Genomic DNA, 72,089 nt, shown 5'->3' on the forward strand with positions numbered 1-72,089 from the left:
GTCAGTGCGCAATTTTCTTTTAAAAATCTCAAATCAACTAGGAATTGTCCGCTTATGGATCAGCCTCATATCCTGCCATCGACACACAAACGTGATGGTGAGACAGCGCTGATGAAATACTGAGCGGAATTTGATTTGAGATTTGAGTTGTCTTATATCTTTTACATTTGAATGGTGCTTAAGGAATAGTTCCGGCTCATTAGCACAAATGACACTGCTGGTTTGAATGTTCATGATAAAGTGGATCTATGAGTAAGTAATGAGTAATATGATGTGAAATTAAATGCGTGAAAGGCATAATTACACATTTAATTATTCCACTCATATTTAATTTCTACAATCTGGCTTCAGTTCACCACTTCACCATCTGCGTCACCAGTCCCTCGTCTCCATAATGTGTGTACGCATGGGTCAGAGTTTCCGTACAGCTGCACACATTCTCCCATCAAGTCTATTTTTGTAGATCCCAACTTTTGCGTGCGTTGGAAGGGGCGTACGCACATTTCAAGGCCCCGTTTTGTGCGTACGCAATGGTTATAAATGAGACCTCAGGTCCTGTGTTTATCAAGTGTCTCAGAGTAGGAAATCAGTCCTAACTGACTCCAAATCTGAATTTCGCTTAGGGCACCAAAAGGGCTAGAGCCGGCCCTGAGTCTCACTCTCAACTAGGAGTGTTTATAGTCACAGGTTAACTTGCAGCTTGATTGCTAGGAGTGATTCTGAGACGCTTGATAAATACAGGCCCATATGTTTCCTTTAAGAGTTTAGTAGTACATCCTACTTGTTCACATTTTTTCCTCCTTTCATCAATCTTTGTTGTGTGTCTCTCATTTTTTTGTAGCTTAGTTATGTTGCTCTTTCTCAGATTAGTAAATTAAACCCTGTGACATGACCTTTTGAGCATACTGTGTGTGCTCTGTGTGTGTGCAGAATATTTTTTTCTAAACTTAAACTTTCTGAACACAGCGTCCTCCAACTGAACCAGCTGTTTTAAAAACCCAACACAGTACCGCTTTCTAATTATGGGCTTATTCTAAAGGGTTTTTGAGTTGTAGCCAATTGCTTGATTAATGGTTAACACATCTTTTACCAACGCTTTGTAGATAACCATTTATAAGAACAAACATTGGGTTGCCAGGTTGTGAAAAATCTCTCTGACTGGTGTTTATCCCCATCCAGCAGGACACTTCACAACCATAAAAAAGTCATTAAAAAGTCATAGTAAAGTATGTCATTAAAAAGTCATTGCATAGTATGCCATAAAAAGTCATTAAAAAGTCGTAGTATAGTATGTCATAAAAAAGTGATAGTATAGTATGTGATAAAAAAAATTCATAGAATAGTATTTCATGGAAAAGGCATAGTATAGTATGCCATAATAAAAACATTGTATAGTATGCCTAAAAAAAGTCATAGCATGTCATAAAACAACCATCATAAAATTGCTTATAAAAAGGTCATAGTATAGCATTTCATAAAAAAGTCAGGGTATAGTATGTCATGAAAAAGTCATAGTGTAGTTGTCATGAAAAAGTCATAAAAAGTCATAGTATAGTTTGTCATAAAAACTCATGGTATAGTTTGTTATAAAAAGTCATAAAAAGTGATAGTATAGTATGTCATAAAAAAAGTGATAGTATAGTTTGTCATTAAAAAGTGATAGTATAGTATGTTGTAAAAAAGTGATAGTATAGTTGTGTCATTAAAAAGTCATAAAAAAGTCATAGTATAGTATGTCATAAAAAAAGTTTAGTCATAGCATCGTGTCATAGTATACTATAGTATACACGACCAAATACATAACCTCCTGGCAGAGGTAATAATTACAGATAACTTACTATGTTTTGCTGTGGGCTGTATAGAAAGTGAAGAACCTGTGACCCTTTCTTATTAATATTGATATCTGCAGATTACGTGGTTTGTTAGAAAGTGAGAAACATACCATTTATTAATAACTTTATTAATGGATTTACTATTAATGACTCAACAGTCAGATAGATGTTTCACAACCTGGCAACCAAATTCCAATTAAAGCATGAATAATTTATTTTTTTAACATTAAGAAAACAATAATTTACATGCTAGAAGCCCTCTTTAAAATGCGCCATGTTAGAAAGTGGTACCCTCTACTCTTACTCAGCTTTCTCTTTCTTCTTCCTCTCTGTTGCTGTCATGGATGTATCCGCATTTTACCTCAATTTGTTTCTGTACTTTTTCATTTAGCTCAAATGATCCTTATGGAGGAGCTGTGGTATTGTTGAATAAAGTAGATGCAGTCAGCCACCTCCTGAAGTGAAAAGCTTCAACCTGGACAGTTTATTGAGGATATTAATATGTTTTCTCCTACAGCTTCTGGACCTCTGTGACCCGTTTACTGGACACAGGATGTAGCATAAGAGCGTGTTATTGAGGTTTCGTTGTCTATAGGGACTGGTGATGACCCTTTTTCCACATCCATTAAGCCTCAGACTAAATGTTTTCACTTTGAAATGCAAATGCTGCAATAATGTTGTTTACGGAATGTATGTTTCATACCTAGTGTACACAATGTTGTTGCACATTGATTTAATTCTGTGGTCCAGTTTTACACAGTCACTACTTTAATAATATGGAGAGCCTACTTGGCATTGATGTTGGCTGGTGATCTGAAGAATCACCATCAAAGTATAGGTCAATAATACTTTATTGCCAAAAATCCACTTAAACTAGTTGTGTGTGATTTTAAAGTTTTTTAATCTCTCGATATTGCAAGCCATATATTTCTGTGTAGGATCACAGATGGATAAATGCCCTCCTAAACTGAAGCCAAGACGGACGGTTCAATCTGTAGCTGTGGTGTCCTCCTCTCTCTCGTCTCTTTTCCTCAGATTCAACCCGTTGAAGGCGTTGCAGCCCAAACGCCGTTTGCAGCAAATACTGGCGTCCACGCCCGTCCCGGTGCCCAAGCCGGCGTCAGGGACGGCGGTGCCAGCAGCCAGTGCGCCGGTGGCCATTCCTGTGCCCGCGCCCCCTGCGTGAGACACACTTCAGTTACAGTCTCAGAGAGCATGCTGTAGCTGTAGCTGTAGCTCTGGCATGTATTGTAGCCACTAAAACAAGAACCAAGTACACAGGCAATATTTATGCTACCTGTCTACTACTATACATGGTTGTCATGAACATGAAAACAACACTGAGATCCCAACTGGAGCTCTCAGTGTTCATATTCAGCTTAGAAGATGGCATCAACAACAGCAAAGAACACAGACTTGTGTGTGCGTTGTTGTGTCACATCACCTCCGAGTCTATTGAGGGAAACCCTGATGTACAGGTGTGCACTTGAACGCACCACTGACGTGTACATTAGTAGAGTCACAAGGTAAATTACTACTCTAGAATTGGAGAATTTGTAACACCATTTGGATCCATGTTATTTTTTCGTAGCATGAAGTTGTGTTAGAGGCTACATGTACAGTAGAAATAGCGCTATCATACTGTGATCACAAGTGATCACTGGTTCACCACAGCCGCTCAATCAACAGCACCGTGTTTGTTACGATCACTGTCACCATTTCAACAGCAGAGAGCTGGTGAGACACCGACGTTGCCTGAAAATGAGGATGTGCTTTTTGGTCCATTTCAAAATGAAAATTCAGCTTCTTGAGCAAAGTCTCTGTCTCCACCAGGAACAAACCACAAGTGTGAAGGAATATTTCTGCGCTCCACCCACTCACGCTAACCAACACCTGACTCCTACAGCCTGTCACCCAGCACCCACAGTCCAGACACAGGTTCCATCCCAGCAGATGGACCAGATAGACTGTCACACCTGAAACACTGTTGTACTGTTGTGTTCCGCCGGCCTCCAGGCTCACTGCTTCAGCTGATCCCCTCTGCCTGTATCTGTTTTGTCTTGGCTTTTGTCATATATTGATCTTCAAAGAACTGCAGAGTCGTCAATATCTGGCTTCACCCTTATTATTATATCACACAGGACACGATAACTCAGCACAACGCCGGCTCAAAACTTGAGGACGTTGGTGTAGCCCCCAAAACCAGTGAAATATTAAGAATGCCTGGTTTGCCCTTTTGATTGGAATTATACTTCCAGGAGGTTGTTGTTGCTCTAACATCCATATACATGCAACCTCAGACATGAGAGTGAACTCCATGTAACTTTTGCCGAACAGCGGTTAAATCCGAAGACAAACACACTGAGTTGGGTGCAACACCGTGTCCATGTTTTGGGTTTTCAGTGCGGTGGCGTGGAGTTATTGGGTCCTGTGTGAAAATCCCTCATGGCTGCTCCGATTTGTCCTGCTTGTCCCCTCCTCCCTCTGTGGAGAGGCCAGTGATTGGGCAACAGTCATGTTCTTTAAAGTAACAGGTCTTTACAACATTCGTTATGTGTCATACAATATCTGATCATAAAACATTTACAGTATTTATTATCAGCGAGGAATGCTTTGACAGAAGTTGCCTATCACAGATCACCCTTCCTCCTCCTGGCTACCACTGATATAACTATACTTTGAAACTTTGAAACAACTTTATATCTTCTTTAGCAGGATGGTAGCTATGGTTAAAGGTGAAAATACGGGTTTATTTTTTTTTTTTTCAACATTATTATTTAGATGATATATGTGGTTGTATATGGTCTCTATGGTGATTCAGTCAGCGGGCTGCTTAGCTTAGCATAAAGACAGGAAGCAGCTCACTCACCTCTAAAGCTCTAAAGTGACTGAGGCTAGCTGTTTCCCCCTGCTTCCAGTCTTTATGCTAAGCTAAGCTAATCACCTCCTGGCTCTAGCTCTACATTTAACGGACAGACATGAGAGATGTATACATCTTCTAATCTCACTCTTGGCACAAAAAGCGAATAAGTGTATTTCCCAATTTTTTGTTTTAAATTATAATCTGACGTTGTAGTCCAGGATCAGGTTGTCTCTATTATGGGCTGAGGAGAGAGCAGCTTCATCATAGGTTGGCTATTATCAGCAGTGGTTACTTTACAGAAGAAGAAGAATAATAAGAAGAAGAGCATCCTCCCTGGTGGTGTGGGGAGAAAGCAGGGATGTTGGATAGGTCTTTATCATTTCACATCTGGTTAAATCTGACACCATTCTGACAGTTGAATGGACCCGTGTGTCCATTAATAGTCAAACCAGATATTAGCAAACTTGTCCTTTCGTGTTCTGATAACCTTTTTGTGTTGTATCAGACGTGTCGAAGATTGAATTTATGTTTGATTCTGTCTTCGATGTCTATCTGTATTCAAAGCAGATCTGTGTTGTTGTTTGGAGTGAGATGCTCTGGATGATGATCAATCGTTAGAGTCTCAGAATATTTTTCTCTTTCGTTTCAGGATGCAGAGCGTTAGCTTGTGTTCTGTGCCAGTAAAGGCCTCGTAGCTTTTAGAGAGTCACCTCTCTTGGGCCCCATCAGTGTTTGAGTGCTTGTTGCTATTTAGCATCCGCCTGCATCTCAGGCTCTGAATCAATCAGGTGACTCCTAAGACATGCCGGACAGCTTCGTCTCACCTCAGTTGCGTGCACACATTTGTAGCATGCACATTGTATCAGTCTGGTATGTCCTCTGCTGTCTGTCCTCTGTGATTTAACACCCTTGTTGTCTCTGCCTGGTTAGGTTTGACTACTGCAGGTTCATAGAGCTAGACTACGTCCCTATGGAGACAGGCTATATGGTCTCAATGCGCCCAACTAAAGGCTACGCGTCGACCAAGTCGCCGACTAAAGGATATGCTTCCACCAAGTCTCCAGATCGCCACAGCCGCTCAACAAACTCCCCCTCGACCCCTCGTTCTCGGTCTGTCCTGAGTCCCTCTTCTTTCCTAATGATCAGTGTTGACTTTCTGAAGCATGGGAATGATGAGAGCCTTTGCACTGCTGTGAACGTTTCATGATGTTTTAATGTGGAAAACATGACAGGATTCATGTCTCGTCTGACCTGTTACTCCCTTCTTCTTTTCCTCTTTGTGTGTTTTCATACCCTTTAGTGAAAGCTAAATCCTCTCTTTATTTTTTTTTGAGGAATGCTTCTTGCAGTTATATCATTGAGTTTCGTATTTCTTTAGTTTGGTTTTCATCTTTGCGGAGCACATTCCCTTCTTTAAAAAAATGCCACATCACTGTCAGTGCCCAAATGAGTGCGTGTCCTTGTTTCTAAGGCAGAACTGTTATCTGTTAGCAGTAACTTTGGCCTCTGTATTTGTAAAGTGTCTGTGTATATTTGTGCATTTCGGTGTTGTATTGGCATGTTAGTGGACCTGGATTGATGTTTACTTCATTCATGTCTTTTTTTGATTTGTGGTTTTGAACGATGTCGTGATGGTTTCACTCAACAGCTCTCAGAATTCACTGTCACTTTGTTGTTTAGAGTCAAAATTCAACATGTCTCCTTTTAATTTGGACCAGGCGGACACCGGCCGCACCCAGTAATAGAGATCCCCATGGCAACACCTCCCTCAGCAGCAGCAGCAACTCGGGCTCTTGTAAAGGCAGCGACTGCAGCCCCACCAAAGGGTAAGACACCAGAAACTGCATGGCCGGTTCACTAATGGAAATCAAAAGTGTCTCTAAGTGCTCTTGTCTAATACTTCCTATAGAATGAGTGATTGCACGCATTTGAAACCAAACTTACAAATAGAAACTGAAACCTTGCACGACTTCCTCACCTTAGTGAAAATCAGAACATGATAATCAACGTGTGTTTCTATTCTTCAGCTGTTTCATTAGCCTGATAACAGTAACAATAACAATGCAATGCTCATGGGGAATCTCTTGTTGGGTCTCTAAACTATAGAGTACGGTCTAGACCTGCTGTTTATAAAAAGCGTCTCGAGATAACTTCTGTTATGATTTGACGCTATATAAAAATAAATTGAATTGAATTGAATTGAATTGAATTGAATTCTCCCGTGTGAAGTCGAAGTAACCAGTAGGCTACTTGCCAATCAAAGCACAGTAGAGCGAAACACTCTTGGGAAAGAAATAACGCTGGTTCAATACACAGCCCTACATACAAGACATATTAAATAAAACATGTCACTGAAGTGAAATCAGTTCTAAAGAACTTGAGAAACATCGTTCACATGTTTGTGTCCTAGACGTCTTCAGAAGTACTCATGTACGGACAACCATGGTATCCGGCCCCCTCCACCAGAGCAGTACCTCACACCCCTGCAGCAGAAAGAGGTGTGCATTCGACACCTGCGGGCCAGGCTAAAGGAAACCATCAATACTCTACAAGACAGGTGAGATCATGAGATAGAAATACAGATTTTCATTGTTGGCCAGAAAGTCAGTTCTTATATTGTCTGACTTGTTCTTACCAGGTTTTAACCCTAAGCCTAAGTCTTTATCATTAATTCTCTTGTTCTTCTTTTCTCCTCTCCATTTGCATCCTCTTAGGGACACAGAGATAGATGATCTGAGAGGCCAGCTTTACAGGATGCAGGAAGACTGGGTTGAGGAGGAATGTCACCGTGTGGAGGCTCAGCTGGCCCTGCAGGAGGCGCGTCAGGAGATCCAGCAGCTCAAAGAGGCTGTGGACACTGTTCGCGCCAGGCTCAGTGATGCTGGGGGGCTCAGTGGGGACATAGGGGTCCAAAAGTACTTTCAGGACATCAACACTCAAAACCACAAGCTTGAGAATCTTTTGCTCAGCATGGAGCTAGCCCAGGCTGGATTAGCCAAGGAGGGGGAAGCCATACCAGGCTGTCGGATCCGCGTTGGAGGTTCGGCACCAGCGTCGGTATCAGGGGAAAGTCCAGGGGGACTACCCAAACCGGCAGTAGGAGGGAGGGGGTCCTGCTCCTGCGACGGTTCCCCAGCCCGTTCTCTGACCCGGAGCTCCACCTACACTAAGCTGAGCGATCAGGCGCTTGCGGACCAGAACGGCAATGGCTCGGACTTTCCTTGTCTGTCAGGCGACGGCACCCAGGACAGCGGCTTCGTGTGCTGTGGGGGGAGTAGTGTACAGAGCCGGGCCGACCTGCTGCTGGAGGCCGCCTTACTCTCTGAGGAAACGGCATCTTTACTCAACTCCTACGCAAAGACCTTTTCCCAATCTCTTCCCCACTGTCTGCCGCACTCTCTGCCCCATTCTCTGCCCAACTCTCTGCCCAACTCTCTGCCCAACTCTCTGCCCAACTCTCTGCCCCATTCTCTACCCAACTCCCTGCCGCACTCTCTTCCGCACACTTTCTCCCATACCTTACCTCATTCTTTCCCTCACAATTTGTCCCACTCTGTGTCCCACACTATGCCACACTCCTCCACCTATGAGAAGCTGTGCACGGGTGAGCGGTTGGCGCCCATTCGTTGTGGCATGGGTGGAGTGGGCTGTATGAGCCACCCTTGCCTGTCCCACCACCTCTACCTGCACCCCCTGCGGGAGACAGGCATTCAGACCGAAAGCTGCCCCATCGCCGCAACAGCAGGTTACCCCTCTGACCTGGATACCATTGCGGAGCAACGAACTTTCCGCTCCCAGGCCTGCAGCCCCACCTCAACCTGGATGTCTGATGAGGAGGAGCTGGACTCAATCACCACCACAAATTCAGTAACCACAGCGACGATCATGAGTACGGCCACAGAGCCGATCCCGGCCTCCAGAACGCCGCCGGTCCCTCCCTTACCACGGTCTGCTACTGTGGCGTGGTCCATGGAAAGTCCTTTGCATGGGGGGAAAGAGGGAGTGGAGGAAGAGGAAATGCAGGAGAAAGAGAAGAGAGAGACGGAAGCTGTGGCAACGGGGCAGCAGGTGGAAACAACAGTGATCAGACTGGCAGAAGAAGGGCAGCAGCTGCAAATGGGCTCAGCGGGAGGTAATGAGGTGGAAGTTCAGGGTGCGGTGGAGGAGGCAGCACCAGGAAAACTGTACGATTTAGCGGACACATCAGCAGGGATGCAGGTTGAGCTTAAGTTGGGAGGATGCTGTGGAGAAGGCAGACAGGGTGGGACAACACTGGAAAACCTCAGCATGGAAGAAGATTGTCTATCAGAAGGATCAACCCTACCTGGAGAGACAGCAGAGCTCAGTCCAAGCTGTCCAGGAATATCACCAGATGTAGAACAGCCTCACACCTCCCAGCCGAGGAGATCTACTTCCCATGAGGAGATAGCTGGCGTCACTGTAGTGGAGTTGCATGATGAGGATGATGATGAAGATGAAACTGAAGAACAAGGCGCCACAGGGGGCGCCACAGGACAGCAGGGAGAATCACCGGGCTCTGGGACAATTGAGAAAAGCTACTGGAGTCGTCACTTCCTGGTCGATCTGCTGGCAGTGGCCATTCCCGTGGTGCCAACAGTGGCATGGCTCTGCCGCGGTCCGGCGCGTGGCGGACAGCCCATGTATCATATAGGGTCACTGCTGCGAGGCTGTTGCACTGTGGCGCTGCACTCGCTGCGCAGGGGAGGTGGGTTGAGGCATTACCCCGCAGGCGGGGGAGACATGGGCGGATCCCAGATATGAGGACAATCTGTTCAGCACCTCTGTGGTCCTTAACTGCGACCTCTCCTGTATGGGTCTGGGTCCTTAGCTCGTTGGAAGATACCTGAAATATGAGGAGAGGAAGAGAAAAAAAAACTTCCTGTCCTGGTTTCCTCATCAAGGTTAATACCTGAGCGGAGCATCAGGAACAGGAAATGTGCATTTATGACTAAGCTCTCTGACTGGTAAAGTCAGTTCTGTTTGGTCCTGCTCTTTATTGTCTCTCACCCTCTGGTCCTTGCTGTTGTTACCAACATGTCTGCTAACACTACTGACTTGTGCAAAATTGAATGAGCTGATTGAAATGAATGATCTATGCTTGGATGTTTAATGCTGATTGTTTTCTTTTTAAAATGCAGGGAAATGTTAAAGGTTCATTGATCTGTCAACCTACCAGGCTGTCTCAGTTCTGACATGTTCTAATGATGTTGGTGAGTGTGTACATGAAAATATGTATAAGAGTCTGTCTATGTATAACCAAATGGTCTAGTTGTCTGCGGTGATGAGCTACGCTCTGTGACTAAGGGACAATCCACCCTAATTCAGACTTCACACGTGTCCTATGATTGCAGACAGTTTTCCTTGAGTCGTTGACGTCTTCAAGACTGAAAACATGGAGTTTATTTACTGTGAAGAAACAACAATGTAGAGACAGAACTCAGGTTGATTCTAAGGGTAGAACACACCGAAACGCACCAAGAACCGTAGACACTTCTCACGCTCAGCCATCGGAGGGCAGATCAGTCGAGCTGTCAAACCGACCAGTTTACTGTCGCTTTCGCTGTTGTCTTGTGGTTTCAGCCATTGCACAATTTACTGCATGGCTACTGTCAAAAGAGCTGTTATGAACTGTAGCTCGTATGAAGCCGGAGCCGGCAGGCGATTAGCTTAACTTAGCATGAAGACTGGAAGCAGGTGGACGCAGCTTACACACAGCTTATACCACCAGTGTATACCAGCACCTGTACATTTGACAAATGAACATGTTATATCTCGCCTGTTTAATCTGTACACAAACAGAATATAAAAACAAGTCAGGTGCTGGAACTATTTTTCGTTCGTAAACATTTAGATGCTAGAAATGCAACTGAACTTTGCTGCAGATCAGACAGGATAAAAAGTGAATTACTTCAATCACAGTCGATAGTCTGCTCTTGGATATGAATGGTAAATGGACTTGCATTTATACAGCGCTTTTCTAGTCTTCCGACCACTCAAAGCGCTTTACACTACATGTCAGCATTCACACACACATTCATACACTGATGCCTGAGGCTGCCATGCAAGGTGCCAACTTTGCCCATCAGGATCTGATCTAAATACTCATTCACACAACGATGGCTCAGCCGACATGTGGACTGGAGGAGCCGGGGATGGAACCTATGACCTTCCGATTTGTGAACGACCCGCTCTACCTCTGTGATATAGACCTGTACTGTGCAGGAAATCAATAACTGATAGAAAAACAAAAAAACTCGGCTTGATTTTGCCTCTAAATTCCACTCTCCCAGGTGATACGTTAACATCTATTTCATCTTTCTTTAGAGTTGACTTTGCAATAGACGCTGCTCTTTTATTTCCCTCAACCCCAGCATGCCCAGGAACCCAGGATAGCCTCAAAATCTCATGAATAAGGTCAGGTCTTTAGGAGGGATTTGTCACCCTTCATAGAAAAAGAATGGGAGGTGGTGGAACTACCCAGCTCACTGTGTTCGGTGTGTTTCTACCCTGAGAGTGTACCATTACATCTCCAGAAATCAATGAAAGCTGATTCATGATGCAAAAGCTCAAACTCAAGTTCAATGAATCCACAAACTTGGTCCCCAGTTAGTCCTGCAAATCTACAGATTTATTCAACTGAGCAAAAAAAATGGCTTCACATAACACGATGAATCAAATCTAATAGGAAAGTCATCTAATGATCAAGACACTTGTTTGTAGATACTCACTGGCTCAGTTTGACACTTTGATGTAGATCTGGATGAAGTGAGTTGTGCTCAGTCTGTGCTCTGTGCTGTATATTTCTGCTAACTTAATGCTCATGTGGTGTAGCGTAACTGTCACTCTGGTAGTGTGTATTTCAAGTCCGCTGTACAAGAGTTTAGTCAGTCACTGCGAATAAATCAACTTTATTTGTTTAATAGATCATTCTGCAAAGCATTTCTAGACATGAAGTAGTACATGTTAGTCAACACTCAAAATGTAAATGGATAGGATATCTGGGTTGTGATGGCATTTAGGATCAGGGTGTTTACTTTGTGTGAATGTGTGTTTTTCGAGAGGACTTTGACGAAAGTGGCACCTGATGGCAAGTACCTCTGTTTGCTGATCTTGTGCAGATGTTTAACTTCATGTGTTGTAAGGGCAAATAAGCAGCCTGCAACTGTAAAAATCAAAATGTGTCTGATTGTCAAGATACTCGTGAGATCACAGATGGAGAAACACCCTGACACAACCAGCAAAAACAGTCTGACTCCAACTGACTTGTTTAGTTCTTCAGTGAAGAAAATGAGCAGCATGATTCTTTTTTTTTTTATTTAATTTTTTTCTATTTGGTTGACATATTTTGCACTATTGTTCACTTTATGAATTTTAAGCAATTACTTGAAGTCGGGATTGTATCCAAAGTGTCGTATCTCCTCTGAGTTCTAACTGATTGTTCTGTTGGTCTGCAGCGTCAATTCAGTTTGACATCGTGCTGATAATGTTTAAGGCAAAGATGGAAGTGTAACTAAGATAATGCAGACATTTCAGGTAGATCCTTAAAAATACTACTACATTACATGTCATTATTTCTGTTAAAGCAGTTGTCTTTCATCCATGATAAGAGCTATTGATCTCAGCTCTTTACATTTGACCACAATATGTATCTACAGGCCATACAGAATAATGGACATTTAATTTAAGTTTAAATGCTGTCGTAAAAAAACACACTGATAGAGAATGAACCGTGTTTATGCTGTGTGTAATTGTCAGACGTCAGTGACAATCATTACAATCCCTGTCTGTGTTTAGTTTCCACTTCATCCATCTAAAGGTTCCATTATCAATGTATTAAGATCCATGAAAAGATTGAAGGAATGCCTTAGAGACTCTGAGGACTGCCTCTTCTCCACTTGGCCACATAAACTCATCTTCCATAACCTCAGCATCACTCTCATCATCACGAGTTGTGCACTAATTGTGTTCCCGTCTCCTGACTAAAGTGGATTAGGAAGCCAAAACTATTTTTTATGTTTTACTAAAAGCCATATAATCCTGTGAGGGAACAGGTGTGAGAATGTGGGAGGCGGCCTCCCTTCTCCTCTCCCAGTTGATGATGAAAGTCATGTGAATGATAACTACTGTATATCAGCATTGTACTTTGATTTCAGTCAGTCCAATTCTGCTGCTGTCTGTTGTAACAAACGCGGGGGTGGTGTAGGAAAGGAAAGGGTCCATTTAGTGACGTGCATTCTGCGTTAAGAGGTTCAGGTTTAGGATTTCAGGCTTGTTGTGGGTAGCAGCAATCATCTCAACCCTCTTAATTTACCTCTATGCACAACAGTCTACACTTCAGCTGCTTATGTGGTCATGTATGTGAGTGTCTGGTGAGTTTATTACTAAACCGTAGTACATTGTTATTATTATTGTATTATTTTTATCTTGTTTGCTTTGGATCGTGTGCACACAAGTTATTATCTTGTGCATACAAAAACATATACCTGAGGGGTGTACTACTACCTTAAGGCGCAGAAAATCAAGCTGATATGTTAAGGGGTTGATTTTTATTGCATTAAAGCTGCAGTGGAGCAGAAATGGAGCAAATGAGATTAAAAAAAGTTATTTTTATAAAACGATCACTATATCCTGAGTGCATGAGATGAGGTAATCTGAAAGAAAATCTTGTGCCTCTGTGTCCTCTGGTGTCCTCCACCAAACGGTCAAACCAGGCAACGCTGATCAAATATGAAGGAATATTATTTTTTAAAGCCTGAAAACAGGGCCATGAGGAGGTGTAGAAATCTAGTTTTCTCTGAGAACACTTGAATTACAATATGCTGAAAGGTTATTGTGGAATTTTTGTCCAATGATGCCAAAAAATTGTTGCCTCCTGAAGCTTTAACATGTAAAAAATGTGCGTGTTAACACGACCAAACTCTATGCGTTAACGTGCATTTTAATGTTGTCTAAAGACGAAATCTCTAAAATGTTATTTGCTCAAATGGCCTTCCATGATTTTGTTGTGTCAATGTGTAAAAATAGTGTTAACACAACCAAACTCTTCACATTAGCATACATTTTAATATCAAAAATCTCTAAGATATTATTGCGCAAATGGCCTTCCATAAAAAATTCAGTGTTAACACACATTATAATGGCGTCTGAAGACAAAATCTGTAAGATGTTATTTGCGCAAATCCATAAAAATCTGTGTTAACAAAAGCCTAGTAGTAGTAGTAGTAGTAGTAGTAGTACACCCCTCTTGTGCACACAAGTGATGGATCTTGTGTATCGTTTATACAGAAGTTTCTGTATCATTCAATACTTTGTGCACACAAGTAAATGTCTTGTAGGCAGAAGATCTGTCTTGTTCACATGACATATACCTGATGTACACAAATTATTCATCTGATATATCTTTTAAACACAAGAAACACAAATTTTCATTTAATACCTTGTGCACATACGGTAAGTTGTCTGGTATGCAGACGATATTATGTTGTGTTCACAAGATAATACCTTTTGCGCACAAGTTATCTCGAGCATACAAGTTATGTATCTTGTACACAATTTCTTAACTTGTTCGTACAAATAATAATTTGTGTGTTCAAGAAAAGAATTAAGACAAAAACATAAGTTCTTCTCTTGTACACACAAGATTTAAAAATGTATTTTTCGGGGGCCTTCGTATTCAGTAGTTTTTTTATCATTTGCTTTAATATGTTTAATGTATGCTGGTGTTTCTAACATGCCTGTATTACACTCTTATGTCTGCACTTGGTGAACATAATCTCATCCTTGGAGCCATTTTGTGCCCTACATTTTCCATTTTCCTATTCAATGGGTAACAAACATTAAGGCCGGCAGCGGTCAGGGTTCCAACCCCTTGTTATAAATGCTTCAGTTCCAGAAGCGGCTCGTGGCTCTTCAGGGTGTGATTGATTTAATCATTAAAAGTTTAATCTGACCTTCCTCCGATCAATCATCACCACACAGCACTTTATCAAAACCCGTTCCAAGATTACTGCATTGCCGAGGAGGCCGGTATCCCGAGAGTGTCCTACGGTGTCTCTGCAAGAACGTTGTTGTACCTCACAATGTCCCTGTTTTCTATTTCTGTCCCATAGTACACCTGAACTTCCTGCTGTAGTGGTTGTTGTGCCAGTGTACAGTATGTGAGTGGAGGGGGGTTGGGGGGTGACTGATTATATACTACGTATATCCTTAAACACATATGATGCTGAATATTTCTTGATGAAAACAGAAATGTGAATGTGAATTGTCATTTTATGCTTTATTATTCCTTGTCTGGTTGTCTGAGTATGTGTTCCATAGCCTATGTAATGATAATTAATGTATACAGAGGTTATACCAAGTCCTTTAACATCCTACCATTGAAGGCATCCAATGCCTTGTATAGGAATTTAGCTGACATCAGTGATATCTACAGATAACATCATGTAAATTAACTATTTTAATGGCAATAGTAGTGTGTACAGTTAAAAGACATCAATGGGCTACTTCTGCATTCACACTCCTACCACACTGTATAAAGAAAGACCAAAAGCCCCTATATTAAACAGCATGGAGGAAACCTTTCTGTCGTCTTCATCTGTGTGTTTGTCTGAATCTTGTGTGTTTTTTTCTTGCTTGATATTGTGATCCGACCACGCTCAAATCTAAAGAATAGATGTTAGTATGAAGATAAATGTCCTCGGTGGAAGACAAAACACCACCAAGCGAATGTGAACAGAAAGACTGTTTATTTGTTTTACAATATTATCTTGGTTACATTCGAATATAAATTTTTAGATTTTCTTACAGAATGACATTGATGTTTATCAGATTGCATACCTAGAAAATTAAAGGAATACATGCATCCAAACATGAACAGCATTAAAAGGAGCAACTTTATATAACAAGTAGAAATTTCACAACTGCGAGCTCTGCTCAGTCTCATTGTGCTCATCAGTTAAGGAAGGAATATTACAGAGGGGACGTCCTCTGACGACACTTAGCAGAGGAGAGCGAGTTCGTCGGCTAAACCCATGATGTGGAATTCTAAACGCCTTTCGATTTGAGCAGATGATTTTTTCAGCATCAAATGTCAGCAGTTTTCCTATGGTTAACAACACAAGTTTGCTTTCATGAGTTCTCTCATTAACATGAGGCACCACAAACACAATAATAAAAAAAAAAAAGAGCTGTTGAACGTCACTGTTGAAATGGATACAGGAAAGACAACCTTTTAAAAGGTAGTGGAAAGTGCACTTAGTGGGTCCGCCCAGCACAGACCCTGTCCAGACAAACACCAACAATTCCCTCGAAAAAAAAACACAGTTTGAAGCGCAAAACCATATCCAAACAAACACCTTTCAACTAACCTTCGGCTCCGGCTTAACTAATCACATCAGTGCACTGTGATCTTGCTTGCTTGTGCCTTTCACCGTCTCATGGCTCGTACAGTGTTTGCGGACAGGGCTAAGTCCCAGCTTGCATGGGGGCAACAAACATCGACTGCTGCCCTTTTCCCTACACTCTCCCCTGGAATGTGCACACAGTGTTCCCCAGTACCTACAAATTCAACGCATCAGAGCCTCATCATGATCATTTGCCCCGCAGAGACAGGAAAATGTGGTACAATGATACCTCGCCATCTCTTGGAGAAGGTGGAAACTGCCTCTCATGTCCTGACTCTCACTTATATGTTAGAAATGTTGGGGTTTCCTTAAAGAAAAAAATACTCTCCAAAATCAACACACATTTTTACCAATATATGGTACGAACTTAAAACAACGCCTTTGCTAAAAAACCTATTCGTTTTTTACTGGCCGAGTAAAAATGACACCGCAATCTAGAATCAAGTCAACAAACTTGTTCACATAATATGAGGCCCCAGGTGTTTATTCAGATCAGATTACATACACACATTAAGGGGCCAAGTGCAGGGAATGGGGGCACAGCCGTAATCTACATGGTAGGGCTCTGATGACTGACCGTCAGCTTTTACAGCATTTATGACAAGATGAAACGTCACGTGCCAATGATACGTCTCCACAATGAGGAGGAAGCTCTGGACTCATGATGGTGTGCATGGCTTAAAGATAACATTGAGTACTGTCCTTGATCTCAAGTACAAAACAAAAAAATAATACATGTAATACTTAGACTACAAGGTTAACGTATAGAAAGTACTAGACGTGTCAACAGAGATGGGGGGGGGAGGGGGTGAATGTAGAAAAGGTAAAGACTATACTCAACAACTGAAGAATAGAAAAAAAGGCATTTTAAGATTATGTTAAAGATGAGAAATGGCAGCGATGATGATTGTGATGCAGGAGGTGGTTTGGTATGAAGACAGAAAGAGAGAGAGAGGGAGAGGGAGAGAGAAAGAGAGATAAAGATATGAGTGAGGAAAAGAGAAAGAAAGAGAGAGATATCTCTGTATTGTAGACATCCAGACAGTTTACAGCCCTCCTCCTGGTCTTCAAACCTCTGGGACAGAGTGATCCATGGATGACCGCAGGAGACCTGACGACATCCTGGAAAAAAGAATCATTCATAAGCTTGTCAGTGAATAACATCATGCCAAATCCATCTTCACACTGGGTTCATGTAAAGGGCAACCTCTGTATTTTTCAACTTGGACCCTGTTTTCCCATGTTTTTGTGTTAAAGTGGCAGTAGGCAGTATATTTTTGGCATCATTGGGCAAAAATTCCATTATAAACTTTCAGCATATTGTAATTCAAGTGTTCTGAGAGAGAACTACACTTCTGCACCTCCTTGAAGGGGTGGTCTCGGTTTGCTTCCAAACGAACTGCGCTACAGTTCGGTGCGCTTCGTTTGTGGTGCGAGCATGATATTGACCTTGATCCGGTAGCAAGCTGCGCTGTGCATGTCAACACCAGACAGCAGACAACATTACTACAAAAGAGCCTACGCTTGCCCTCGCTATTCACATTAGTACTAAACAGGTCTAACGGCAGGCTGTGAAGACCATGGGCGTACCTCCTGAAAATTTGGACCAATTAGAGAGCAGTTTCTTTGCGCACCAAAATTTTGGTCTGCTTGTAAATACTGCCGTGTGAACACAAACCAAACTCGAGGCAATATGCAACATGGTAACAATTTGGTACCTGATTCGGACCAGAGAAAACAAACTACAGGTGTTAAAACGCCCTAAGCTACGCTTTCTGTACTCCAACACAACAAACTCTGACAACACTGGCACCCCTCTCTCCAACTCTCACTCACGTTTCCACCGTTGTCTTCCGGCAACACGTCACATGACACAATAACAAAGGTAAGAAAAATGTTTTATTTCTCTGTGGGGTCCTTTCTTTAATGTTGTCTGACACTAATAACAATCTGAGCCTGTCGGTGGAAAAACAAGAACTTTTAGTGGACGTACATTGACGGTGAGGAGTTGCCCGATTTGATTACATTGCAGCCAGTGATACAGCTGCAGCGTTCTCCCTCAATACTGGACCAATTTAAAAAATGGTTGTCCCCATTAGTCAGCACAAAAACAAAAATAGGTCCAGGTTGAAAAATACTAAAGTTAACCGTTACGGTTCACTGAAATGTTGAAGTCCTACCTCTTGATCATGTGTTCGTAGATGAACTTGGGCATGATGGTGATGGTCATGGCGGTCGGAGAGGTGGTCAGAATGTCCTTGATCTGAGAATCCTGGAATTTTCACACAGGAAGAGTGACATGTGAGGACCTCATATGATCAATGAATTACCCTCACATTGTAGGTTCCCTAACCCTCGTGTCTCACTAAGGACATTTTTGGCTTTTTCATTTTTCGATCATTTTGGCTGTTAATGCATATGGCATACATTTTGGAAAGAGTGTGAATTTTTTTTTCTTATATTTGCCCTCTGGGGCAGATACATGCTGTTCTCCTGGTTTCCACAGGGGGGAATCGCTGCTGTATTATGGAGCACTGCAGTGTTTGATGCAATGCATCAAAATCAATGTTGTTGCTAATCATTGACATATCCCAGACTGGTCCCTAGCATTTAGTATACAGAAATCAATTCAATGTTTGTGGGGGGGGGGGGGTTCATAGAAAATATCAGTGGCATTATGTAAACAACCTGTTGTTGCTAATAAAAAAAAATCCCCCCAACATTTAGTATACAGAAAATAATTAAATGTTTGTGTTTTGTGTGGTATTATGTAAACTAACTGGTATTTAACGGGTTAAAATTCTCAAAACGAATGAATATTTACAATATTAATATATAATTTTATGGCAGTTTTTGACACAGACATTTTTGTCCTCTAAGGACACCAGAGCAACTTTTTTAAAAGGGATGCACAAAGGGTTAAACATATAGGCTAAGAACACATTCAAAGCCTTCATCACAGGGCGGGATGAAACTACACGCCTACCAGAGACTAAAAGCAAACTACGGCTACATAACTGATACGGACTAAACAACTTTTCACGTCACATGTGTACAGACGTGGGAGCTGGTGAATGCTGCACTTACTTAAAAACGCTGCACGTTCCCGCGTTACACTACATTCTGCAAGCGTGCAAGCAGCCATCCCAATGCAAAACTCAAATTAGCCACCAAACATTCTCTCGGTATCATACATGTTCTGTAGTTATTCTAATTTTCATTTTTAGTCCATGTTTTTCTACAATGCTAGATCACTGATGTTCATCTTATCTTACAGCATACACATTACTTCCTCATGTAATGAGCACTTAGTAAACAGTTTTTTATCCACAAATGACCAGACTATCTGATGAAAAGACTCAGATACAAAAACAAGTGTCTGACCTTGAGTCCAATAACGTTTTGTCCATTGATTTCACAGATGAAATGGTCAGTCAGCACGCCGTTGCGGGCAGCAGAGGCATCCTTGACCAGTGAGGTGATTTTACCAGACTTATAGATGAAGCCCACGTGGCCGGAGCTGTCTTTGTGCATGGTGACGGTGCGCTGAAATGGTCTGGAGACACAAACACAGAAAGGATTAAACAGAGAGGAATCTACCGGTGTACAGCTTCGTCATAAAGAGCCCTATCCTTAGACAACGTACCAGTATATCTGTACATTTATAATCATAATCAAGAACATACAACACAACAACTCTATCTGATAGTGTTTGTAAAAAACAAAACTAAAAGAAGAGCTGAGCAGCAAAGTGCAAATGATGGAGCAGCCAGCAGAGGGAGCCAAACTGTTCGGCTTCTAAGGACATACTATGAAACTGCAGAGCAGCATGGTCACTGTATGTGTGAACCATTACGGTCTGGTATCAACAGGTAAACCTCACCTGTCCCGGACCACGAGCTCAATGCGGGTCTCGGCCGCAGCCTTCAGGGCCTTGTGGGCCTTGTCTACGCTCCAGCCGGCGCAGTTCTGCCCGTTGACCTGCAAGACCTGGTCCCCAAAACGCAGCCCGGCCAGGGCCGAAGGGGAGTTAGCCTGCACCAGCTGGACAAACACTCCCTGAGAGAGGACAGAGGAAACAGATCAAACATTCAAAATTAATCCAAGGAATGCAGAGACAAGAGACAGAGGAAAGACGCCAATAGTGGAGAGAAAACAAAGGAGCAACTAAAGAGGAAGGGAGGCAAGGACACACAGAGGAAAAGGGAGATAAAAAGAAAAGATATTGCTAGATATTTGAAACAGTGAAAGGATGGCATTATGTAGACACACTAAAATTTATATATATTTGGTGGGCTGATGTTGGTTAAAACATTAACATTAAGTGAAAGTGGAAAATAGTATTAATATATAATTGTATAGCCATTTCGGTCATTTTGGCTGACGCAGGTATTTTTATCCTCTAAGGACACCAGAAGAATGCACAAAGGTTAAAACTTAATTAAATAAACATCCCTCTGAATAACACCACCCCAAAAAGTAGTCGACTAATTGCTAAATTGGTATTGGTGAAACCCCTAGTGATCAAGTTGACGGATCATGATGCTCCAGAGAGAGTTATACAGGTTAAACACTGAATGTTTACACCACACTCTGAAGCAGAGTTTGACTCCAGAGTCTTGTGTGGAAGAGTCACCAGTATGTTGTCAAAGGGGTGTTAATGACTGGGCTGAATAATTCATGCGAGAACAGGTGCCTGTCGGAGAGTTTGCGATGCTGACTCACGTTGTCGATGGCCCTGAGCCGGAGTCCCACCTTCCCGTCCTGGTCCTTACAGAGGATAATCTCCCGCAACCCTGGGCGGATCTCTGCCCTCCTGATGCCCACGTCCGCCCCCGTCACCGGCCGCACCATCCCCCCGACACCTGACAGGGAGGGCACCGCCACTTGCTGAGGAGGGAGGAAGGAAGATCAGATAGCAAAGGAAGGTGAGAGAGTGAAAGAGGTGGGTTGAGAGAGAACAAGAGGGTAAATTGAGTGGGGGTGAGACGGAGGCGAGAGGAAGAAAGGATTAAAGAGGCATGTTACATTATAATTCATGCTGGAGATAAAAACGAATGCTGCATCAAATAGAGGCACGTGGGAGGATTCATTTCATCTCCTCCTCCACCAGTGAATGAGATCAGGAATGCTTTAGGCACTGCTTTTGAAAACTTCATCATTAATATGCTCTGCACTAACAACGAAGAAATTAAAAACATCAGAAAATAATGGTAGAGGTGAAGATATCAGCAAATGGCAGAGGACACAGATGGTTAAATGCCAGCTGACAAGCTAGTAGGGTGATGTGAAAGCCTTGGCATCTGCAGGATCCGCAAGTATGCGCACACACATACATGCCCGCACAAATGGAGGGGAGTGAAGAGCTCACACCCTCCCACACTCTGCTCCAGGCCTGCGGTGAGTCACTCAGTAATGTGGATCTCCAGGAACAGAATACTGTTATGCTCCGATAGATCTACAGCGCCTTCCATCTACTAAAACCAGGTTTTTAATCACCGAGGGCTGATGTGGCTTTAATGTGACCTGAAATCTAGGAGGTCATTTTTTATAATTTATTACAGGTCTTATTTTTTTTTTACCCAAATTATAAAAACAATATTTTTTGGATGGATACAGGTGTTGGAGAGTTCTTGTCATGTTCTGGCTGTGCCAGTCTTTATTAGTTATGTTTATGTAATTTTGGTTTGTGTTTTGGTTTCTTTTATATTCTCATTCCTGTTTCCTGTTTTATTTTGTAGTTCACTCCTCCTGTGTCTTGTCTGGTTTTACTTCCCTCCTTTGTTTGTTTTCCCGCCTTTTGTTGATTGTCTGCCCCGCCCTGATTTGTTTCACCTGTGTGTAATCATGTCTTGTATTTAAGCCTGTGTGTTCCCCTCTGTCCTTGTCGGTTCGTTTGTCTCTCCAGCCCCGTCTACCTTGTCCTCCGTGTTCCTTGTTTCCTCCTACTCTGGTCCTAGTGTTCCTCCTGCCCGTGTTTCTCGTATCTTCTGGTTTGTAGTTTCGTTTTGTTCTCAGTTTGGTTTTTTGGTGTGTTTTCATTTGTACTTTGTGGTTTCCTTGTACTTTGTTCCCCTCCCTGTTTTGTGGTTTTTTGGATTTTTTCAGCTTTATTAAAGCTCGCTTTTATTTAAAAACTACCTGTCCTGTCTGTAACTCTGTCGTATGGGGAGTTTACATTTAACATTGAACCCAAACGCAGAGTTACAGACAGGACAGGTAGTTTTTAAATAAAAGCGAGCTTTAATAAAGCTGAAAAAATCCAAAAAAACACAAAACAGGGAGGGGAACAAAGTACAAGGAAACCACAAAGTACAAATGAAAACACACCAAAAAACCAAACTGAGAACAAAACGAAACTACAAACCAGAAGATACGAGAAACACGGGCAGGAGGAACACTAGGACCAGAGTGAACTACAAAATAAAACAGGAATGAGAATATAAAAGAAACCAAAACACAAACCAAAATCACATAAACATAACTAATAAAGACTGGCACAGCCAGAACATGACAGATCTATGTGAAAAAAGTTGTAAGAAGCCTTTTTTGGGTCCAGAGAGAGCTGTGTGAGGTCTGATGAACTAACCCTAACCCCACTGTTGGTTGGGGGCCGAACACTACAAGTTTGGAAAAGAAAAACAATCTTTCTTTCATCTTTCAGGTGTTTGCACGCAGGGTCTGAAATTAACTTTTTGCACTGTCTGTCACTGTGGCAGGCAAGTATTTTTTTTTTGTCTTCCACTCTGACATTTTATCTGTCACTTCTGAAATCTCTGCGCTAATCAAAGGAATAATATTTTACATCTGATGTCATTCAATGTTTGACATATTTTACATAAAAAACATTATATATACGGTAAATTACAGTGTTCGAATTATATCGTGGAGGGAGGCTAGTGTACACAGTACTGTACTGTACTCTGTTATTGTCATCTATAGTGGTTATTTGCATAAAAACACACAAATCAAATGATTATGATTAATTCAATATTTGCTTTTGCTGGATGTAGGTGCTGGGTGTTCTACTGCATATGTGAAAAAGGTTGTAAGAAGCCTTTTGTGGCTCCAGAGGGAGCTGTGTAAGGTCTGATAAACTGTTGGTTGGGGGCTGAAGACTACAAGTTTGGAAACGAAAAACAATCTTTCTTTCATCTTTCAGATGTTTGCATGCATTGACAACCACCCCCCCAGGACATACACAACTACTTACATTGTCAGCCACAGGCAACAAGGCCAGGTTCCTCTGGACTTCATCACTGTTGAGGGCCAGACCCATGTAGTCTCCCAGCTCCCCTAGGTTCGGGTACAAGGCTGGGACAACAGAGGAAGGAGTGGAAGGAGAAGGAGGAGGGTGGATGAAAAAGGGAGTTGAAGAAAGATGGAGGGAGGTCCGAGCAGGTGGGAGAGGTGGAGAGTGAGAGACAGGTGGTTGGTAGGGTAGAGAGAACAGAGGAGAGAGAGAAATTATCAAATGTTACATACACATCAGCAATGGAGATAACAGGTTCATAGATGTACAAACAGTGTTATATTAGGTGCACCTAAAGCGTCTTTTTAGCTGATCTCATTCTTTCTCATTTCATTCATGCCATCCATCACTAGGGCTGCAGCTATACATTATTTTAGTAATCGAATATTCAACCAATTATTCCATCGGTTAATTTAAGTAATCGGATAAGAAATAATTTTGCTTTATGATTAAAGAGCAATAGTAAATATACAAAAAGAGAAAATAAGACTCTTAAAATGAACAATTAATTGGTTTCCTTCTTGGAAAAATCAACATTTTTATTGCTTAAATTGCATACAATAATATTATCTGTCAAAAGTAAACCTAAAATTGTATGCATCTAAGTGCCATATTACATTCTAGGTTTTCAATAAAACATTTTCTGAAATGCAAACAAATAAATTAATAATTTACAAGTACTCTGAAAAAAAAAAAAAAAAGGTACACATTAAGGGCTACTCCTATAAATGTATTATGAATATATCTGATCGAACTGTGATGTGTTCAAATTCCAAATTGATATTGATTTAATTATTAATATTCTTGTTCCCTGTGCACTCTCGCTGCACGTCTCACCGCTCTGGCGCACTGCTGCGGACTACACAAGTCATTCAAACTGATCTAATTATGTGGGCACAAAACCTGCTACAGGAGAGGGTTGAGCGATATGACGGTATATAGTAGTAGTAGTAGTAGTAGTAGTAGTAGTAGTAGTAGTAGCAGTAGTATAGCGTTACGCCAGGAATCGTTTCAGTCCAATCCATCACAGTAGGGTCATGCTTGAGCTACATTAAAACCTCCATAGGATGAATGCTGATAATGAGCACTCTGTGATGCAGTGTAGTAAAATTTTCCTGGCATCAATATGCAGTTCGTTTCTATGACAGAAAGGCCACTGAAATCTCAAAGAGTTAGCTATGTTCTGTGTGTGTCCATTCATCTTTAAATATTACGATGATATACAATGGAAACCTCTTATAGTGATCACTTCTGTCAGGGTTAAATTGAGTAATATAAGCGGATGATTTTTTTTTTTTCATGCAGATTACCATCTAATTGACATTTTAATATTTATTACATGAATACATAGTAATGAAACAGAGAGCCACACATGCTTTCCCTGCACGCATGCATTCTCTGTCTCCATCTCTAGCAGCCGTGGCTGTTTCTCGTTGTCTGAGAAGACTACACAAGGTAGCTTGAGGTACACCAAGTTCTGCTAATGCATGTCAGCTACTGTAGTTTTAAAATGTTTTCCCATGTTGTCATGTATGAAAAGACCCAAAATGAACACGGTCAGCGGACTACTTGATTACTATAAGCAAAGTATTTAAACAGCATGTAATAGGAACGATTCTGTCCCAAGCTTTTTGATCTATATTAGCAGCTGATCTTGTCTGCCTGCATGACTGCATCACTTTTCTGGCAACAAGAATCTGTCGTTGCCCTTGCAGCAGAACAATTATTACTTTATCCTGGCAACCGTAAAAGAGGGGACATGTAAAGAAGGTAGTCAGAGGTAGGAAGATAAGGAAAAGCTAATATATGTGACATACATGAATAGTTGTTTAGAATTTACTACCCATTTACATTGTTCTTATGTGCTTGGAAAGTACTTGGGAGCCTTTATGTGCAGTGCCAAGAAGAATGCAGTGTATGGTTTAACTGGGGCAAAGTCCTGCATGTGGGTTTAGGGTGCTTTTCCCCCATATTCCATCAGCAACAAGAAAGCGCTCCCTTCCTATATTCTGCCTTTTAACTTCCTGTCTACCACGGAAGTGGGACTGTGTCACATTGCGCAGGTTGACTTTTTCTTTAGGGCTTGTGATCATATTGCAACTGCATTTTAGCAAATATTTGACTCATTTTACAACAGCATGTATAGCCGTAAGGACTGCCATAACTGTAAGAACAACAAAAACAACTTACAAACATTAGCCTGCGCTTATTAGTTCAGTTTTTGTGATCCAATCAAACCTCCTCTTGTTAGAGGGAAAACTAATTGACATACCTTCAGATGTCTGTATGTGCTTCAATAAAGCAGATATAAACAAGATCAATCCAGTTCTCCATGACACAGGCATTGACAGTATCGTGCAATGATCATTACAAATGATATTATAAATAAAATATACACAATATATTAAGAGTGAAAAGTTTTGTTTATAAATCCAGACCAACAAAGCAAAAGTCAGCTTGTTTAATGATTGTGAGGATGACTGGATGAACAGTTAGTTGACTCATTATCATTCACTCTGTCAGTATAAATATAAAAACGTTTTGTATTATTAGAGGCAAATAATATTAATTATTCAAAAGTCTGACACAACAACCAACAAGATCTAGATACAGTACCAGGGAGTAGCTCAGTGATTCTAAGTCAACACTCATATCAATATTGAGTATTTCTTTCATTTCAACAACGACTGTGCAATGACTGTACTAGGTGGAGTCAAGTCTAAAGTCAACATGGTGCGACCACATACACACACTCCACCCAAGCACTCACAATAACCCAACTGCACAGGTGCACGTAACAGAGAAACACCCACATGTTGTTGGCCATACATAAAGTCATAAAAAGAGTAAACGATAGAGATCATGACTCATCCTGTACATCCTGTACATCCTGTACATCCTGTACATCCTGTACTAGGCCCTAATAAAAAAACACTAAATGTGTTGTATTATTTCACAAAACGTTTTTCTTCATTTATGATTTTGCACTTTCCTGTTTAATCCAGTCAAATTCAAATAAGCTTTATCACCGTCTCTTTCATTCACCTCTTCCACACAGGCCTGCTCCTCATCTACCCACATACAGTAGGCAAATCAGTGAACTCCGCTCTTTTAATCAATTCACAAGTATGTCCCTGTTCTTGCATGTCACCCCTCGCCTGACCCAATTCTTCTCAGAAGTCTATCTTTAGCTACAGTATTTGGGAAACAGCCCCTGACCTCAAACCTCTATTTCCAGATTACCAGTAGTCTTTTTTGTGAGAATGTGACTGCATTTAGAAAAAAAAAAAAATATCTTAGGATAAGAATTTAGCTATTACAGAGCCGTCCTACCTTAGGGATTTGGCTGGCATAGACCGTCCTAAATTCAAAATAACTGCCAAAAATGGCAGCACCACTGTTGTTAGGTCTGTATGGCAATGACAACGAAGATGGGGAACACGAACAGAGAAATATAAAGACTGAAAAGGCTACTCAAACAGTAGCATGGTCCATGTATTAATATAATAGGTATATATCGACCGTCAAGACGATTCATTTTGAATTTGATCAACGTCTTTTTTTTGTCCATGATAGCTAGCTAGCTAGCCAGTGACGAGAGAGAGCCGTCGATATGATAGCTTGTCCATCTCGAGTATCCTACTGGTACATTCTAATCAAAGATACAGGAAGGACTCAACCCAACAGGTCAAGCCCTGGTTCTCCCCAAGGTTTCAAGTTTTGCTAGAGTTGCAACGCGCTCTCGTGATCTTGATCGTTTAGTGTACGGTGGTCATAAAACTCAGTCCAAGCTGTCTTAAGTCAGGGTTTTCCTCGTCTTCATGAAGTTTAATATTATCCTAAGTTCAATGATGCGAATAATGACAACAACCAATAGGAGCGCTCTCTCTAGTACCAAACAGGAAGCAGTAAGCGGTGAGGAAAGTAAACATGGAGGAACTGGTAGAGTTGTGGAGTGAACAACAGCGCCTCTTTGACGTGTCCTCACATTTGTACCACGATACAGTGGAGAAGGAAAAAAGTTGCAGTGAGTATGCTATATGCTATAGCTAGCTAGCTAAACACTGTCCCAACGAGGCTACTTGCAAGCTAACGTTAGCTACTGGAATGTTTGCTAATAGCCAACGAGCTCATCGTACGTTTCAGCTGAAGACTGGTGGCTTCAATCATATAAATCCGACTGAAGTACTCACTCTCTCTCTCTTTCTCTGCAGCAATTTCTGTCCACTTGTTTCTCAACTGTTTTTCTTCTAGTAAATTTCCACCACAAGCAGGATGTGACATCATCTCTAAAGAAATCTAGTTGTAGTCATGTAAATAGTGACCCTGCAAGATCCCCAGTCTTTGCTAAGTATTATAGGCTGTGACTAATAACTCTGTGACTTACGACACATTGTCTTAAGATGTGAGAGGGTGTCAGACTTCAGTCTTTTCAATGTCTCCTAGTCAGTGTCTGGTAGGCATAAGATGGGTGGAGTGCAATAGGAAGATTTTTGCTATCTTTGAAACTTTAGATAGGACAAGCAGTTAGGATGTTTTCCTGTAATGAGGCCTCTGGACTCACGTCTCTTGAGAAGTTCCACTGGCTGATTATGAATCTTGCTTTACCAGGCTAATGTGTCTTATTGATGCTTTACAGTAAAGAATCAATCACAGTTGAAATTATTTTGCAGCTTTGAAAACGCAGATGAGGGTTGTGTGTCAATATTCCTGTTTACTTACACAGATGATAAAAGAAAACCTTGACAGAAAGAAGAAAGGTCATGTTGTTGAGGTGATTTTAAGGCAGCAGATGCAATTTAGAGCATTGGCGTATCTGGCTAGGCTGTGGTCCCCTGTTGATGTCAATCAGTCACCTATCACTTCCCTCTCTGTTTCTCTCCTCCACACCAGGAGAACAAACTCCTCCCATCTCTCCTCTAGCTCACTTTTAAGACCAATTCATACTTTACGCGTTCACGTGTCCGTTGGGGTACACTTTGGCACGTGTGACGTAAATGTCGTCATCCGCCCGTGTCCTTGAGGGTCCTATGCTAACATCTGCGTACAGACTGTATGCATAGCAAGCACACCGACTGCACATGCTCCAGTTAATCTCTTGTTCCTCTCTCCAGTCCAGTTGGGGGCGTATGCACCTCTGGTTTGCCAAGAAAAAGAAGAACAAGCGGATAACAAAATGGATGCCTGTTTTGAAAATAGGTTGAGCGAGAAGATCGGCTGTTTCCCACATTTATATAATTTGTCTTTAAAGGAATACAAAGACAGCCAAATGGTGTCGAAGTCCTGGCAAGAATTGAATAAACGCTACCAATAGAGGGTGGATCGGGAAATGTGCATGTGTGAAACGCCTGACCAACGCAGACCCTCATGTAGTATGGATTGAACCGTGTGCACGGAACGCGGAAAGTATGTCCGAGCCTTCACACCCCCGGCTCTCTTCCTCCTCCCTCCTTTTCAAATCAACTCCTCCTCCTTTCTCTTTCTCCCATCATGCCCTGTCCCAGCGCAACTGCCAGAGCCAGTCTCCATGGTGACTCACAGCTTGCTCTGCTGAGGTAAAAACAAAAGACCAAAAGCCCACAGGACTTTGCATCCAAACAGAGAAAGGAGAAACTGAATGAGTGGGAGACTGGGAAAAGGGGGAGAAGTGAGTGAAAGTAAGTAACAGAGTTGTGTTCTGTAATCTCTAACAGGGCCCCTACCCATCTTTTACCCACTTTTAATCTTTTCTGGATGCCTCCTTTCTCTCGCTGTTCTTCCATCTCAGCCTGGCTTACTGCAAAGTTCATGACTACTTTCAAACAAAATCAAAAACAAAAACATTTCCCCCGAGCAGAATACAATAAGGGAGAAATCATAGCCGCTGTGGGGGCCCATTTATCCCCGTTATTGTCCAAAGACGCCATAACTCCTCCTCCCATCCCTGTTCTCTCACTCCACTCATCTTTATCCATCCCTAATACCACAGAGTTGTTCTTCTCCAAAGAATAGCAAAGGCTCCAAACCACAGACACCCCCGCTTAGAGACATCAACAAATATCCAGCACACATGTTACGATTTAGAGAGAGGGTTTTTTTTTACAGATTTTCCTGAGCGTAAACAAGTTAGAAACACAATAGAGGGTTAAAATACTCTCTAAACTTTCAACGGTATATGTGAGACTCACTTGTTGCTGGCATCCCAGCAGTGGCAGGCTGAACCTGGTAGGTTCCCTCGGTGATGGCTGGCATGGGGGCGGCAGTCTGGGCAAACTGGGCCTGGGCCTAGAAAGTAATCAGACGTACCAGTCAACTGGAAGTGTACTCGAACTTAAAATGGTAAATACTGGATGAAAGGCGGTGCAACACAAATGAGAAATTAAGGAGAAATGATTGAAGCTGGGTTGTGAAGGAAACATTCATCTTCATTAGAAATGCATGTCGTAATGAGTCTCAAACCCTGAATGAATGGTTTTAAGCAAGTGTGAGTTGAGTGTACCTCAATGCACTTCAAAATTAAACAGTGTACTGTGGGCCAAAGCAATACAACTATTGGTAATCAGATTAAGGGATTGCAGAATACGTCTTCCTCCACAACAATGTACCAGGAAAAATAAAGGATATTTTCAATGATAAATGTTAAAGGAAACTTTGTGATTTAGTACTCAGTGACTTTCTATTGACTACAATTAAGTCACAAGAGACAACTTAAAGACAGAATGGTCCCTTGGCCAGGTCTTGTCTTCAGACATCCTGACATTTGGTCCCTAATATGGGTCAAGGATAAAAAACACTGCATCCTACATTTCCCATAATGCCTCTTGATGGAATATTTTATTAGATCCCCAGCCTTGTAAATGCTCACTTCTTTCAAACCCCTAATCACCAGCAGGCTTTCCGTTTGAAATCTTAGAAACTCCAGAGCCACAGAAGATATTATACAACTGTTTTCAGAGGCTGCGTAACAGTCCTTGTGACGAGTAAACTGAATTTCATGTGTGAAATCTGTTCTGTGCCCCTTTAATACTAGTCATTCCCAAAAACATTACAATTTTGAGTAATCTGTGTGTATTTTAACCCTCCTGCATGTTGCTATATTTGCCACATTTTACAGCTTTACAGTCTGGAATCATATTAGCAAACATCTCGCTCCCTGCACATACAATCAGGAAGCATAAGCTCTTTTTTGTAAGCATGCCACTAAATGTACTTAGACTACTACAGACTACAGAGCTAATTATCTCCAGATAGATGTCTCCGTCTAAATCGATTCACCCTAACACACTTACCTTGATGACCTTGTCGACCTTGAGGTCCTCGAGGGATGGATACAGGGACATCCTAAGGAGAAAACACAAACAGCTGTGAGTGGAGAACCTTGAGAAAGGGAGGATGGCATAGCTGTATGAGATAACAAAACAGCCAGATGAGCCTCGCCAGACTACTGACTGGGATAACCCTGTATTACCTTAATGTCATCCATTAAGCTATAATCTATATTAACATTGTATCAAATGACTCTGTGGGGCGGCACGGTGATGCAGTGGTTAGTGTTCCACCTCCCAGTGTTCGCCTGGGTTTCCTCCCACCACCAAAACACGTACCCCCCACCCAGGTGGGGTTGCGTCGGGAAGGGCATCTATGCCAAATCAATGTGCGGATCAATGATCTGCTGTGGTGACCCCTAACAGGAGCAGCCGAAAGACCAACAACAACAACAACAACAACAACAACAACCACATCAAATGACTCTGTGATGTGATGTGATGTGATGTGATGTGATGATGAAAATGCTGCTTACCTGCCTGGCATTAAATGTCACAGAGATGACACATATGTGACTGACAGATGAAGAAAATCAAACATTCAGCAGGTCAAAGAGAGTCAGATGTTCTGCTCAGGATGTGGCAGCACAAACCACAGCTACAACTCCTGAGGATGCTTGACATGCATGTGGTAGGTAGCTATTTCGTTCAAGCTCAATTTCGCGATGAGGCTGCATTGAAAATGCAGTAGTAAGCAAGCGGATGGAAATGTCACTTAACATTGATAAGACTATGTGTGTCGATTTTGACTTTCTCTTACTGCTGTAAATGACGTATATAGGGACAACAGGACCAGGTGAGAGGAGGACAGAGGGTATGCAGGTGGAAGTAGCACAAGAATTAAGGAACATTTAACAACTTTCTCTTTTATTCATTTACTCTCAAGCTCAGCACTGTGTTGTCATGATAAAGCTTTCTGTTCAAGGTCAAACAACGACACTACACTGAAAAACACAAGGTTCTGTACATATCGGTGACTTGTGTGAAGTACAGGGTGCCACAAAACACACATGATACTACATCATATTGTGATGAAACTTGTGATTTACACCCCTACATAATACATGAGTAAGCAGGGGTGGAGGGAAAACACATATGAGAGCATTAAAGCAAAGACAACGGTTAATGGCTCTCAGGGTTCCTTGATAATGTAAACCATTATGATACAGTAGTAATGACCAGTGATCGACTCTCATCACACCAGACTACTCAGAGGAACTCAGTGCCACAGCAATTAAACAAAACAGCAGCCAAGAGGGAAGAGGAAATGAAAGTCAGTCAGTCAGCTGACTGAGAGATGAAGCACAGTACAGCAGAACAGGCTGAGACACGCAGTAGCACCGTGTCAGCTTATAAACACAGGTATGTTTGAGTCTGACTTCTGTCTGTGTGAATCCAATTCATTCCTTGCCTTGATACACTAATGCTCACACTGCTCCCTGTGCCCCAGTGTCTATAGTGATTTGGAACAAAAAAAGAAGGCTTTGGCTGCTTCTCAAGCACACTGATTACATCTACAGTATCTATCTGTTAATATTAAACATGCTGGGGGTCAAAGGTGCATACATTGTTAATAGCAACATACCCAGTTTGATTCAAGCTGGAATCTGTACATTTTTGCTTTATTTTACTAAATATATGACCTGGATATTCTTTTTCTTTTTAACAACAAAATTCTTGTCTACCCTTTCTTGACAACCCCACCCTGCTTTTTGTTGGTCTTATCTACATTAAAAGACGTTGTGCAGGAAATCCAATGAGCTCGTTCTCTGTACTTGTGAAAGTGCCAAATAAAGTTATTTGAACTTGAGTTTCAAATCTATATATACACCGTACCTCACTGCATGGAATTTATTTGAATGTAAGGTAACGTGAGGTCAAACTGAGTTGGTGTGGATTGCCGATTTGCCATGTCATGGTGAACACACGACCCAAGGAGTCCCTAAAAGGCAAAAATGCCAAAAAAATAATCTTAAAAAGCAAACAGATTAGTCTTCCCAGTCACAAAAGCATTACTAATTCCTTATCCATTGTCTTCACCACATTGTGAAAACTGTGTGTCACAATCACGAGATATGTGAACATCTCTTACTCAATAAGGAACAGGAAAACAAAGTGAGGAGGATGACAGTATAACATAAAAAACAACAGACATCACGACCGACCTCCTAACAGACTACAAAAAGACAAATGTCTGATGATTGACACGATAGACACAAAAGACAGCAATAAGAAATATCAAGGAAAAAGATTTGACTCACTCCCCTTTGTATAGATTAACCCCATCACATATAATTTGTAGGGTTCGACGTTTATGTTTTTGTTTTATTTATTAGCATTTATTAAAAAACGATGTGCTTATTTACTTTTTTACGACTTGACAAATCAGGCAAGTGAGATGCTATATTAACAAGCCCGATGTGGCATTTTACATCTTACTGTTGAGCCCTGACTTCCACAGAAAGCTAATACACTATACTGCACCAAAATAACCCAACAAAAAATAATGTATATTCAAATGTTTAAATAGTAAAAACATCACAAATATGAGTCCACATTGATATGCCACGTCCACACAGTGCTAGGATATGTAGTTGTTTTACACCAGTAAGCAAAAAAGGCCTCGAGTTCCCTAAAATAAGCAAATCATTCTGACCACAATCACATTACTGCCACTCTCCCAGCTACTCCAGCCACTACTCTACTCTGTTATTTTCAGTCCTCACAAGACAACAGCATCATTGTGGTAGTGGACACAGAGGGGCATTTTAATACCGTCTAGTGTTTACCTTGCAGCTGTGTTTGTTTGCTCGCTTAAGTCCCTTTATATTCCTCCCTCATTTGGACTAGTTGGACAGAGGTAGAAGTGAATAAGCCTGGAAAAAAATGTTTTCCAATGACATAACTTAATCCTTGAGTCACTTCTGCCACTCCAGTTCAAAGAAGGTGGGAAAAGTGATGTTCTTTGCAATGTAATTTCTACATCTGTATATAAACAGGCAAAGAGAAACGGTGGTAAAAAAGCTTGGTGAGTATCTTATGTATGCATTGCTTTGCTGAGGGCAGTTAGAATAGAATAGAATAGAAAGCTTTATTGTCATTGTATTAAATACAACGAGATTCACAGTTGCCATTTCTGGTCAGTGCTTTAAAACAAATCCTTGACAAGACTAAACGAGGCAGATAAAAACATATAACAGGTAAAACACACACAGTTATAAAGCAAATAAAACAGGTAAAGAAGATGTAATATATAAACACAAACAGAAGTGTTACACTAGAGGAATAAAATATACAATAGATGTAATGTAAACAGAGGTAATTGCACTTGTAAAATAGGTAGGGTAGATTTGATAAATAAGTTCAGGAAGAAGCTTTCCCATCACTGCTGAGCTCAGCCTGAAAGTATGTAGCTATAGCAGAGCAAAAGCTTTGGTTGGAAACTGGAAAGGAAAGAGAGGACTAACTTCAGTAAGCCTGAACGAATTGGTTTGATACAAGAATGTGGTCTTCTTGGCAGCTTATTCCGGTCTATTGACATGGCTGGGAAACAGACAGACAGAGGGAGGGATGGAGGAGGAGGAGGAGGAGGAGGAGGGCTGACAACGGTCTGAACTGACCCACACCCTTTCTACTGTACCGTTAAATGGCCCACACTGTGTTAGCTTAGCTTATTATGACTTCACACGTTACATAACATACCGTTAGTATGTTATTATAAACAAGAACTCACTGTGTTAACGCTATAACAACAACAGGCTCAGGGATGACAATACACAGGGATTAACTGATTATAATAGTAGCTAGGCGTTTCCCTCAGCGTCTAATATCTGTTTATGATTTAGTCTGTATCACATGCTTATAGTTAAGTTACAACATGAAACAATGCTAATCACCGTCATGCTGCCTCAGTGCACAGTTACATCAAAATAACCTTCCGCTGGTTGACCGCAGAGAGACTGCTCTGCTAGATAATAGACATTAGAAACAGATTGATAGATGAAGACACAGCTGGTGTGTTTTAGCTGAGTCTGGCTCAGCACACCGTCTTTGTTCCGACATAAACAGCAGGAAGAGCTAGCGTGTTAGCTTGTTAGATAACGTTAAACGAAACCTAAGTGTTAGCTGATAGCTGCTAGCGGGTTCCGTTAGGGCTTCTTTAGTGGAGACAGGCTCACCTTTAATGTCTTGGTTGTAAAAAAAAATCAGCTTGAATAGTTCTGAATCTCAGACAGCAGCTAACTCCTCTATTTGTCAGTGTTTGTCTCTCTTCTTCGTCTCTCTGGCTGCTCTTCGTCGTGCTGAGGGGAATTCTGGAAAGTGATGTCACTGCTGCTGCTGCTGCTTCTGCTTCCTGGTCCTGCACACACGTCAATCGGTGATGATGACGTCATAAGCCACGCCTCCCGTATCGGTCACATGAACTTTCTGACTAAATGACCATTTATTCAAGAAACAGACCTTATAATAATAATAATCACCATGACCATTTATTCAAGAAACAGACCTTATAATAATAATAATCACCATGACCATTTATTCAAGAAACAGACCTTATAATAATAATAATCACCATGACCATTTATTCAAGAAACAGACCTTATAATAATAATAATCACCATGACCATTTAGTCAAGAAACAGACCTTATAATAATAATAATCACCATGGCCATTTATTCAAGAAACAGACCTTATAATAATAATAATCACCATGACCATTTATTCAAGAAACAGACCTTATAATAATAATAATCACCATGACCATTTAGTCAAGAAACAGACCTTATAATAATAATAATCACCATGGCCATTTATTCAAGAAACAGACCTTATAATAATAATAATCACCATGGCCATTTATTCAAGAAACAGACCTTATAATAATAATAATCACCATGGCCATTTATTCAAGAAACAGACCTTATAATAATAATAATCACCATGGCCATTTATTCAAGAAACAGACCTTATAATAATAATAATCACCATGGCCATTTATTCAAGAAACAGACCTTATAATAATAATCACCATGACCATTTAGTCAAGAAACAGACCTTATAATAATAATAATCACCATGGCCATTTATTCAAGAAACAGACCTTATAATAATAATAATCACCATGGCCATTTATTCAAGAAACAGACCTTATAATAATAATCACCATGGCCATTTATTCAAGAAACAGACCTTATAATAATTCTGTTTTTCTGTTAATAGAGGTATGAACTCCAGGATAAGGGCCTTGTTCTTACACAAAAATATTTCTTATACTGTATACACTGTATATATTCTTAATACATATGTTCTTAATATGCCTGTATATGTTCTTAATATGCCCTTGTATAAAGTATTTCCTTTTATAATTGTAATGTAAATGTAAATGTAAATGTAATATAATTTATTATTTAATGGAGCTTCCCAGCGAAAAGTATTTCACACGTTTGTACCTGTACAACCGGCGTGACAATAAACATCTTGAATCTTGAATCTTGTTTCAGGACAGCGGGGTTTCTACTCCGGCAGCAACATTTTATTGGAGTAATTTTGTTAGTGATATTGATTTATATATATATATATATATATATTAATCTTGTTAGTGATATTGACTCATTGTTATATATATATATATATATATATATATATATATATATATATAACAATGTATATAATATATATATATATTAATCTTGTTAGTGATATCGACTTACTATTATATATATATATATATATTAATCTTGTTAGTGATATTGACTCATTGTTATATATATATATATATATAACAATGTATATAATATATATATATATTAATCTTGTTAGTGATATCGACTTACTATTATATATATATATATATATATATTAATCTTGTTAGTGATATTGACTGGAAGAAAGTTTGGTCCTTACCGCAAAAGTTCCTTCTAATAAATCAGGTAAAAGAGGTGTCATTGATCCACAGATTCTATCCAGTGAAGCATTTCTTAGAAAAGTTAAAGTGGCATAGATGTAAATTGGTCCTTCTGCGAATCACATCCTGAAACTTGCTCTCATTTATTCTGGTCCTGTAAATATACATGTGAATTGTGGAAAGATGTCAATAATTTTTATACTTGTTAACATTTTCTCAGATTTTGCACTGTACTATAGAAATATTATATTTGGTTGCTATGATTACAGTGACAAAGACAGTAATGCATTTTTTGTTATTAATTTAATTTCAATTCTTGCGAAGTTCCACATTCACAAGTAAATTTACCCCAAAAAAGCCTAATTTCTTTGTATTTATGAAAGAAATGGATCTATATCTGTCAACAATTTCTTCCTCACGAAACAAAAAAAGCAATGAAAACAATGAATTTATGCAATATCTTTAAAGTTTTTAAGTGAAATTATTGTTATTATTCCTATTCTATTTTTTTATTCATTTATTTCTATTTTCTAACTTTATCTCTAATTTTTATTTTTTATTTTTTTATTTATTTATCCTTTTTCAATTCCTTTTCTCTATGTATCCTCTCTTCTCTCCTAAAAAAACATGTTATTTTTCCTGCCTGTACATTTATGTTTTCTCTGGGCCTATCGACGAAAAATATTGTTCATCCCTTCTTAATGGAACAATGTATGGACATTTAGGGGATGCCGAAGCTCACGTACTGCCTCCTAAGGACACTTATGACCCTGTTGTGTCATAAAACATATGACTGTGCTGTATGACTGTTAAAAGGAAATAAAAGGAGTGACCGTAAGCCCAAATATAGCCCTCAGGAACAGTTATTTTCTGAAACTGTTTTCACTAAGAGTATGGCCCCTAATCGACTCCTCCTCTGATTGATTTAAGTGTCCACCATATGTTACCCAGCCTATAGGCCTATGGGTTTACAAGAACAACAACCAAGATGATCACATGGCTAATTGTAATGTATAGATCCACAAAAATCTCCTCATTAAAAGCCCAACCCAACATATTGGTTTATCTCAGATATCCTCCTTCTATTGTCCCTTATAAATCTTTATTCCTTTTAGTTTGACTATATACAGTTTATATTACACTGGGTTAATTGTTCCTGAAAATAAAATACAAGTCATAAGGAGAAAACATTGTAGCACCATCCCTAAACCTGTTTGTGTTTTTTGGATAGAGTTACGATCAGAGACACCCTTAAAACCCAATACGCCTGCTGCAGCATAAATTGAATGTAATCCTGCCATGGAGTCATAAAGTTTGACAAAAAAAATCAAGATCAGGACAAAATTTCATTTAAGTCATCAAAGGGCCTCAGTCTAAGGTATAGTACGGCACTGACTTGGAGATACGAAATTTATAACTGAGGACACCAAACGTCTACAGTACCGAATGCAAATATGTCCTTTTCCATTATTTAAATCTCAGGATTTAGAGTTACTTATTAAAAAACAAACAATTGTTGAGTTTTCATTTTAAAGGGACACTCCAGTGATTCAGTATAGCACTTCCATAAAGTTGAGAGCCAGAGTAAAAACAAAAAAAAGAAAGGTCAAAATCAGTGCCACAGAGGCCGAGATATCCTGATATTTATTACCTGTAGTAAAGTTCAAGCTCCAAAAAATACTAGATACTGCATTTCCCATAATGCAACCAATGGCTGATGACATAAGCTGCGTTATTTTTTCAGACTTGGCAAAACTCCCCCAAAGCCACAGAAGACATTACACAACAGTTTCCACAGACTAGTACTCATGGATTTATAATAAGACCTGGATACGGTGCCGCTGCTCAGCCGTGACCACCGTTGTAAAATAGACATCGGTAAAACTGTTGACAGGACACCTCATACTGCAAACAAGGTCGATTAGGGACTCTTTCTATTCTGAACTTTTGATCCATGGCGGTTTCATATTTATAAAACTTCCATCGAGCCGAGAAAAGTGATTTTTAAAAATATGTGACACTATGTCATCACAATGTAAAGTCTATGGGCTGGGCGGGAGCTCGTGGGCGGGGCCAGCGGGAGAAACACTATTGCACATATTCAGTGGGCCGCACAACCCGGAAGTAAACAAGGAAGCTAGAAAACTGGAGGGTGGCACCATCTTGGGGTCTGGTATCCAGTTCTATAATACATAGCAATACTCCTCATGACTGGTGCCCCGTTAAGCAACAGGCTCCCATTTATGTTCAAAGGAATACAGTGATGATTGTTAAGTGTTTTGTTAACCACTCAAAAATGTGTGTTTAACTTTGAAGACAATCGTCGCCAAGGACATACTGCACAGTCACACAGAAGGCTGCAAATCCTGCCTTCTGTGGTACTTTGAGTCGGCACAGCAGCAGATCTATTTCTCTTAATTATAAATGGAGGAAGAGGTACTTAGATTCTTTACTTAACTAGAAGTAGTTATGCAACAGGGTAAACATACTCATGAACGTTTTGCACTAAAAAACTGAAGAAAACAAACAAACAACAGAAAACACATTATAAGTATCATAAGCCCTCATTTTGCAGAATGACCCGTCAGTGTTAATTACAGATGCAGTGATCCCTTGGGTTATTATATATACATTTATGCATACAAAAAAGGCAAAAACAAAAACCAAGTGGAGAGCACTTCTTTTATTTTAAATATGTCATCATTGGTTTAGTCTGCATACAATAACGTATCAGCAAATAACTACACAGTACAGAGGTGGACTGCTGCCGCACCAGTTGCAGCTTGGCCAATACGTAACATCGACAGCCACGGTCAATATCTGACAGCCAGGCCAGCATATTCCTTCATTAAACTCCATTTAAAACTATCTATTTGAGATACAAAACCACTAGGATGCCCGTGTGTCAGCTTCTTTTTCTACCACAACGCAGACTTCAGTCAGGCAGTGTGGTACTTTACTGACACCGGCTAAAAAAAGAAAAAAAAAAGAAAAACATTATCTGTCATCATAGGTTATACATTAGCTCTGTTGATTCTCAGAGATAGAAAGTTGGCATCTGAAAAATACATGATTGAAGTTGTTACACAAAATAGTGGGGGAGGTCACCATTTGATTGATACCTCAACCCCCTTTTGTAAATTTCAAGCATTTCCCTTTTTTTCTAAGAAAAAAAATAATCCAATTGATGTGCGTCAACGCAACTCCCGTCTTTGCACTGTTCGACCTGTGTGTATGGCTTTAAATGGGGTTTAAAGACTTGGTGAGATGAGAAGGCAATAATAACGCAAATAGGATGCAAAGCTTTAAACATGTACATACTACAGATTCCATCGGGCCTAGAACATGCAGACAGGGCAAGGTAGTAACCAGGTGTCTGGTGAGAATATTTAGGCACACATTAGAACTATCTACAACTGTGATTGGTTTTTCCTTTGCGCCAATTACCCCTCTCCAGCTCACACATCCGTTAACAATTTAAACACAGTGATACTATATAGAAATTGGCATTTTATGTAAGCAAACCCAGTTCCTGTGTTGCACCATTAAGGCCTCCCATGACTTGTCATTTCACTACCACTAAAGTCAACACTAAGCCTCATATCTCTCTAACAGAAAAATCATTTGTAATGATTTTCAGCTGGACGGGGATACAAATATGTGCTTTTCATTTTCTTTTTATATACTTTTTTTGTTTCTGTGATATAACAAGCACCAGCTCTTGTACATTATAATACTAGTTTGCATTGACTCATAAGAGATGAATGTCGCTGCTAGTGGTTCATTGGTATTTTGTACTTCTCAGCGTAACCATGCACAACCAACACTTGTAAAAACAAAGAAAAGTAAAGCGCAATTCAAAAGGTTTCAAGATTAAGAACATGGAGGTTTGTAAGGTTATGGCCCATGGTTTTTAGGAGTAAGAATATGATGGAAAAATATAATTCACTCAGTCACAGAGACAAAATAACACAAACTGTCATAGTTTTGATGAAATAAGTAGTGGAACTATAGACTCAAGCCTCTTATAGAATCAAGTGCAGACTCTCCTAGCTTCTCTCCAGGTCACCCAGGTAGGAAGTCACCTGCGAAGACAACAAGAGGGAACATTTAGGATAAAGCAGAAATAACAGCATACCTCGGGTGTGCATTATTGCTCACGTCCAAGGGGTTTAAAGGTACAGTGTGTAGGATTTGGTGGCATCTAGTGGTGTGGTTGCAGATTGCAACCAACTAAGTACCCCTCCGCTCACTCCTTCCTTTACAAGACTGCGGTAACGTGAGCCGCTGAGTGTTAATTCATGGAGCAACAGAAGTCGGCTATGGCAGATTTTGGTAAAAGAGAGGTAGTCTGCACACTGAATATTACAAACTCCTGAAATGTTGAATTTCAAAACTTTAAGATCTTTGTCAAGCAAATATTTTTGGCTCGAAACCCGAACTTGCTCAAAATAGGTAACCGACACAATGTACAACTCTACTTTTTATTAATGTTATGTGATAATTGCATGGCTGCATGTGAGCAGGGATTGTTTAAAGGTCCCATATCGTGCTCATTTTCAGGTTCATACTTATTTAGGTATACGTATTTCGTGTTTCCACTAGAACATGTTTACACACTGTTATGTTAAAAAAAATACATTATTTTCCTCGTACTGTCTGCCTGAATATACCTGTATTCATGCTCTGTCTGAAACGCTCCGTTTTAGTGCATTTCAACGGAATTGCAACGGAATTGCAACGCAATTGCGTTGCTAGGCAACAACTTGGGTCAATGTTTACTTCCTGTTAGCTGATGTTATTTACATGCACTGCAACAGGAAATAAACCGGGACACATTTGTAATGTTTACGTTTAAAACCGTGTAATGGTATACATAATTGTATATTTGTGACATCACAAATGGGCAGAAATCCCAATTTGAAACGGCTTGTTTCAAACGCACAGTTCCTGAATACGGGCTGTGTGTGTTTCTCCGTATAGTGAGCGTTTTTAATAGTTTAAACAGTATTTATAAAGCACTTGAACCTGCTTTATAATATAAATTACATGAAAATCTCACTTTTTACAATATGGGACCTTTAATACTCTTATGTTGGTGCATTCAAGGCTGCCCCGACAGCTGAGATTTCAAAGACATCTGCTAAACAGCATCATTGCTAATGCTAGAAACATCGTAATTAACACCATCAAATTCACTTTATCCATATCTATTCAATTGTCCAACAACACAGCTCATGAATAGTGTATTTAGACAGCTTACTCACAGATCTCAGTTGTTTGCACTTACATCAATGCACTGCCAAGGACAGTACTCAAAATGGTCCCTGCTTGAAGAATAGCAGATAAAACATTTGCTGTGATGGATTACCACTCTATTCAAGTCTCTGCAAGTTGATTGTCTTTGTGTAGTGAAACATAAGGACACTATTAGCTGCCTGAAAGACAGGAAATATACAATTTAACAAATAGATTGATAGTATGAAAGACACGGTCACACCGGCATTTAAAACAATGAAGTTTGAATTCAATTGATTGATCGATTAATTTCAACAGAACCGCTGCGATCAGTGGATTTATTTTCGGGGGTGATGAAAATTGCTAATTTATCATGTTAACTTCAACTTTGGCGAACTTTGAGATGCTAATCCACACCAAAAGCAAACAGTGCTAACCTTTTTAGTGGTTGTAATTAATCTTCATGGTAAAATCCAAATAATATATTAACTTCCACTGCTCACTTTTAAGGCAAAGTAACTCCTTGAATGGTTTAATTATGACAGTTTCAGTTAACAGCAGTGGTGAGTGAATGTAACATTATAGGCTATTTTTAGGCTACTTATACATTGAGTCGGTCTATTCTATATCGGCTATTGTCTGCCACGTTTTTTTTTTCGCTGTTTTATTACAGCCACCAACGGCCGTGTCTCCTTTTCTACATATTATATGCTTTACTTCCTCCTAATCTTCCATTAGTAGATGTTTCTCACTGGGTTTAAAGTACACGGAACGCGTTTGCCCCATTTCATCAGTAAATCTGTGACCGACCTCGTGGTCTGTTGAAGAAAGCCATGAACGCGCATCTATCTGAATTCCTTACACGTGGCTCAACCTAGTCACACCTCCTCAGCCTGGCTTGGCCTACGTGAAACGCATTAAGCCAGGATGAACTGACTAGACTAGGTCAAGCCTCGCTTTCTCTCTTATCCTTGATTTCTTTATTCTGCTTTTGTGTAACAGACCCCAGTAGATAGAAGGCTAAATTGTTGCGGATTACTTACACACACACACAAAAAAATCAGGCCATGAATTTGTTTCATTCCAAACCCAGCAGCTCAACATCAAAGATGAGGGTGGCGTTAGGAGGAATGATGCCCGGGTGGCCTTTGTTTCCATAAGCGAAGTCAGCTGAGCAGGTCAGCTTGGCCCTCTGACCCACACTCATCTGGAGGCACGAGGAGAGAGAAAGAAACAACAGGGCTCATGTGGAACAGTTAATTAGATCATAATGCAGTCTCTGCAGTCCAAGTAGGATAATAAACCACAGGGGGAAGTGAAATTGAAAACATGTCTCTTACTAATGATGCTTCATTATTTCTAAATCTAATCCTCACAATATTTGATGTCACAGTCATCAAAAGCTTTTTAAACAGATGCCTTATTGAGATATTAAAAAACTGACGTTCTAACACACAAACACAGAGAACGTAGAGAACATGAGGCTACACTGCCATCAATCTACAGGACCTGCACACAGGCTGCACCATTCAGTAGCCAGCTCATCTAAATGCTGCAGGGCTCAGTGTGTGAGATAAAGAGCCGCGTCCTGCCTGCTGTATTGACCCACTGTTTGCGGTGCTAATGGAAACCTTGGTGGGTGAAATCTCGATAATGGAACCATGTCAATAAATTAATGGATTTCAGCAGATGAACTAACGACATTATCAGCAGCAAAATGCATTTTCTGTCTTGCGATCGGAATTATTTCTGCCTCTGAATCATGACTGTTGAAGCTGCTTAGTGGCATGACTTTTTTTCCCTAGAATCGGTCTGTTCCAATAACAAATACACCGTAGCATGTCAAGTATACCCTTTTCTGAAATGATGGATGAGTGTGACCTGCAGAATTTATAGTATTTCACAAGGTTAACATTTAAAAGAGTGACTTTAGTGCATATTTGATGTGTGCAGTATGCGTTCAGTTCTCCAGCCTACCTGCACTACACCCTCCTCCCAGCCTCGGATCACTTCCTGCTTGCCGATTTTGAACCTGAAGGGCTTGTCCCTATCACGAGATGAGTCAAACTTGCGTCCGTCTGTCAGGGAGCCTGTGGACAAGGAGATGGAGAGAGGCACAGAGTCAGCTGCCAATGCACACAGCTTTATCATGTGGGTGAAAAATCCAGCCACTGAACACTCTGAACATAACACAACATAACAGGATTTGTCACGAAGAGACTTGCTGCTGCAGGAAACATATGCAGACCAGATAATGATGGAAAAATACTGGCTCTCTGTGCAGCAACATTCAGGATGAAGAAACTGTATTTATAACATTTCATAAAAAAACACAGGAAACAAATACATCTCCCAAACTTGTCTGACATCCATCTTCCCTGCTTGTGTGTATATTGAGAACGCAAATGAAGGGATTCCAAGGATCTCAGAAATAGCCGCTGCAGCTGTCTGCAGGGTTTCAGTGTGACAGTCAGGAAAACGCAGAATAGCACCCCTCCAAGACTATTTACACCGCCGCTATTACTGTTATTAGCACCGGCAAGGCAGCATGTGTGTGCGTGATGGTTTGGTGTGATGCGAGTGTGTGTGTGTGTGTGTGTGTGTGTAGTGTGGGAGAAGGTGCAACATTGCTTATGTTGTTGGGCACATCAGGGGGCGGCTGGTGAGATGCAGCCTGTACTCCAGGCAGTGGAGTGGGTGTCTTGTCCTCTCCTGGACATCAAGATAGCAGCTTAATGGAATTAATCTGTAAGAGCTGAAAGGTCCAATCAAAGCCACTTTGGCCCATTTCACCAGCAAACAACGCAGTGTTGACATTTTCCAACACCGACCGCTTCCTGCACGCAGAGCCTTCCTGAGAATCCAGCAAATCCAAGTTTTGATCTTCGAGTGGACGTTTCCATTTAAAAAAGGCTGCTGTAATGGAATATCCTGTTTCATGTGGCATTTCAAGGCTGCTTTGTAGGCTGACAGGAAGGGAGACCGCCCAGAGAGGAAATCCTGTAGTTTGTGTGTGATATGAAAAACAAACAGAAGAGATGCAGACTCATGCCTAAAAAGAAATCAAAAAAAAAACGCTTCACTGTGAGAGGCCCAAATCAGGTCTTGTTACATAATGTTGAAGCAAAGAGGCTTGTATTACAGAGAGAGAGTTATGTCTGTCTTACCAAGCAAGAGGACTGAGACCAGCTTTGCCAAACTAAGAATAGGTGCGGACAAATATATAGCGTAGCACGGTGGGAGGCAAAATCCATCTGAAACCCCAGTTTGCTGCTGATGCTGCATGTTTCATTGTACTGTGTTTAAACTGTAATCTCTTTTAATAAATGTCTAGCCAGGCAAGCAGTCTCACTGTGGATGGAAATATCTGTGTCTGTCTCTCTGTCTGTCTGTCTCTATGTCTGTCTGTCTGTCTGTCTCCATCGGACCAGAGTTTTTATTTGTACAATGACCTGCAGACCTACTGACACTCCCATCAGCCTCAGCTGTACTTTGTGAGCATGTTAGCATGCAGACATTATCATTTAGCTCAAAGCACCGCTGTGCACTTTGTCGGGAAATGACTAGAGCTGAAACGATCAGTCGATTAATCGATTAGTTCATCGGCAGAAAATTAATCTGCAACTACTTTGAAAATCGATTAACCCTTGAAATACATTTTCAAGCAAAACATTTTAAAAAATCACTAGTTCCAGCTTATAAAATGTGAATATTTTCTGGTTTTCTAGCCTTTTAGAATATTAATCTGAATATCTTTATAAACAGTCTATGGTTCAGGACTGCTTATCAGACAAAACAAGACATTTTAAAACGTCAACTTGGGCTCTGGGAAACTGTAATGAGCATTTTTTTATTCACTGACATTCTATAAACCTAATGATTAATTGGTACATTAATCAATAATGAAAATAATCATCAGCAGCCCTAGATATACCTATATGATACTGTACAGTATATTGGTCCTATAGCTGCATCATGGTTACACAAAGAATGAAATGATACAACTGATATTATGAGCCTCTATAGGAATAAATGAGTGATGTCATATAGACCTATAGGAGGTATAATGGGCAATACTTTAAATATTTAGTGTTATTCATACGTTGTGTATCTCTGGAGAAAATATTACAGGAATAATACAGAGAGTCATTATTACAGCCGGCCAGACGGTTATAATCCGCTCAGCTAAACACCACCAACACCAACCCCCCAGAAACTCAGACTGAGACAGAAAAGAGCTGGAAATCAGACAGGATTTAAAACCCTGCTGTTGGTCTGTCTGTCTGTCTCTGTCTGTCTGTCTTTCTGTCTGTCTGCCTGCCTGTCTGCCTGCCTGTCTGTCTGTCTGTCTCACTGTCTGTCTGGGCTCTGAGTGAACCCTGCGGAAGAATCTGTCCGCGTCTCCGTCTGTGTTAGTTCTCCAGACAGGAAGGAGGACTACATTATCCAGAGATCTTGGTGAGACTATAATGGACCGTTCGGCCCAAACTAGAGCGCATTATTTCATGCAGTGATGAATCCAGCGCGCTGTCCCCGGGACCCGCAGCCACTGCTCCTACTATGGACATGATCACATCCCAGTGTCTCCTCCTGCTGTGGACATGATCACATCCCAGTGTCTCTTCCTGCTGTGGACATGATCACATCCCAGTGTCTCCTCCTGCTGTGGACATGATCACATCCCAGTGTCTCTTCCTGCTGTGGACATGATCACATCCCAGTGTCTCCTCCTGCTGTGGACATGTTCACATCCCAGTGTCTCCTCCTGCTGTGGACATGATCACATCCCAGTGTCTCCTGCTGCTGTGGACATGATCGCATCCCAGTGTCTCCTCCTGCTGTGGACATGATCACATCCCAGTGTCTCCTCCTGCTGTGGACATGATCGCATCCCAGTGTGGACATGATCACATCCCAGTGTCTCCTCCTGCTGTGGACATGATCACATCCCAGTGTCTCCTCCTGCTGTGGACATGATCGCATCCCAGTGTGGACATGATCACATCCCAGTGTCTCCTCCTGCTGTGGACATGATCACATCCCAGTGTCTCTTCCTGCTGTGGACATGATCACATCCCAGTGTCTCCTCCTGCTGTGGACATGATCACATCCCAGTGTCTCCTCCTGCTGTGGACATGATCACATCCCAGTGTCTCCTCCTGCTGTGGACATGATCGCATCCCAGTGTCTCCTCCTGCTGTGGACATGATCACATCCCAGTGTCTCCTCCTGCTGTGGACATGATCGCATCCCAGTGTGGACATGATCACATCCCAGTGTCTCCTCCTGCTGTAGACATGATCACATCCCAGTGTCATGATCACATCCCAGTGTCTCCTCCCGCTGTGGACATGATGGCATCCAAGTGTCTCCTCCTGCTGTGGACATGATCACATCCAGTGTCTCCTCCTGCTGTGGACATGATCGCATCCCAGTGTCTTCTCCTGCTGTGGACATGATCACATCCCAGTGTGGACATGATCACATCCCTGTATGGACATGATCACATCCCAGTGTGGACATGATCAAATCCCAGTGTGGACATGATCACATCCCAGTGTCTCCTCCTGCTGTGGACATGATCACATCCAAGTGTGGACATGATCACATCCCAGTGTCTCTTCCTGCTGTGGACATGATCACATCCCAGTGTCTCCTCCTGCTGTGGACATGATCACATCCCAGTGTCTCCTCCTGCTGTGGACATGATCACATCCCAGTGTCTCCTCCTGCTGTGGACATGATCGCATCCCAGTGTCTCCTCCTGCTGTGGACATGATCACATCCCAGTGTCTCCTCCTGCTGTGGACATGATCGCATCCCAGTGTGGACATGATCACATCCCAGTGTCTCCTCCTGCTGTGGACATGATCACATCCCAGTGTCTCCTCCTGCTGTGGACATGATCGCATCCCAGTGTCTCCTCCTGCTGTGGACATGATCACATCCCAGTGTCTCCTCCTGCTGTGGACATGATCGCATCCCAGTGTGGACATGATCACATCCCAGTGTCTCCTCCTGCTGTGGACATGATCACATCCCAGTGTCTCCTCCTGCTGTGGACATGATCGCATCCCAGTGTGGACATGATCACATCCCAGTGTCTCCTCCTGCTGTGGACATGATCACATCCCAGTGTCTCTTCCTGCTGTGGACATGATCACATCCCAGTGTCTCCTCCTGCTGTGGACATGATCACATCCCAGTGTCTCCTCCTGCTGTGGACATGATCGCATCCCAGTGTCTCCTCCTGCTGTGGACATGATCGCATCCCAGTGTCTCCTCCTGCTGTGGACATGATCTCATCCCAGTGTCTCCTCCTGCTGTGGACATGATCGCATCCCAGTGTGGACATGATCACATCCAGTGTCTCCTCCTGCTGTGGACATGATCACATCCCAGTGTCATGATCACATCCCAGTGTCTCCTCCTGCTGTGGACATGATCACATCCCAGTGTCTCCTCCTGCTGTGGACATGATCGCATCCCAGTGTCTCCTCCTGCTGTGGACATGATCACATCCCAGTGTCTCCTCCTGCTGTGGACATGATCGCATCCCAGTGTGGACATGATCACATCCCAGCGTCTCCTCCTGCTGTGGACATGATCACATCCCAGTGTCATGATCACATCCCAGTGTCTCCTCCCGCTGTGGACATGATGGCATCCAAGTGTCTCCTCCTGCTGTGGACATGATCACATCCCAGTGTCTCCTCCTGCTGTGGACATGATCGCATCCCAGTGTCTTCTCCTGCTGTGGACATCATCACATCCCAGTGTGGGACATGATCACATCCCTGTATGGACATGATCACATCCCAGTTGTGGACATGATCAAATCCCAGTGTGGACATGATCACATCCCAGTGTCTCCTCCTGCTGTGGACATGATCACATCCAAGTGTGGACATGATCACATCCCAGTGTCTCTTCCTGCTGTGGACATGATCACATCCCAGTGTCCTCTCCTGCTGTGGACATGATCACATCCCAGTGTCTCCTCCTGCTGTGGACATGATCACATCCCAGTGTCTCCTCCTGCTGTGGACATGATCGCATCCCAGTGTCTCCTCCTGCTGTGGACATGATCACATCCCAGTGTCTCCTCCTGCTGTGGACATGATCGCATCCCAGTGTGGACATGATCACATCCCAGTGTCTCCTCCTGCTGTGGACATGATCACATCCCAGTGTCTCCTCCTGCTGTGGACCATGATCGCATCCCAGTGTCTCCTCCTGCTGTGGACATGATCACATCCAGTGTCTCCTCCTGCTGTGGACATGATCGCATCCCAGTGTGGACATGATCACATCCAGTGTCTCCTCTGGCTTGGACATGATCACATCCCAGTGTCTCCTCCTGCTGTGGACATGATCGCATCCCAGTGTGGACATGATCACATCCCAGTGTCTCCTCCTGCTGTGGACATGATCACCATCCCAGTGTCTCTTCCTGCTGTGGACATGATCACATCCCAGTGTCTCCTCCTGCTGTGGACATGATCACATCCCAAGTGTCTCCTCCTGCTGTGGACATGATCACATCCCAGTGTCTCCTCCTGCTGTGGACATGATCGCATCCCAGTGTCTCCTCCTGCTGTGGACATGATCACATCCCAGTGTTCTCCTCCTGCTGTGGACATGATCGCATCCCAGTGTGGACATGATCACATCCCAGTGTCTCCTCCTGCTGTGGACATGATCACATCCCAGTGTCATGATCCATCCCCTCCTCCTGCTGTGGACATGATCACATCCCAGTGTCTCCTCCTGCTGTGGACATGATCACATCCAGTGTCTCCTCCTGCTGTGGACATGATCGCATCCCAGTGTCTCCTCCTGCTGTGGACATGATCACATCCCAGTGTCTCCTCCTGCTGTGGACATGATCGCATCCCAGTGTGGACATGATCACATCCCAGTGTCTCCTCCTGCTGTGGACATGATCACATCCCAGTGTCATGATCACATCCCAGTGTCTCCTCCAGCTGTGGACATGATGGCATCCAAGTGTCTCCTCCTGCTGTGGACATGATCACATCCCAGTGTCTCCTCCTGCTGTGGACATGATCGCATCCCAGTGTCTTCTCCTGCTGTGGGACATGATCACATCCCAGTGTGGACATGATCACATCCCTGTATGGACATGATCACATCCCAGTGTGGACATGATCAAATCCCAGTGTGGACATGATCACATCCCAGTGTCTCCTCCTGCTGTGGACATGATCACATCCAAGTGTGGACATGATCACATCCCAGTGTCTCTTCCTGCTGTGGACATGATCACATCCCAGTGTCTCCTCCTGCTGTGGACATGATCGCATCCCAGTGTCTCCTCCTGCTGTGGACATGATCACATCCCAGTGTCTCCTCCTGCTGTGGACATGATCGCATCCCAGTGTGGACATGATCACATCCCAGTGTCTCCTCCTGCTGTGGACATGATCACATCCCAGTGTCATGATCACATCCCAGTGTCTCCTCCTGCTGTGGACATGATGGCATCCAAGTGTCTCCTCCTGCTGTGGACATGATCACATCCCAGTGTCTCCTCCTGCTGTGGACATGATCGCATCCCAGTGTCTTCTCCTGCTGTGGACATGATCACATCCCAGTGTGGACATGATCACATCCCTGTATGGACATGATCACATCCCAGTGTGGACATGATCAAATCCCAGTGTGGACATGATCACATCCCAGTGTCTCCTCCTGCTGTGGACATGATCACATCCAAGTGTGGACATGATCACATCCCAGTGTCTCTTCCTGCTGTGGACATGATCACATCCCAGTGTCTCCTCCTGCTGTGGACATGATCACATCCCAGTGTCTCCTCCTGCTGTGGACATGATCACATCCCAGTGTCTCCTCCTGCTGTGGACATGATCACATCCCAGTGTCTCCTCCTGCTGTGGACATGATCACATCCCAGTGTCTCCTCCTGCTGTGGACATGATCGCATCCCAGTGTCTCCTCCTGCTGTGGACATGATCACATCCCAGTGTCTCCTCCTGCTGTGGACATGATCGCATCCCAGTGTGGACATGATCACATCCCAGTGTCTCCTCCTGCTGTGGACATGATCACATCCCAGTGTCATGATCACATCCCAGTGTCTCCTCCTGCTGTGGACATGATGGCATCCAAGTGTCTCCTCCTGCTGTGGACATGATCACATCCCAGTGTCTCCTCCTGCTGTGGACATGATCGCATCCCAGTGTCTCCTCCTGCTGTGGACATGATGGCATCCAAGTGTCTCCTCCTGCTGTGGACATGATCACATCCCAGTGTCTTCTCCTGCTGTGGACATGATCACATCCCAGTGTGGACATGATCACATCCCTGTATGGACATGATCACATCCCAGTGTGGACATGATCAAATCCCAGTGTCTCTTCCTGCTGTGGACATGATCACATCCCAGTGTCTCTTCCTGCTGTGGACATGATCACATCCCAGTGTCTCCTCCTGCTGTGGACATGATCACATCCCAGTGTCTCCTACTGATGTGGACATGACCGCATCCCAGTGTCTCCTCCTGCTGTGGACATGATCACATCCCAGTGTCTCCTCCTGCTGTGGACATGATCGCATCCCAGTGTCTCCTCCTGCTGTGGACATGATCACATCCCAGTGTCTCCTCCTGTCTCCTCCTGCTGTGGACATGATCACATCCCAGTGTCTCCTCCTGCTGTGGACATGATCACATCCCAGTGTCTCCTCCTGCTGTGGACATGATCGCATCCCAGTGTCTCCTCCTGCTGTGGACATGATCACATCCCAGTGTCTCCTCCTGCTGTGGACATGATCGCATCCCAGTGTGGACATGATCACATCCCAGTGTCTCCTCCTGCTGTGGACATGATCACATCCCAGTGTCTCCTCCTGCTGTGGACATGATCACATCCCAGTGTCATGATCACATCCCAGTGTCTCCTCCCGCTGTGGACATGATGGCATCCAAGTGTCTCCTCCTGCTGTGGACATGATCGCATCCCAGTGTCTCCTCCTGCTGTGGACATGATCGCATCCCAGTGTGGACATGATCACATCCCAGTGTCTCCTCCTGCTGTGGACATGATCACATCCCAGTGTCTCTTCCTGCTGTGGACATGATCACATCCCAGTGTCTCCTCCTGCTGTGGACATGATCACATCCCAGTGTCTCTTCCTGCTGTGGACATGATCACATCCCAATGTCTCCTCCTGCTGTGGACATGATCACATCCCAGTGTCTCCTCCTGCTGTGGACATGATCACATCCCAGTGTCTCCTCCTGCTGTGGACATGATCTCATCCCAGTGTCTCCTCCTGCTGTGGACATGATCACATCCCAGTGTCTCCTCCTGCTGTGGACATGATCGCATCCCAGTGTGGACATGATCACATCCCAGTGTCTCCTCCTGCTGTGGACATGATCACATCCCAGTGTCATGATCACATCCCAGTGTCTCCTCCCGCTGTGGACATGATGGCATCCAAGTGTCTCCTCCTGCTGTGGACATGATCGCATCCCAGTGTCTCCTCCTGCTGTGGACATGATCGCATCCCAGTGTCTCCTCCTGCTGTGGACATGATCGCATCCCAGTGTCTCCTCCTGCTGTGGACATGATCACATCCCAGTGTCTCCTCCTGCTGTGGACATGATCGCATCCCAGTGTGGACATGATCACATCCCAGTGTCTCCTCCTGCTGTGGACATGATCACATCCCAGTGTCATGATCACATCCCAGTGTCTCCTCCTGCTGTGGACATGATGGCATCCAAGTGTCTCCTCCTGCTGTGGACATGATCACATCCCAGTGTCTCCTCCTGCTGTGGACATGATCGCATCCCAGTGTCTTCTCCTGCTGTGGACATGATCACATCCCAGTGTGGACATGATCACATCCCTGTATGGACATGATCACATCCCAGTGTGGACATGATCAAATCCCATTGTGGACATGATCACATCCCAGTGTCTCCTCCTGCTGTGGACATGATCACATCCAAGTGTGGACATGATCACATCCCAGTGTCTCTTCCTGCTGTGGACATGATCACATCCCAGTGTCTCCTCCTGCTGTGGACATGATCACATCCCAGTGTCTCCTCCTGCTGTGGACATGATCACATCCCAGTGTCTCCTCCTGCTGTGGACATGATCGCATCCCAGTGTCTCCTCCTGCTGTGGACATGATCACATCCCAGTGTCTCCTCCTGCTGTGGACATGATCGCATCCCAGTGTGGACATGATCACATCCCAGTGTCTCCTCCTGCTGTGGACATGATCACATCCCAGTGTCATGATCACATCCCAGTGTCTCCTCCTGCTGTGGACATGATGGCATCCAAGTGTCTCCTCCTGCTGTGGACATGATCACATCCCAGTGTCTCCTCCTGCTGTGGACATGATCGCATCCCAGTGTCTTCTCCTGCTGTGGACATAATCACATCCCATTGTGGACATGATCACATCCCTGTATGGACATGATCACATCCCAGTGTGGACATGATCAAATCCCAGTGTGGACATGATCACATCCCAGTGTCTCCTCCTGCTGTGGACATGATCACATCCAAGTGTGGACATGATCACATCCCAGTGTCTCTTCCTGCTGTGGACATGATCACATCCCAGTGTCTCCTCCTGCTGTGGACATGATCACATCCCAGTGTCTCCTCCTGCTGTGGACATGATCACATCCCAGTGTCTCCTCCTGCTGTGGACATCATCGCATCCCAGTGTCTCCTCCTGCTGTGGACATGATCACATCCCAGTGTCTCCTCCTGCTGTGGACATGATCGCATCCCAGTGTGGACATGATCACATCTCAGTGTCTCCTCCTGCTGTGGACATGATCACATCCCAGTGTCATGATCACATCCCAGTGTCTCCTCCTGCTGCGGACATGATGGCATCCAAGTGTCTCCTCCTGCTGTGGACATGATCACATCCCAGTGTCTCCTCCTGCTGTGGACATGATTGCATCCCAGTGTCTTCTCCTGCTGTGGACATGATCACATCCCAGTGTGGACATGATCACATCCCTGTATGGACATGATCACATCCCAGTGTGGACATGATCAAATCCCAGTGTCTCTTCCTGCTGTGGACATGATCACATCCAAGTGTGGACATGATCACATCCCAGTGTCTCTTCCTGCTGTGGACATGATCACATCCCAGTGTCTCCTACTGATGTGGACATGACCGCATCCCAGTGTCTCCTCCTGCTGTGGACATGATCACATCCCAGTGTCTCCTCCTGCTGTGGACATGATCACATCCCAGTGTCTCCTCCTGCTGTGGACATGATCGCATCCCAGTGTCTCCTCCTGCCTCCTCCTGCTGTGGATATGATCACATCCCAGTGTCTCCTCCAGGGAGAGGACATGTGGTGAAGGGGTTATATGTCCATGCAGCCCAGTGGACAGTGAGACATGTCTGATCGCTCCACAGCCACGCTGAGTGCTCCAGTCTCGCTTTAACAGCCTTATTATGGGCTGTACAGTGTGATACTTACAGGATTAGCAGGCTCTTCTGCAGCAGACAGTTGCCCCCCAGCCGTCACTCCACTTGTTCGGCCTCCATGAGTACAAAATAACCACAATGTGCACAATGTGTTCATGCATGCAGAGTAATAAGTTTCTTATTTAAAACTCACCAACATAATGCACCACGCACGTCTGTCCTTTTTTGGGGAAAGTCCTTCCTGTGGAGGAACCAGAGAGGATCTTATTATAACGGACACACTGCGCAGTGAAGGCGCTGTTTCTGCGGCTCCTATCAGGCTACATGAACAGGAATGAACGCGAACACGCTTTACCGTCTCCAGGGGTTATGGTCTCGATCTCCACTCCCATGGTAACGCTGTGTACTGGAGCTGTCTCTGTCTCTGTCTCTGTCCCTGTCCCTGCACCGGCAGTCTGTCTGTCTGTCTGCTCCTCCGGCGGGTCTCCTCAGCTGTCTGTCTCTCTCTCTCTCTCTCTCTCTGTCTCTATCTGTCTGTCTGTGTCTCTCTCTCTCGCTCTCTGCAGGGAGACCAGCGTCAATAGCGTTTATTATACAACACCACTTCCGCCCCCAACCTCCAAAATAAAACCCGTACAGATGGATTTCAGACTAAAACACTGGCCCCCTGGCGGTCATAGTGGAGGCCTACATCAACATCACATCATTTATCAGGCCTACTGAAATTAGTTGGATAATATATCTATTTAATCTATCTAGTATATTATAATATAATATAATATAAATATAATATAATATAATATAATATATATATGATATAAATACAATATAATATGATATAAATATAATATAATATAATGTGATATAATACAATACAATATAATATAATATAATGTAATATAATTCAATATAATATAATACAATATAATACAATATGATATTATATTATATTATATAATGTAATATAATTCAATATAATATAATACAATATAATATAATATAATATAATATAATGACTATACATACTGTATATACACACATATATACATATATGTATACACATACATATATACATACTGTATACACACATATATACATATACATACATACACATATTATTTATATATATCATTTATATATTTATACACAAACACACACATATATATATATATATATACATATATACACAGTATATACACACAGACACACACATATATATATATATATGTATATATATATATATACAGCATATACACAGACACACACTTACACATATATATGTATATATATATATATACATATATATACTGTATAACACAGATTACAGTGCACTGACTGCTCACCCACACTGCAGTGTAAAACTGAAAAGAGAGCCAGCGAGAGGGGAAAAGTTGCAGTGAGAGATGGGGCTAATTTAGATGAAGAGCTCTGAGTCAAAGCATCCTGTCCAAGCAGATACTCAGATGGTCTCTGCTCACGTCTCCACAGCCCGCATCTTCCCTCCTGTAGAAGCCAACGGCAATAAGAGCAAGTGCTTCTGATATCCACTGGAACAACTTTAATGTAGCGAGAAATTTTAAACTGGTAGATCATTAATTTAATTATGATCACCATGTATAAGCCATATTCTATTCTAACTGGAAGAGCAGTGTAATATATTCACGTTTTAGCTTTTGATCGTCCAACATTCTCCATGACTCATTAAACTGCAGCTCAGTAGTTTTCGGGGGGTGTTATGCTGAGGTCACAAGAACAGATAATTGGCTCTAAGTGCATGTCATGGAGTGTCCACGTGGGCGTGCATGGCCACACAGATAAATGTTGGTTCAAAATACAATAAATTTAAACTGCAGATTATTTGTGCTTTACATCTTATCTTGAGTGACACAAATGATGGCAGTATGAGATTAATCTCTTAGAAACACACAGCACTGCGAGTCTCTTCTGGTTTGATCTAGTCAATATCATTCTGGAGAGGCAGAAACAAAAGGAACATATTCACTAGTGTATACACAGTAATACATGTGCTGCAACTATGCTACTGTATATTTATATCTGATGACAAGCGTGTGATGGGCAACAAAGGTCGCCGATTAGAACCCAAGAAACAAAACAAAAAAAAATGTTTAATCATCTTTCTAAATTCCTTCATTTTTTTCACCTGTGAAAACAGGTGGAGAAAAAAAAGTTTAGGCACGTGACATTTTTTTGTCAGGATTATTTTTTTAAATGTTTGTTATAAATATTCATTTTTGCCACAAGAGGCTCAAGTGCACCACTAGCCCATGTTCTTGTTTTCTTCCAGATGAGTTGTAATTTCTCCATGCACTCTAAACACAAGCTACATACTGTATATTGTGTGTTACCAAGTTATGTAAATTAACACTCACCTGGACGAAGACATGCTTTTAGTCCCATTTAGAACCATAGAGTGTATATAAGAAGTGGACGTAGTCACCCACTGGTTTGTGGACTGCTGTTTTAAAGCCTCGAGTTCGGCATTTTGGCCCTCACCATCTTGGCTTTTTGGAATGAAACCAGATCAAGGAATCCAGTTTCCACTGAAGAAAATCAACATTTCTGATATGATGCTGCTGCCCAAAGGGATCCAATTAGTGTAGTTAATGTACATGCACTGAATAATGATAAAGATATTGAAGAAGATTCAATTGAATTCAATTTATTTTTATATAGCGTCAAATCATAACAGAAGTTATCTCCAGACGCTTTTCATATAGAGCAGGTCTAGTACTCTAGTACTATATAAGATGAAGACATTTGGACAGAACCACAACATCACATTTAAAAAAACAATCCAAAAAGTGACAAATTATGTCAACTTGGGAACAGGGATATTTATGATAAATATCATTTATCAAATATCATTTTCCGACCTATAATAATAAAAACACAAGACCGTAAGTTCTTTATACATCAACCATAAAATGGATTTATTTCACCAGAGGTCCAAACATTTTTCTGCGTTCTGCCCCAGGATGCATAGAAGATGTCAGTGTGTCAAAGGAATTCAACTTCCACTTCTACAAACCAGTGTTTACAATCTAAATGTTCTTTTGCTCAACCATTGGTTTGACAATAAAGCCATGTGTAACGGTTTTTATGTTACACAATATCAAAATGCCACTGTCTATCTGGGACAATCCTACAGTCTGTAAAGGAAAAAAATGGGGGGGAGGGGGGAGAGGCAGTTTAAAAAAATAATTCCATCTTCATTAGAGCAAAGGGACAGGTGTGGTTCTGGAGGTGAATAACGGAGCGTAAGGCTACTGGTATCGGATCCCCTCAGAGTTTTGTTACACTATTACACTTCTCTCTCCAAAACCAATATGTGGAGAGAAATGGAAACTAGTACAAAACCACATTATCAATGTGTACTTCTACCTTAATAAGACTAGTATTCCTTATGTGGTTCTGGTTTGTGCTGTCGAGTCTGCCGCTGCATGGGTCTGGTGAGGCCCCAGCAGCTGATAGTAAACATAGCTGAAGGGGCCACATTAAGGTTAATAGAAGAGGAAAAGTTTGGGAGCAAGTTAAAGGAAGGGAGAGCCGGGTTAGTGAACATCTGTGCAGGGAGCTGGACTGCTGCTGGGTCTTTGGGTCATTACCACCCATCACAGACCACAGACCAGGGAGGGGCGGGGGGGGGGCAGAATGTTATGTTGTACTTTAGAAAAACAAAAATCAGAAATTAGAAGTCCATACATCATAAGTCTGTGTTTTCTCCTCCCTCAGAAGGGGCAGCAGGTTTCACAGGGCTGCCGTTACTCAGCCACACCACCGGGGGGGGGAGGGAAAGGGGGAGGGTGCTCTTACTCTCCCCCTCAATTTAGTCGCTGGACGATGACAGCGTTGAGGAGGTTGGCCTGCTCCAGCGTCTCGCTCTCGTCCGTCAGCTCCTTGTTGGGGAAGGTGGTCATGAGAACAAACTCCCTGGCGGCCATGGCGGGCCGGGCCCCCACCAAAAACTGGCGAATGTCAGACACCCTGAGGGATACAACAAACACATCGTAACGGGAATATGATATATATTGAACAATGTTATCGCACATCGCAGATTTTCCTCATATCGCGCAGGCCTTAATCTTCGCTTCACACCTCTCCCTCCGCGTCTACATGACATGATGCAATTTACATACAATATTTAGTTCGATGTCCCTGCATTTGCAATCAAAATAAACATTTGTTTAAACCTTTTCAGCACTTGGGACTCTCAAAAGGGACAGATCAGATCTATGAGGCATTTTGAGTTTTTCAGTGGACACACAGGTAGGTCTGCTGTCTTAACTAGGCCAGTAAACATTTCCACAGACCTACAGACACATAAGACAGCTGTAGCGGTCTAATATAGGTTTGTGTGTAACTTCAAGTTGAAAAGAGCAAATCAATCACCTGTGGGTGTGGTTGAATCGTTGGACCAGCCTGCCGCCGTCGGCCAGTCGGATCTGAATGTTAGTGACGGGCTGGGAGGAGTCAAGGGACACAGAGGCGGTGGCTTCGGCCTCGTTGGCAGACTGGTCATGTTGGGAGGTGGCCGGAGCTGTAGTCAACTCTGGGGTGGCACTAGGGGAGGAGGAGGATGGGAAAAGATGAGTCTGACTTGGTCCTTTGTCAAACTGTGGTCATAGTATACTGAGGCAGTCTGTCAGAATAGGCTAGTTTTACTCTATTATTTGCATCTAACACAACTTTTTCTGCATCAAGAGTCAAAAGAACAAGAGTAAAGCTGGCATTGATTCGTTTGCAACTTGCATCTTCATAGTCTGCACTTGATTTATGTGATGACTCCTCTACCAGCAGCAGAACCGTTTCCTGCTCCAGTCTGATTCTCTTTTTCTTTCCATTTCAACCATTTCTTATTAATTCATCCCCGTGTTTAATCCCTATTCATATATCCTATAAGCATATATTGTTGTCAATTTAATTGCTAATGGAGATATTAAAGATTTCAAACAAACAAAAACTTTAAAAAGACAATAAAAATTACCAGTGCTGTCCTGTGAAAAACATGCATCTGAGAAAGTTTGTGACCCGACAGCCATGTTGAGGAAATACCAAGCACCGCCCACCAGCCAGGTCACAAACTTTCTCATTTTACAGCTAAACAGTACACTAAAAAGATGTTTCTGAGAATATTTGAGGAGAGAAATAGGCATCACAGTAACAGTATATTGATTCATATTTAATCAGCGCTGCCTAGTTTGACCGCTTGGCCGGAGTACACGAGTGATTGACAGCTGCCTCCGTTGAATGAACAGCCAATAGGAACGCTCCTTCTCTCTCTGAAATGACCTCTGATTGGCCAAAGTCTCCCGTCACGGGCTAGATTTTCTAAAGTCTGAAAACAGATCCATGAGGAGGTGCAGAAGTCTAGTTATCTCTCAGAATACTTGAATTACTATATGCTGAAAGGTTATTATGGAATTTTTGCCCAATGATGCTAAATGTTTTTTTGCCTACTGCAGGTTTAATCCTTCAATTTAATAAAAAAAAAAGAGAAACACGTTTTTTTTTACTGGACACTGACAATATGTTTTTGCAGAATACCATATCACTGACCTGGAGAAGCAGAAGAAACTAGATGGATGATTAACCAATTAAAAACGATTAATTCAATTAAGCCCATTTTATTTCATGCTAAAAATTGACACTTAGCTACAGGTCTGATGGTGCCGACTGAAACTCTATAAAGAGGTACTGAACAGCCTCTTGCAGCACAATCCACTGTCCAAACAGTCTACAGGTGTATAACATGACCCGGCAGCAGACAACCACTACGGCAGGCAAGAGAACAGGTAAGACATCAAATTTGTCTTCATTTTATTTGAACAAATGTGATAATTGGAGGGTGATTGTGTAGAATTTACAGTACACGTGTCATTTTAAATGTATTGCTTTTTTATAAGGGTTATTTTAAGTGCTGTTAAAATCCCTTGATTTTACTTTGAAGAGTAGAGACAACTCTGTCCTTGAGATTTAAATGGGCTCCAACAGTGTCACGTAACTAATTAGAAACCAGTCATTTATCTGGAAAGAGCCCAGGCTCAAAGTCAATACGCAGACTAAAGATGATTCATTCCCATGTAGAACAAGTAAGACTGGTTTACCAGCCTTCATTCAGACCTCGCATTGAATTCAGCTGCTGCTTTTTAAATCAGTAATATGTTGCTGAGGAGAAACAATACAGAAACCGTGTTAAATTAAACAACAAAGTCTTACCTTCCCAACTTCTGTCCTTCGCCTCCAAAGGCCCTGAAGGCCATCTTGGGTTTGGAGAAGTCCTCGTCCCTGTGGTCCTCCATGTCTAGGTTGACCTGGCCCCCTCGAGACCGCTGCCTCAGCTCTAGGGGAATCTCCCTGCAGGGTGACAATCAATAATGGTGAAAATGGTGAAATTTCCACATTAAAGGCCATTGTGTGAGACTTGTGCATGGTAACCCTAGTATATCATTGCTATTCATATATATATAAAAATGTAAATCCTGCTAGTAATCCCTATTTTTACTAAACGTATCAGTGATCTGATTATGTCTTTTTCTGTATCTGTAACAGAATACAGTTATTTTTTGCATCTTAATTACATAACGCTGTTCCATGTTTTCCGTTACTCCCCAAGTCTGATATTTCCATATAAACATTAAGGACATGGCGTGTCCTCATGGACCTATATGAATCTATATGTTAGAATAAATTAACAGAATGTTCTCACCCCCTCCTGATCGCCTCAAGGAAGTTGGCATTTCCAGGATCGCTGTAGTTTCTGAGCTCACCGTTATCCAGACTGAAACCCGTCTTCCACAGCTTCAGCACCACGTGTACCTAACACACACACGCACAATGTTTCATAAAAACAATGCTCTTCTGTACAGAAATACACATTAGTTGAAGTTAAATGTCTTGACTCAGCATGATGACCTCAAAGAATTAGCAGTGAATTAGGTTGAATGATCAACCTGCTCTATTGGCAGAGGAACCACCTAGAAGGCTTGACTATTACCAGTGCTGCCAGAAACAAAGCAAAGGAGCCATCCGGGTCTGTACTCACATCCTGCTGGCTTTTGGCACCATGCCTCTCTCCAGACACATAGGCTGACTCCTCCTCGGGAGCTGCTCCTAGCCTGTAGCCTCCACCAATGAAAGCCTAAGAGGAGAGGTGCAAAACAAATGGGAGGGAGAAGAATTACAAACACAAACAGAAGCTGATGAACCTCCTGTTTGAGTAATAACAAATGAATGTATACAGACACCACAGGGGGAAAAAATGGTAGAGGGACAAAAAATGTGACACTACAGAAGGAGCCCGAAAAAGGACAATGAGTTTGAGCTTACCTTGGCTTTGCTGGACTCTCCTGGCCCTCTCCCAGGCCGGTCCAGAGGCACAGCCCCATGTTCCCTGGCCCCCTTGAACAAATCCTCCACCACTTCATTGGAGCTCTTCTTCTTGGGAGGCCCAACGATCTGCTGCCCGCTGCGCTCTGATCCCCCCGCAAAAAACCTGGCAAGGTGTCAAAAAGTTGATAAGGAATTCTTCCACAATGTAAGCAAAACAGCAGACATAAAAAGAACAGCCCACAAAATAACAACAAAAAGTTCACTGAATGTCACACTGTGGGAGGTGGGTCTAATAAAATTGTCTAGTGAACCGTAGCGACACGATGTAAATAAACAAGTGCGAGATGAGACATGTCATCAACTAGTGTCATCTCTCATGGTCATGTAAGATGTGGCAAATATTTCACCATGCCTCTCTCACAATAATCCTCTTTCATCAGAGACAGCTCACAATCGCTGCGTGTAAAGCAGCCTGTAGTCAAGTCAGTATCACCTCGCTGGTCCACCTTGATCAATATTGATGTGCTACATTCCAACCGTCAAATTTTAAATTGTTGTTCTTTTACTTTGTTATTGTAATCTATAGTGGTTATTTATATACAAACACACAATTCAAATGATTACGAAATAAATGATTTTATTTTTGATAAAAAACAATCTTGGAATTAGTAGTTCTAATTATATATTAGAAGCTGCTTAGATGTAGTGTTAGGAAGTTAAACAGGTCATATTTCCCTCTCTATTATCGGCCAATTAGACTGTTGACAAAAAGTCTTTGCTGGACCAACATGGGGATTCAAAGCACATTTTGTCATCAAGAACAATACCCTAATATTTGCAGCGCTCCACTAGATCAATATCAACACCTTGAGCTTGGTGGCGACTACCTGAAGTCAATAATCAATGCTTTGGTTTTAGACACATTTAAACGGAGGAAAGAGTCATCCACCACCGACCCATGATCCTGTACCTCCCCAGCAATCTAACCGCACCAGAAATTACATTTATTTAACCACAATAACAAAAAAATCATATTTGTCCCATTTTTTATGAGTGATGACATCATAAAATATGATGACAGACATTCAAAGCTTCATTTGAAAACCTCAATCAAAGATTTGGTTCAATACAGCCCTACTGCTTACAGCTAGTTACCTGGCAGGAGGACATCTCAAAAACACACAAAGAAATAGCGCCTTAATTCTACACGCATGTCAGGTGAAAACAAGTAAATAAAGCCATCATGTACCGCAAAACAGACCTGGGGGAAATGTAAATTATGTATATTATATTTATAAAAACTCAGTCCCTTAACAACCAGTACACCGCACTGCCCCGGCAGCAGAATCTGTTGATGCTGCAGAAAAGCAGCTCACAGTGAATGAGGTGAGACCAAAAATAGTTTGGTGCATTCTGGAATCACCCTGCTAGGAGGGACTCTCTACCATCCACACATTGTGAGGATGTACAGCTCAGACACACAGCAACGTTTACAGCCTGGAACAAAACTGTCACAGCCATTTAAGAGGATGAGAAAAAGACCTCCGAGGGCTACACACAATGACTTTATTCATTAATAACTTGTCTTTGAGTCCACTTTATAATCCCTCTGAGGTGTCTGTAATGTGTATCTAACTCTGATCAGTGAGTATCTCAAGACGGAGGGCAAAGCAGACAAATATCTCCTGTATGGTGCTCAATTAAATCATTTCAGAATAAAAGGCTGGGTGGCTCTTCAATACAACACTAAGCTTGCCTTATTCCTTCATCTGGTACTGTAAAAGTGAGTGATACATTCGCCAAACAGACAGAACTGGCAATTAAACTTACCTTTGGCCTTCCTCCTCATCACTCTCCTCCTCTGCCTCATGCATCAGATCTCTGAAGGAGGTCACTCTGGGCTGAGCGCTGATGATGATAAAGAAAAATATAAGGTTGTCGCACTGAATTATATGTTATAAAAATTAAACTGGTGAATGATGAAAGTTTACTGATGTGAACACAGCTGCATAGATTTACGGATAAGTTTATGTGCCAATACATTTCCATCAAATTGAAGTGTGGTAGTAATAAAAAGCAGTGGCAAGCTGTATACCTTGGCCCAGCAGATCGGGACACTGAGGAGCCCAACTCAGGTTGAGGAAGCGTCACTATGTCGTCATCAGCTCCATCCTCAAAGAAACTGGCGAGTGCAAGCTGGGAGGAGAGAAAAACATTAATGTCACAAAGTTCAAGTTCAACTTTATTGTCATTTTTCCACATACAAAGTACACGGTTAAAACGAAATGTTGTTGCTCGCGGACCAAGGTGCAAACACAGACATACAAAAACAGTCACAAACATAGAACATAACACAGTGAACAAAGTGCGATGGTGCAGCAGAATACAAAGTGGATGACAGGATGATTAACAGAGTAAAAGCAGTATAAAAGCAATCAGGTCTTTAAAAGTGCTATATATATAAAAACCCAATGACTCTCCAGTAGTTCTCCTTGTATAAATGCCTAATAAATAGATAAATAGAAGTGTCAGTGCAAATAGTAGTCCTGAAAATCATGAGAGACCATAACACATGTCACATGTTGATGACCTTTTCAGACAGCATCTCAGTCCACAGCTGTAGAACTCAACTCCATCTGAGGCTGCTGCGTCATTTACACCAGACTGTCCCAGCTCACAGATGTATTGTCTCTTTCTCTCTACAGTAACTCTCTATTTAGTAAAGTCACTCTTTATGTACTTGACTCCACTAATAGAGTAGATATGCGTTATTCATCCTAACCACAACCATTATGCTCTCTGATGCCTTCAGGCCGACGTTATAATGTGCTCTTAAGGAGAACAAATCGTTACTCCAAGTCCTTTATCCCTTCTGCTGTTAAGCTGCTGAACACAGACCATACCCATTTTAAATGACTGTTATTTAGAGGAACTTTAACATATGTTGTTCCTTATATATTGTTTCTTATTTTTGGGCTTTTATTGCTATAATCCTATGTATGTATATGGTTCTTATTGTAACATGTCCCTCCAACTGCCCCATGCCTTTAATATGTTTCTTTCGACTTAACTAATTATTGGTTGTCTGTTGTATGTACGGATGTATGTATGGATGTATGGACTGGGAATGCTACAAATGAATTGCCAGCCTTGGGGATAAATAAAGTTGTCTGAACTGAACTGAACCAGACTGTCCCAGCTCACAGATGTATTGTCTCTTTCTCTAGTAGAGTAACACTCTATTTAGTAGAATAACACTCTATTTAGTAAAGTCACTCTTTATGTACTTGACTCCACTAGTGAGTAGATGTGCATTATTCATCCTAACCACAAACACATGCTCTCTGATGCCTTCAGGCCGACGTTATAATGTACCCTTAAGGAGAACAAATCGTCTTATATATTGTTTCTTATTTTGTGTCTTGTATTGCTATAATCCTATGTATGTATATGGTTCCTATTGTAACTTGTCCCTCCAACTGCACCATGCCTTTAATATGTTTCCTTTGACTTAACTAATTATTGGTTGTCTGTTGTATGTATGGATGTGTGGACTGGGAATGCTACAAATGAATTGCCCCCTTGGGGATAAATAAAGTTGTCTGAACTGAACTGAACCAGACTGTCCCAGCTCACAGATGTATTGTCCCTTTCTCTAGTAGAGTATCACTCTATTTAGTAAAGTCACTCTTTATGTACTTGACTCCACTAGTGAGTAGATGTGCATTATTCATCCTAACCACAAACACATGCTCTCTGATGCCTTCAGGCCGACGTTATAATGTACCCTTAAGGAGAACAAATAATAATCTTATATATATATATATATATATATATATATATTGCCCCCTTGGGGATAAATAAAGTTGTCTGAACTGAACCAGACTGTCCCAGCTCACAGATGTATTGTCTCTTTCTCTCTACAGTAACTCTCTATTTAGTAAAGTCACTCTTTATGCACTTGACTCCACTAACAGAGTAGATGTGAGTTATTCATCCTAACCACATAACACATGCTTCAATGGGACACCTGATGTTGTAGCTTCATGAGCTAACTGATGATCTTTACCAGGTTAACTGACATGGTTACATGGATACATGGTTACATGGATACATGGTTACAGGCTAACGCTAGCTAGCTCACTGGACTCCCGGCTGACTAGTGTTAGCCACAACTTAAAGACAGCCTGCTCTACAGAGAGACATGAGGACTAGACCTGGTAGTGGACCAACATACTAACTGTCCAGCAGCCCCGTTGTGTGGTGACAGAGAGCCGGTCAGGTCCATTGTCAAAGGGTGACTTGCACAAATCACCGGCACCACAGAGAGGCTAGCGTTAGCCTGCGAGCTATCTATCCGCCTGACACATGTCCTCTCCCCGCTGTCCCCCTCAGACCTCCCGCCGGTGCTAGTCCTCCGGAACACGCAGATAACACCGACCTGTAGGTTCCAGCCGGCGGACTCCAGGAAGAAGCGGGCCCTCTCCTCGTCCACATCTGTAACAGCGACGAACTCCCTCACTGACTCCTCTTGGCTCGCCATTTTGGTTTGCTCCTTCAGCGACTCGTCCGCCTCCACCAGGGGAAACAAGCACCGGGGAGGAAGGTTCCTAGCTGGTTCAAAAACAAAGGGGGACTATTAGGGTTGCAAATAAACAGGCTAACTTCCGGTTTTAAATGTATTTGTTAAGATATATTATTATTACTATATTTTTAATCTTAATGGTCTACAGTCAGTTTCATTGTTGATAAATCACACTTTGTATTGGCTGTTGATGATAACACTGTTTTGACCAGTAGGTGGCACAGGTTACACACACTACAAGAACTCCTGAGCTGTCTGTGTGCATCATACACTCTCTGCTGTCTGGATGCATAGTATTACTACATAATACTCACTTTTCTGTATGTTGTGTATATATATATATATATATTGTGTTGTGTCAGGCATAGACATATATATATCTATATATAGATATATCATATATAGATATAGATATATCTATATATGATATATATATGTCTATGCCTGACACAACACAATATATATATGTATATATATGTATATATATATATATATATATATACATATATATGTATATATATATGTACGTACATATATATGATATATATGTATATATGTATATAGATATAGATATAGATATAGATATATAGATATATCTATATATCTATATCTATATCTATATAGATATATATCTATATATCTATATATCTATATACATATAGATATATAGATATCATTATCATTATTACTACTAAGGTGTAATTCATACTGTGCAATATTTTCAGGTGGAATTTCATTTCATTCTCACTGTGCAATATCATTTTCCACTTTGTGCAATTTTGTTAATAGTCTGTTTATTGTCAATACTGTATATACTGCTCCTATTTTTATACTTCTTTCTATTTAAATGGTTCATATTTTGTAAGACTTTGTTTAGCTCTTTTTTTTTTACTGTGTTAGCTGATGCATCTTGTTTTTTGAACTATCCCCTTTGCTGCTGTACACTGCAAATTTCCCCACTGCGGGACTAACAAAGGAATATCTTATCTTATCTTATCTTATCTTATCTTATCTTATATACATGCAGATGTCCCAAATCATAAATATAAATATGAAGTAATGGAACTTCCTGCAGTATATGATAAAAAATCTGATGATAGTGAAGATGAAAATGAAGACGAAGATGACCTGAGGTTGATTTACTATATTCAAGTTTATTTAAAAATAGTTTAATTTAAAATCAATACATGGGGTAGAAGTAACCGTGTTTATTTCTATTGAATTACAGTGCATTTATACATTAACCATCATTGTGGCATGTCTTATAACATAAACCTTTCAGGTGAAGGTGTCAATAAATAAATAATAAATAAGGTCTAATGATTCTAAATTAGAAAAGTTCTGATCAGTCAGGAATAGACGTGGTTTTAAATATTAATAACTATTACAGACTGTGTGGGCTAAAACACACTAGGAGCCTAAGTCTCCTTCAACATAATTCACTACGTGTTTACAACAATTACGATCAGTGTATATGATGGCACAGTAGCATTAGAATGTGCCAGAGGTCACTAAATTTGGGCTTTTATAAAAAATTTAAAAAAAGATTCTCCTATCTGGCTACTGTTTCCCACTAGCTGGCTAGTCCATATCCTTGTGGAAAGCCCTGATCGGGGGCTCAAAAAATGAAAGCCAGGTTACAGAGAGAACAAGAAAATGAAAGGATCAGAGAGGCAATGAACAAATTTCTGGAGAAGCACCAGGTATGACAGGCGAAGCTGAGCGTATGAAGATGAGGAGCTAGCTCTGAAAACCTGCTGTAGTGAAGCTGGAGTGAAGATAATGGTATCATATGAAACTGGGCGACGTGGATGAGGGGTGGATTCGGGGCCCAATTTGGAAAGTCTGTCCCCCTGCCCATAACTCCTAATGGCTGGCCTGTGTGGTGTATATATTTAACAAAAGGGCTGGTGAAGAGCCAAATAGCTTTTTATTACAACTAAGCTATATAACAAATGACAACACTGGTTGCTTAGGTTAATGTCCAGTTGATAATAATGGCCTATATTCTTTATAGTAAAGGATGCTGCTAATCCACTCGATCATAAACTTTATTATTTACAGTTGTATCATCTACTTTCACTATGTACCTAGTCTGCTTTCTCTAATGATTTCTAGGTTATTTTTCTTTGAATCTGAGGCTGCTTATAGGCATTATTATGCATTTTGTTTTTATATTTCATCTCATCAGTGTGAAACCACAGAGCTTCTATCAGATCTTAATCTGCATTTTATCACATCTCCTAAAGACTACCGTGAAACAGATGCTGATTGAAGCTCCAACAAAACTCTTCCAGTACACCATGTGCCTCTGATTTCAGTACGATAAGCAGATGGAGAGAATATTCCCATGGGAGATACCTTTGTGCCCCGGCTAAGGTGTCTGATGCGGGCTGGTCAGATGGCACAACGTAATAAGTACTAGACAGATTGGGAGTATCTTAATTGTTTCTGGGGGGGAAAGGGTTGATGGGGTGTTCATGCATTCGCTGTTGGTTGTTTGATCTTCAAGGCTAATTAATTTGTAGCAAAGTGAGAAAACCATGTTGTCATCTCACCTCATGAAGCACAACCCCCATCTCTCCTCAGATTCGCACAAAGAACACGATAAAAAACAAAAAAATACGGTGCATTACACTGAGGAGGTCATATATCGTTTCCCCTTTGGATGTTTTCAGCTTCAGGGTCTGTACGATGAGGCAACAGCACCCAGATACAGGGCAAGAGAGTGAAAGAGACAAAGAAGACAATGGCAATAAGAGAAATACGTTTAAACCTACAGACTGACACATTAAGAGCAAGAAGAGGTGTTTATCTGAGAGAAACATGTCAAATAAAGCACTAAAGGCCACAGTGAAAAAACGGAAATAGGTATTGTGCGGCAACTGTGTACCTGAAGCTCTCACACACTAATACTGTAAGACAGGAGAAAGGACAAAACACAACAGTCACAGTAATCAGCCCTAACCCAGGTGACGGCTTGACAGCATTGAATGTCACCTCAGGAGGAAACCCTGAAGGCATGTGTGTGTGTTGATGTATGTGTACACATGTGCTTTATCCTCCCATGAGGCTGGTGCTGTTGTAGTGTAATGTTACCACCAGTGTGTAGAAGCACACAGTGGACATTGACATGTTAGCAGAGGTTAATTCAAATGCGTCTGAGGCCCTGAGACATGCCAAAAAACATTACACTGTCATTAAAGACAAGAACTGATTCAATGAACCTGATGTAAAGATGAATGTGATCAAATATAGTCATCAGGTGAATTATTTTCACTGGTTGAGGCTGATGAGCAGGGGCTTTTAGCATAAACATAAAGCGTATGCACCCAGTGAGCAACTTTCATAGACATGAATGGAGCACCATCTTTGAACGGTATCCAGTTCTCCTTAATACATCCATGTTTAACACCGAACTTGTTGTTTTTACTATGAAATTTGTGTAGGATTTACACAAACGAGACACAACATGTTAATTGGTCACTATCACTAGATATAACATTGCGGTTTTGGTGCTTCTGTGTATGATTTATATGTGTTAGGACTTACAAACAGTACTTTTAACGCACACATGAAATGAGCGTCTTTCCCAAAATGTCAAAATATTCCTTTAAAAAATTTAAGGCCGTGTATACAAGTAGTAAAAGGTTGTTTATTCAAATGGAAAAAAATACATATTTTTGAAATATAAATTCTAAAAATCTAGTGGGTCAGTTTAGAATACCTATTGCAGTACAGTTATGTGATTATGGCAAACTAATTACTGGCTTACTAACTATTTGAAAAGCCAACTTGTTTTCAAACGTAAGAACAGGAGAGCACATCGTGTGTGAGTATTCAGGTTATTTAACCTTTGCAATTAGAGGAAAAACACTCTCCTGTTCTAAGATACCTCACGCATGCATGGTTATTTGACCTTGAGCAACCTGCAGGAGGTCAGTGACCATCACAGCACTGTGACAGTCAGGTGATGTGACGGCTCATAAAAGTGAAGCTGTCGGAGAAGGTTGATTAGGACAAGCATCCATAAACCCGAGAACATCCCACCACCTCCCTGTTCCCCACCCCTCTAAATCACATACACACAAGTTGTGCAATTATCTTGCTCTTCCTCCCTCAGGCACGTCGTAAAGTCCTGACAGTTAGCTAGTGAAGGCTGGGTCTCACCCCACCCCGATCACTGCTTGTCAGTTTCAGGAAAGCACCTAACCTTTTGACCGAAGGGCACTTTGGAATAATACTTTATGGAAAGCAAATGAGGGCGCATACTTGCTCTTCATTTGTGTAATTGCAATGAATGCAACACCTGTGCAATTGTGTTAATAGTTTGTTTATTGTCAATACTGTATATATTGTTCCACGTTTCAATATCCCCATTGTTTATATTGTTCCTATTTTTATATTTCCTTCTATTTAAATTGTTCATTATTTTATATGTCTGTCTACTTTTGTTTTGCTTTTTGCTCTGTGTTGTATCTTGATTTTTATTTTTACTGCTGCTTCTTGTTTCTGCACTATCCCCTTTCCTGCTGTACACTGCAAATTCCCCCACTGTGGGACTAATAAAGGAATATCGTATCTTATTTGGACGGTGTTGTTAGACTTGTTTTCTTCCTTCTTTTGTTCATCCTCCTCCTGCTGCAGGAGTGTCAAGCAGAACAATATATCTCCCTTGCCTCCAGCAGGCAGTAGCTAATAGTGACAATGCTGTTTGAGGGGTCAAGGCCTTGTGTTAACTTAACTGCCTTGCTAAAGGTCAACAGTGTCACAAACCATTGGTTCTTTAGAGACCCAAAACAAGACTGCACATGATGTATGGGCAGCAGCAGACATGAGTGATGCTGGATTAGGAACATGTTTGGTAATAACTCCTAATCCATTTGGTTATCACCTCATAATTACATGTGTATCATGACCTGCAGTCTTCAATTTGATTTTCCAACAACACAGCTTAGTGATTTTTTTTCTCCAAAATTAGATCATTATATTCATTCTTTCAGTTTACCCTTTGTAGCCGATGGGCTGTTATGATCTCTGTTATAATTTGTCACACAAGGAGCCAGAGGATTTTTAGACCCTGTGCTATGATACTCTTTCTGCTTGTATCAATGTCATCACCAACGGTGGTTTGGTCTGTTGAAACCACGAGTGCTTTCACAATATTACATCGGTATTTTCCCTTTGGGAGAATCTTTTAGACCACCAGACAAACACCCCCATAGAAGTCCAGGTGAAGTCAGCTCCAACAATGGCTGCCCTGAGGGTCACTGTCAACGTGGGGCTTTGTTCCCGCCCATCAAAGGTCTAACCATAATTACAAACTGTCAGAAGTATTTCTTAGGATCTGGCTGACATAATACCACTGGGATGTACCTTACATCATTCCGTAATGTGTTAAACATGCAGAAAGTAATTTAGTATTAGTGAGTAAGTGGCCCTAGAAGAAGCATTTATTGGTGGTTCACCCTTCATGAGATGCTATAGACCAGGGGTCTCCAACCTTGTTTCCTCTGAGAGCTAATTTGACAAAATGAAAGTGGCCGAGAGCTACACATAGCGCCACCAAGTTGTAGATCGCCAACAGCAGACATCATTTCTGTCTTACTTTCGTGGTCCTTTAATAACATTGCAGCCATCGCTTCAATTACAATCCTGCCATTGGTGAAGGTCTTTTTGTTTCATTAGGATGTGCGCCACTAAACGAAGCCTCTGCTGCAGCGTTGTCCTTCTTCGTCAGTTTGGTAAACAAAAACTGAATAACCCGACACTGCTGTAGGTAAATGATATCTACATCCTCAATCATCACTGTGAGAATTCCCCTGAGTCACGCAGGGCAGGGCGGATAAACAATATCACCTCTAGTTGTGT

At 41.8% G+C, this 72,089-nt stretch overlaps 4 protein-coding genes and 2 long non-coding RNA genes across 12 annotated transcripts in view; 3 read left to right on the top strand and 3 right to left on the bottom strand.

Annotated features, from left to right (window-relative positions):
* Positions 1–11,636, top strand: part of snphb (syntaphilin b) — a 25,112-nt gene extending 13,476 nt beyond the window's left edge. For 3 of the 7 annotated variants that reach the window (XM_037773625.1, XM_037773626.1, XM_037773627.1), the window contains exons 3-7: positions 2,868–3,014; positions 5,626–5,805; positions 6,414–6,521; positions 7,106–7,252; positions 7,410–11,636. In XM_037773625.1, coding sequence (XP_037629553.1) covers positions 2,868–3,014; positions 5,626–5,805; positions 6,414–6,521; positions 7,106–7,252; positions 7,410–9,477 — 2,650 coding nt within the window. In that variant the 3' untranslated portion in view covers positions 9,478–11,636. Of the gene's footprint in view, positions 1–1,722; positions 3,015–5,625; positions 5,806–6,413; positions 6,522–7,105; positions 7,253–7,409 lie in introns of those variants that run through there. The other 4 variants (XM_037773624.1, XM_037773629.1, XM_037773628.1 and 1 more) reach the window with 4 other exon arrangements.
* Positions 11,637–13,479: 1,843 nt separating this feature from the next.
* LOC119489597 lies at positions 13,480–24,821 on the top strand. The gene is made up of 3 exons (XR_005207210.1): positions 13,480–13,946; positions 21,064–21,067; positions 24,313–24,821. It is a non-coding gene; the product is annotated as an uncharacterized LOC119489597 (long non-coding RNA).
* On the bottom strand, positions 15,442–35,010 carry sdcbp2 (syndecan binding protein (syntenin) 2). Its single transcript, XM_037772260.1, has 9 exons — positions 34,853–35,010; positions 30,639–30,690; positions 29,538–29,634; positions 23,332–23,432; positions 20,844–21,008; positions 20,002–20,177; positions 19,503–19,674; positions 18,299–18,390; positions 15,442–17,240 (listed from the first exon to the last, which is right to left on the bottom strand). The coding sequence occupies exons 2-9, from the start codon at positions 30,687–30,689 to the stop codon at positions 17,186–17,188; spliced, it is 909 nt and encodes a 302-aa protein (XP_037628188.1). The 5' UTR covers position 30,690; positions 34,853–35,010; the 3' UTR covers positions 15,442–17,185.
* Positions 35,011–39,248: 4,238 nt separating this feature from the next.
* fkbp1ab (FKBP prolyl isomerase 1Ab) lies at positions 39,249–54,825 on the bottom strand. Its single transcript, XM_037772972.1, has 5 exons — positions 54,639–54,825; positions 54,477–54,524; positions 43,796–43,908; positions 42,862–43,025; positions 39,249–40,665 (listed from the first exon to the last, which is right to left on the bottom strand). The coding sequence occupies exons 1-4, from the start codon at positions 54,673–54,675 to the stop codon at positions 42,897–42,899; spliced, it is 327 nt and encodes a 108-aa protein (XP_037628900.1). The 5' UTR covers positions 54,676–54,825; the 3' UTR covers positions 39,249–40,665; positions 42,862–42,896.
* Positions 54,826–57,206: 2,381 nt separating this feature from the next.
* On the bottom strand, positions 57,207–66,248 carry nsfl1c (NSFL1 (p97) cofactor (p47)). The gene is made up of 9 exons (XM_037773322.1): positions 66,075–66,248; positions 63,729–63,829; positions 63,464–63,541; positions 61,631–61,796; positions 61,347–61,442; positions 61,011–61,120; positions 60,521–60,658; positions 58,694–58,864; positions 57,207–58,288 (listed from the first exon to the last, which is right to left on the bottom strand). Exons 1-9 carry the CDS (start codon positions 66,174–66,176, stop codon positions 58,126–58,128), a joined length of 1,125 nt encoding a protein of 374 aa, XP_037629250.1. The 5' UTR covers positions 66,177–66,248; the 3' UTR covers positions 57,207–58,125.
* Positions 65,034–72,089, top strand: part of LOC119490110 — a 10,894-nt gene continuing 3,838 nt past the window's right edge. The window contains exons 1-2 of the long non-coding RNA XR_005207330.1: positions 65,034–65,230; positions 66,470–66,471. This is a non-coding gene — a long non-coding RNA (uncharacterized LOC119490110). The remainder of the gene's footprint in view (positions 65,231–66,469; positions 66,472–72,089) is intronic.

Source organism: Sebastes umbrosus, chromosome 6 (assembly GCF_015220745.1).
Source record: "Sebastes umbrosus isolate fSebUmb1 chromosome 6, fSebUmb1.pri, whole genome shotgun sequence".
Classification (NCBI taxonomy): domain Eukaryota; kingdom Metazoa; phylum Chordata; class Actinopteri; order Perciformes; family Sebastidae; genus Sebastes; species Sebastes umbrosus.

Excerpts from the sequence above, each read along its gene's own strand:
- sdcbp2 (XM_037772260.1), bottom strand. The coding sequence starts at position 30,689 with ATGTCCCTGTATCCATCCCTCGAGGACCTCAAGGTCGACAAGGTCATC. Across the intron at positions 23,433-29,537 it reads TGCTGGGATGCCAGCAACAA|CCTTGTACCCGAACCTAGGG; the intron begins GTGAGTCTCACA and ends CTGTTGTCCCAG. Across the intron at positions 19,675-20,001 it reads GAGCTCGTGGTCCGGGACAG|ACCATTTCAGCGCACCGTCA; the intron begins GTGAGGTTTACC and ends TTGTGTCTCCAG.
- fkbp1ab (XM_037772972.1), bottom strand. The coding sequence starts at position 54,675 with ATGGGAGTGGAGATCGAGACCATAACCCCTGGAGACG. Across the intron at positions 54,525-54,638 it reads GACCATAACCCCTGGAGACG|GAAGGACTTTCCCCAAAAAA; the intron begins GTAAAGCGTGTT and ends GTTCCTCCACAG. Across the intron at positions 43,909-54,476 it reads GTGCGTGGTGCATTATGTTG|GCTCCCTGACAGACGGACGC; the intron begins GTGAGTTTTAAA and ends CCTTGTCCACAG.
- nsfl1c (XM_037773322.1), bottom strand. The coding sequence starts at position 66,176 with ATGGCGAGCCAAGAGGAGTCAGTGAGGGAGTTCGTCGCTGTTACAGAT. Across the intron at positions 61,443-61,630 it reads GAGAGTCCAGCAAAGCCAAG|GCTTTCATTGGTGGAGGCTA; the intron begins GTAAGCTCAAAC and ends CTCTCCTCTTAG. Across the intron at positions 61,121-61,346 it reads GTGCCAAAAGCCAGCAGGAT|GTACACGTGGTGCTGAAGCT; the intron begins GTGAGTACAGAC and ends TGTGTGTGTTAG.